This window comes from Puntigrus tetrazona, chromosome 9 (assembly GCF_018831695.1).
Source record: "Puntigrus tetrazona isolate hp1 chromosome 9, ASM1883169v1, whole genome shotgun sequence".
Taxonomy (NCBI): Eukaryota; Metazoa; Chordata; class Actinopteri; order Cypriniformes; family Cyprinidae; genus Puntigrus; species Puntigrus tetrazona.
Genome location: NC_056707.1, coordinates 3391138 through 3462947, shown reverse-complemented (window position 1 = coordinate 3462947; position 71810 = coordinate 3391138). Strand labels below are relative to the sequence as shown.

The window sequence follows — 71810 nt, the reverse complement described above, 5'->3', positions numbered from 1 at the left end:
TGATCGCCTCCGGTGCCAGCACGTTTGACAGCTCCTCACTCAGCCAGGCTCTAATGACAAAGAAACCGTAGCGCCAGATTATTTACACACTATAGTGCACATCGTTTCCAGCTAAAACATACTAGGCTGATGGTTTGCTTTTCGCTTTCCGCTCCTTTCTCGGTGATTCATCCTTGTCCAGGCATGAAGAAAACTGTTCCTAAGCAACATGCGGTCAACAAAAATCTCAGCATTATCTTTTTTAGCATGCGCATTTTGACATTTGACATCTTGTTGTCACGGAATGGTGTGGTAAGGAGCACACAAAGGTGAAGAGTACAAATAATAGTCTTTAATAAACCACAAAGGGGCAAACCTAGCAGGAAGGTCAACAATACGCAACGCACACACACACATACACACACACACACTCGAGACCAGACAAAGAAACACTGAATGGAAAGAAACTTATAAAGGGGAGAAAATGAGGATAATTAACAAATCACCTGAACCTAATGATACAATCACCAGAGACGGAAACTGGGTCACACACAGAGCACATCGGGGATAGAAAACACGAACAAAAGTCCCTGACCACTTTAACTGGTAAGCGATTGCAGGGAACACACAAACTCTTTCAGTGACGGGCCATGCATTTCCCACCTAGGCCTTAAGTGGCGCCCTGCTAAACTAATTCCACTGTTCTTAATACCGTCGTAATGATGCCACGGCTATAGAAACCATAAATATTACACAGAAATAGGATGCAGTATAACAGAGCGCTGCATCACAGACAGGTATCGCATGTAACGTTAGGAAGAATGAATGCATTCAATTAAAATGATTCATGAAAGGCGGTGACGATGAGCGTAATGTTATGTTTTTTAACATACCCTATGACTCATCTGCATCTCGACTTGGGAGGCTGAGATACTCTTACGGAAACTTATACATGGCTTTTTATCTTGCAAATAACATCAGAATACAGCGCTTAAAGTAAAAAAATTACATTTAAGCTACCATAGTGACTTTTTTGAATATTATTCAGAATGCACTGAAAACCTACAATAATACACTGTACACAGCAAAAACTGTACAAAACCCGAGAAACGATAACACCAGCGAAAACAAATGTGATTTACAGTTATCATCCAATCAAAGGACGAGAAAATGCTGACGTTATCGTAACCTGCTAGATGGCCATGGCCTGCCAACTCGAAATCTGATTGGTCAATCCAACGTTTTCACTGCTATTGATTTTGAAGGCCTTAGGCAGATTTCTGTGACCCTGGCAACACGATTGCTGAAATGTGATTGGATGAAGGCTCTAATAATAACATACACTACTGGAAGCAGCGCATCCAGGAGAAAAGCTAGGAAATAAAGAGAATAGACTATTAGGGATCATTTAATACACATTCAAGAAGAATTAAGCAAAACCAAAAACACATCTACAATAAAAGGTTTTGTTTACATGATGTGTATATGCTGTGTATATTTAATATGTACTGTATATATAAAGACACACACGTAGAGTATATGATTTGAAAATATTTCCATGTGTATATATATATATATTCATATTCATATAGGCATTATAGTATATTTTAATATTTAAAATGTATAAATTAAACATATTTTTCTTAAATATACACATGTATATGTTTGTATTTATATATACATAATAAATAGACACAGTACACACACACACATATATTACGTAAGCACATACTTATTTTAGATGCGATTAACCATTTGACAGAACTAAGGAAAAAATAGTAAAATAGTCAATTAATTACAATTAATTTTATTGATATTTTCAGTTAAGAATAGATTCACTCACTTCATCCACCATCCTGGTTCACTTCGATGCATTCTGAAATTATCTTTAGTAGTTGGCCAAAATAAGCTATCTTCCTGCTATTAGAGATTAAAGAAAGCCTCTAATGTTTTTTGTCAGGTTTCTGGAAGGCCACCTGTCCCCCATCATGCGCTAGCCCACTTCTCGTGTTTGTCAACTCAAAAAGCGGAGACAACCAAGGGGTTAAATTCCTGCGTCGCTTCAAACAGCTGCTCAATCCGGCTCAGGTCTTTGACCTGGTCAACGGTGGACCTCATTTAGGGTAAGACCAAGATTTAACAGGTCACAGGAAGTGAACTATAGAATATCGTCTTGGAAGCAAATAAGTGTTTTTTATATTTAACTGTTTACTAGTGTTTATAAAATAGGATGTTGACATATGATAGGACCTTTTTTACATCAACTTACACATTTTATATTAAAGTTAGATGAAAGTATAACCAAAAGTGTATTTTTCAAGTCCGATAATGATTTTTTATTACATTTATCTCCATTATTAATCACCTTTTTGGCTCATTTTAGTGATCGTACACTGGGACAAATAATTTTTTTCCTTGTACTGTAGTATAAGCTCATAAAAAATGCAGGCATAAGGATTATAAAAATGATTCTATTTACAAATTCTGTTTAAAGTAGTTTATCGCGTCACAACACATTAACTCAAACCTAATCTCACTCGATCCCTTTAACTGAAACCTTTAGAGAAACGTTCATGAGTTTGTCTCGGTTAAATAGATACTTTCTCTTTCCAAGCCTTCGCTTGTTCCAGAAGTTCGATAACTTCCGAATCCTGGTGTGCGGCGGAGACGGAAGCGTCGGCTGGGTCCTGTCTGAAATCGATAAACTAAATCTTCACAAACAGGTAATTGAAAAGTAGCGCAGCGTGCCCTGGCGATTGAAAGTAAGCTTGTGGCTGTATGGTTAGGACCTGGCACAGGAGCATCGGAGCAGGTGTTTATGGGGATTTCTTAATGAACTGGCTCTGTGATCTGAACGGTCTCTCTCTGACAGTGCCAGCTGGGCGTTCTGCCGCTGGGCACCGGGAATGACCTGGCGCGGGTGCTCGGCTGGGGGCCGTCCTGTGACGATGACACCCAGCTGCCTCAGATACTGGAGAAGCTGGAGCGAGCCAGCACCAAGATGCTGGACAGGTACAGAGCATTCAGTAGCATGACCAAAATATATAACCCTGGAGCACAAAACCACACTGTAAAAAAACAATTGTTGTTGAAATAACTTGTTATCCCACTGGCTGATTTTTTTTTATTTTAGTAAACTTTTTAAAAATGTTAATTTAAGTGACAACTGGAATATTTTAGTTGAGTACAAGTTTTTTTTTATAGCATTAAAAGTACATTAATACTATATCTACAGCAATAGCCAACAATACATAGTATGGGTCAAAATTATTATTATTATTTATTTTTAATGCAAAAAATTCCTACTTTAAAATTTTTATTAGCAATATGCATTGCTAATGACTTCATTTGGATCACTTTAAAGGTGATTTTTTCAATATTTCGATTTTTTTATTCACCTTTTTATAATCTTTTTAACCGGTTCGAATCGACCCTTATGAGTGCTTTTGTGGTCCAGGGTCACATATGTCAAACTTATGATATCTGTGTGGTTGGCTACATCTGCAGCTGCTGTTTACAGGTGGAGTATAATGACGTATGAGATTAAAATACCTCCCAAACACAGCTGCCCCGCCACACCTGAGGAGGCAGAGGATGGCCAGGTACCAGCAACACTTCAACGCCAATGCATACGTCCACATCGACACCACAAAAAGACTTGTTGACATGTCACGGTGTTGACACGCTACACTTATCTGAAACTAGGCGCCACTGGAACACAACAAAGACAAAAAAACACGCCGTTCAGCTCTGTTTCCCTCACTGTACACGAAAGAAAACATTTGGCACACCCATTGTAGTGCGCTTTATTTTGGTTTTTGGTTTTTGGTTTCCTATTGATTTTCTTTGTTTTCCTATTAATGCACTCACCACAGTCGTCATGCATTATATGTGTGCGTATTTACATTGCTTTGACTGTTTTCCGTAGATCCCGTCCTCTCGCGTGCCGTGATTGGTCGATTATATACAACGCCCGTGTGCTGTCGGTTTAACTACTTTACATTCATTACCTTCAGCAAGTATGAAATCAATAGAAAACCAAAATTACAATTACAAAATCATGCCTGGGCCAGGACAAAAAAAAAGATGGAGTATCTTACCTTACTGCTAGGACTTGACTGCTCATTCATGAAATAATTACAATAATCTGATTATACATTTTAGCCATGTTTTACTATAGCTGTGTCTCAAATGACAAACTATACACAATGCACTTATACACTGTGGTCCGATTTTCTAACAGCTTGAGTCAGCGCGACCATGTTTTGACGAAAAATAGTACTGTCAGGTTTTTAAGACGTGCAGTGACGAATTAGTGCTAAAAAGGCATGGGCACAGTTATTTTTGCACCTGACCTTATTAAATATGCATTTATAGTAGTTTCCCTTTTAGATGCAAAAATATATGGGAGGAGAATATTAAAATTAATCACGCGACAAGGTTTGCATGCATCAATTACTGGTATTTGCACTAATGTTATAAATATTATGCAACACCCAAAAAAGCTATTAAACTATTTTGTGATTGAAATGGCTGCACGTGGTAGAAAAGAGAGGATTTTTCAGCACATAATCATTTATTTTGAATTTACACATTTATCCAAACATACCGCTGCAAAGCCATGTTATTTTTAATTTGCTTCATGATATAACATATGACTTGGACCCTAGGAGTCGTGCAGTATCCAGCTCTATCTAAACTTCAATCTTTTCAATGTACTGTGGCTTATAAGAGCCAGGATCAATTTTTAAAAAACGAGTCCTATACACCTACAATTTGGTCTGGGAGTCACAGCAGAAAATGAGAAAATATTCTGTAGATCGTTCAAATAATGAGTAGGACAGATACACACTTGGGTTTTAATATAATGAACCGTGTTTAAAAAATGTTCGATGAAAACGGCGCTTGATGTGGCTTTAGTTACAGATATCTGCTTATGAGGATTCGGTGGCTGCTCATCTCACGAAGATCCTGAACTCAGATCAGCACTCGGTGGTCATATCTTCATCAAAGTGAGTCTTCTCGCACCAGACAGAACATCGCCGCTAACAAACAGAAACGACGCTAAAGACAATCTCTGGTCTCCTCCAGGGTGTTGTGCGAGACGGTGAAGGAATTCGTGGCCAAGGTTGGGAAGTGCTACGAGAGAAGCAGCGACAGCACGGAGGAAGCTGACGCGCTCGCCCTCAAAGTGAGTCCGTGGAGACGGCTCTTTCGCTCAACGCGTGCAGAAATCAACAGCCTTTCCTTTGCTCTCCGTCCTCAGTGCGCCATGCTGAACGAGAAGCTGGACTCCCTCCTGCAGACGCTCAATTTGGAGGCGCAGGCCATGACGCCCTCGGTCCTCACCACGCCGCCCATCGTGGAGGAGGAGGTGGAGGAGGAGGAGCTGGAGGAAGAGGAGGATCTGAGCGAGGAGTCTTTGACCGAGCTGAAGGAGAACGAGACCGAGAAAGGCTCCGCTCATAAGCTCTTCAGACCCCGCGAGCAGCTCGTGCTGAGAGCCAACAGCCTGAAGAAAGCACTCAGACAGATCATTGAGCAGGCCGAGAGAAGTACGATCTCTTTTGAATGTAAATGTATATAAAATCACTGGTATGTTATCTACATAATTCTGCTCTGGATACAGGCTTCTCTTAAAGGACTAATTACGTGACTTACATTGATTATATTGAAATGGATTAGCCACATGAGACCTGAGGGTCCTTAGGGATTTCTGTCTTTTTAAATGGAGGATCAACACGTGTCAATAAGTCAATTGGTTTTAGTAATGCTCTTTAATACGTTTTTAGGCATGGGCAATATATTTTAGTACAAGATATTGTTTAAATATGATACAATAAAATCTAAATTTAATATAATAAATTTATATAATAATTGTGTGTACATATATTTATGATAACGCTAATATTTTAAAAAATATAAACCAAAAAATTCATTAAATATTTTCTCACATTTTAATGTAAGATATTAAAGTATTAGACCATTTTTATATGATAAAAATAAATACAGTGAATACAGTTTTTGTTTATTTTGATGTATAAATATTAAATCTAATATAAATTTGATGCAATGGATTAATATAATAATTGTGTATGTGCATGTGTATATATATATATATATATATATATATATATATATATATATATATATATATATATATATTATACACATATTTATACTTTCTTAATATATACAAATATTAACTCTCAATACAAATATGGATACTTTTTGGGAGGGGGCTTTAAAAATTTAATATAATGTAACATGTATATATAAATTTTATAAAATAACAAATGTATCTTTAAATACAAAATATTGAAAATATTAATAGTTAAATATTTTCTCTTTGGAAGATTTTAAAATGTTCCAGATATAGTACGTTTTAATGGTAAAATATGGTAAAATATTACCTAAATATGATATAATATATAATGATAATATACATATTAAATATGAAGTATTATCTAAATACGATAAAATACAAATAAATATGAACCAATTTTGTCTATATATATATATATATATATACATTCAACTAAGTGTTATTATAAATATATGCATTTTAAATGAACCTTTAAAATTATTTTAGCATTAATAATAAACTTTTCAAAAACAACACATTTTAATGTTAGGAATATAATAACTGTGTGTTCTGTGTGAAGAAGAGCGTGAACGCTCAGGTTTGTCTGTGTCTGTACTGTAGTGGTGGACGAGCAGAACGCTCACACCGAGGAGCAGGAGCTGCAGTCTCCTACAGACTTCAGGAAGGACAGCGAGGACGAGAACAGAGACAACGAGAAGGACGAGGACACTAAAGAACTGGAAGCCTTGCCCTGTGAGTTCACTCTTCCGTACCTCAGACGTGCTGTCGCTGTTAACCGTTTCCTGAGAGACACAAAGTCTTCTTGCTGCTCGCCCTTAAAAAGATGAATCCTCCTCCAGTGGGCTGCATTCAAGTGCCAGGATGTTTTTTTTTTTGTCTCGCAGGAGCTGTTTGTGCTTTGTGTTCTTTACAAAGGCTGGAATTCACAGCATGCACATTTTCTGCGTGCTTGAAATCCTCGTATGATTTATTACAGTTGCCAACTTCACAGTCGTACAGTAACGGGGATCTCTGAACTAGGTGCTTCTTCGCCGCAATGCACGTGACTCAAAAACTCAAAGCAATGTTAGTCACCATCTTTTTTTAGACTCGCTCTTTAATCGGATTGCCAAAATCTACATTTTAAAAAGTATAATATTCAAAATATAAAATAGCACGATTCATTTACAAAGTGATAACCGGATGCCACTTACAGGTATGTGCAACATCACGAGATCATGTGACTAAACATCCACTAAGATGCAAAAACAGTAGACTGGATGCAGCACATCAATACTGAACATTGTTCAATGTGTCAGTTTTACATTCTGAACATAACTGTGCATTTGCAGCATATTGTGTGTATTATGATTTGAGAAGCAGGAACTCTTTATTGAGGATGAACTGTGAGCTGAAGTAGTGCTGCCCTCTAGTGACAAACTCACTATAGTAAATTATTGCAATACAATGGAACTTGTTTGTAACAAATTAACAGCAGTATAATTTAACGTTGTTGTAGTTGTTGATATTATTGGTTTTTATTGGTATTATTTATTTTGGGATGTATTTTTATAAAAAGAATGTCTGTTATTTGTTTTACATGTTACTTATAGTTAAAAAAGAGACTTTTAATAATAATTATTATTATTTATTATTTATTTGTTAGTTAAAAATTAGTATTTGTTCTTTTACACATTACCTTTAGTTAAATAATAACACGTTATTACAACTGTTATTAATTTGTAGACAAAAAAATCAGTCATTATTATTTAATTTTAATATTATTTAATCAATTAAGAATTGCTCATAGTTGTTATATAGTCACCCATAGTCTTAGTTGAACAACTAGCAAAAAAATGATTAGCTTCACACATACATTTTTTAATTTATAAAACCTAAATTGTTGTTGTCATTTTTGTTGTTGTTATTATTATTATTATTATTATTATTATTATAAATAAAATAATTACTCTAAGTTGTTTTACACATTTCCTTAGTTAAGAAAATCAACAAAATAAATTATATATCATTATTATTATTATGTTTTATAATAAAATGCAGCAACAATAATTATTATAATTATCATTATTGTTATTTTATATTATCATTATTATAAATAAAGAATTATTCTAATATTAATATTATAAATTCAAGAAATCTCTGAAATTGCCTTTAATTTTATAATTATAAATATATATATATATATATATATATATATATATATATATATATATATATATATATATATATATTATTTTTTTTTTTTTTTTTTTTTTTTTTTTTTTAATGAAGCAATACTGTTCCAACTGGAGAGACAAGCTTTTGTTTTGCAAAATTGTGCAATAACACAATCGTTTTCCTTCAGAAGGTCTGGGATTTCCTTTACTTACAGACTGTAAGTGTTTATGGCTGCAAAATATATTTGTAGGTGTCCCAGAGGGACCCTGTGCTATATTTCTGACTATGGAGAACATATCTTTGTTTGCTGGACAGTGGTACTTCCTGTTTACACAGTGTCCCGCTGTCTGCTCATGTTTCCAGCGGGGCATGAAACACTGGCTTCGTTCCCTTCAGTTGGTTGAGTCTCTCAGGGGCTCCTCCGTCTCATAGCTGTTAAGTGCCCTTGATGTGTTTTGGTTTATTTATGCGGGCTGCGTTCCTCTTAATACCTCTTTTACAGCAGATTTTTCGCTTCTTGTCGAGAGCCAGTGACCAAAACGCACGGGTTACTCTTACGTGATGGAAAAACTGAGCATTTAGAAAACAAGATTTAGCCGCACGTGAGCTGATGTTTTGTTCTGTGTTTTCGCAGTGGCTAAGTCTCCGTGTTCGCCGCCAGAGAGGCGCGTGAGTCGCAGCACACAGTCCTGCGGCTCCTTTTCCATCACCCCCTTCACCACGAGCAAGGAGAACCTGCCCGTTCTCAACACGCGCATCATCTGTCCCGGTACAGAAGTGCAATTTATTCACACTCGTGCTGTTTCAAACCTGTGTGACTTTTGTTTTTTTTTCCACCTGACGCAAAAGGAGATGTTAGGAAAAACGTCTGAGCTGCTTTTTCCTTGTAAACAGTGACCTGTGGCTGCGTTTAAAAAATCGTATTGAATGTGCGCTTCAAGTAGTGTACGTCAAATCTTAAAAATTGTACATTATAACATATTAATTACATAAAACCACAATAAAGTGTACTTTAAAAGAGCTTCGTGACACTGAAGTATCTTTTTAAAGTGCGATGATGCAATGCAAGTGCTAATCACAAAAATTGATTTTTTTTAAAAATGAGCTTGCATGCAGTGTGTAACAGCTCTAAGTGAATGGAAATATCTTGCAAAGTTTTAGTGAAATAGTTCACCCAAAAATTTTAATTCTGTCATCATTTACTCACCCTCAGTTAGTTCAGGTCACCACTGACTTCCATAGTGGAAAAAATATACAATGGAAGTCAATGGTGACCCAAAACAGCCTTGTTACAAACTTTCTTCAAAATATGCTTTTAAAAAGTACGTTAAGTTGTGTAAAATTGGAGGTTTTGCATGAGGGAAAGATCAAAACTCACCAAAAGTTATCATAAGAATAAAATTTGTAATGCTGAAAATGCCAGCTTAAAGGTTCTGCCTCTTCTTTTGTGTTTCACTGTTAAAACTCTCTAGAAAAAATCTCAATAGAAAGATCAATTTTAATAATGTTTTTCCTGGTTTGAAATCTCCAGGTCTGCGGGCAGGTCTTGCTGCCTCTATAGCTGGAAGCTCTATAATCAGTAAGATGCTGCTTGCTAACATTGATCCCTTTGGTGCAACACCCTTCATAGATCCTGACCTCGACTCTCTGTAAGAGCTTCGGTTTCCTTTTTCTTGCTTAAGCTTATTTTAAGCGAATTTGTAAAACTTACACTGTAAGTCATTTCTCTCGCAGAGAGGGCTATTTGGAGAAGTGTGTGATGAATAACTACTTCGGGATTGGGTTAGACGCCAAGATCTCGCTGGAGTTCAACAACAAGCGAGAAGAGCATCCAGAGAAATGCAGGTAGTTCAGGATATTAGCATTAGTAGTTGTTTCATATGTACTGCGTTTACCGAAACGGTTGACTAGTGTTTCATTCTCTGTCCAGAAGTCGCACTAAAAACATGATGTGGTACGGAGTGCTGGGCACAAAAGAGCTTCTGCAGAGGACCTACAAAAACTTGGAGCAGAAAGTTCAGCTGGAGGTGAGATGAATGAAAGCTATATATATATATGTATTTTATTAGGTAACCCTAGTTCCACAATTTGGGATTGAATTACCCACAAATTATATATATATATATATACTTGAAGAGGAAATAGCACCTGCATTTTTATTAGGACTAGGTCCATACTGAGCCTGGTCTGGTGCAGATGTTATTTATATGGTCAAAATGTATATTTATAATGTAAATTAAGATATTAAGATATTTACATCATATTTAACCATTACATACATCCAATTTACAAGAAATGTATTTTTGTCAAAGGTGCCGTATGTACGTTTTTGACTCTAATAAATCATAAATAAAACATAATATGTTTGTAGATATTTCAAAAACATGGCAAGTTAACAGAAGATGTGTGCCCCGGGTCGGAAAGTCTGATTTGTTTTGATTTGTAAAACCGACCCAATGGCAGTTTAATCAATCGTGTTTCGGCACCCCGGGTTGCCAGTTGGCGGAAAACACTGCACGCAACCTGCGTGTGCATCTAGTCTGAGGACGAGGGGTCAGGTGCAAAAAACCCTCTCCAATATTTTTAATTTTGTACAGCAATATCTAGTAAACCATCAATCCAACATACAGCACCTTTAAATTGTTAAATGCTTATTTTTATAGTCTGATATTTGTTTGCTCAAGAACTTGGTTGTAAAATATGTAAAGAATTGGATCTGAATGATGGTACATTGTAAACGTCACAGTACAGAATATGAAGTGTTCTTGTTTCTTTTAACAGGAGGAAAATGGTGCAGTAACAGGGTTGACCTTTGATGTTTTAAAGTACTCTTATGTTAAACAAAAGGTCGTCTTACAAATCTAGTACAGCGGTCCTCACCCTGAATCCAAGGCCCTTCATTCAGCAATTTTCGAAGACCCAGATATTTTATTAATATACATGTAATAACTTTTCCAGGTCAAGAATTGGCAGTTAATTAAATTAAGCTCAGTGAAAGTTTGTTCTAGTAGTTTTTATTCTCTGCAACAGCAAACCTGCGACTTGATTTGTGTTTTAAAAAAGTTAGCGGACGCCAGTTGCTACAATATTTGTGGAAAGCGTTGAATGTTGCCAAGCCTGAACAACCAACAGATGATTATTTACTTATTTAGCGGCAACAGCTGCTGGAACTGAACGTATTCTCAAGTAGATTTTGTAGCCGTTGGCCGTCGACCGCTGTCCCTGTTTGATGTTGAGGGTTGCTCATGGTTGTGTGATTGATCTTGCAGTGTGACGGCCAGTACATCCCACTCCCCAGTCTCCAGGGGATCGCTGTGCTGAACATCCCCAGCTACGCCGGGGGAACCAACTTCTGGGGCGGCACCAAAGAGGACGACGTAAGTCATGCTGCTGGAGGTCACGAGGGGCTTTTCTCCTCAAACTAATTTACATCCTAACTCTGACTCTGTTCAGCCCTTCGGAGCTGAAATATGACACCATTTAGAGAGGAAATGATGCAGAGTTGTTTAATTAAGAGGATGAGCAGGCCCTGTGTTGACTCTTGTTGTTTAACGTGCAGCTGGCTCTGAACAAAACCTTTTGAACCCAGAGTGACACGGGCCTTTGTTTCGCAACAAGTGGCCTTTTGGCAGCTGGTTTGTTTTAGCTCACAGGGCCTCGTTCAGAACGAGGTTACCTCCGGACACAAGGTCTGGTTACAGAAGGCCAGAGTGCAGAACGCTTAGATGGCTCTGATTAAAGGGTCCGTTCAAAAAAGCTCTTTTAGAAATGGAAGACAGTTTAACACTGTAAAGTCTGTAAATACGTTTATTTTTTTTCTCATGGAGCTGTTTGGGCATTTAAATTAAGTCTATAAATAAATATGCCAAGTTTGATTACATGGTGCTTTTATGACTAATGTAGGAATGATATGGAGCTCACACCCAAATACACCCAAACTGAGCCAAAATATGAAATTTGTTGTTATTTAAATGAAATGTTAATAGCTTGTAATGTAAATCGATGGCGCTTTATAGCAAAGTACGTAAAATGCTTTTAAAAATGCTGTTACTCTATATCTCTCAATAATATGTCTTAGTAAGGTTGTACTTAAGTGCTCAGTTTTATTATCAAAGTCTGAAGTTTTTATTATAGAGGCAAAACATATAGTGGAGAGCAACACAAATAAATGAGAGATACAAATAAATGTTCTTCAAAAGCTTCAAAATGTTCTTCATAATTCATCAAGTTAAGTATTCATCTAAAATGGTATTCCTATTATAAAAAGGAGTAAATATGTTTTACATGAAAACACATGTACCAAGACCTGAACGGGAACATTTTTGTATACAAGACTTAAATCGAAATTTTGATATGATTGACTCTATGGAGTTAATCGTTTTTTCTCATTGTGGATCCTGGAGGTGAGCCTGTATAGAGCCCCCTTGTGGTGTTGAGCTATTCTCATCATTATTGTCTTTTTGTGCAGATATTTTGCGCCCCTTCATTTGATGATAAAATTCTGGAGGTGGTGGCTGTGTTTGGTAGCATGCAGATGGCTGTCTCGAGGGTGATCAAACTCCAGCATCACCGCATTGCACAGGTAAACACATCTCATACACCAACGACACAGATCTGTGAAGGATGGGAATAATAACTGACCTCATCCATCCCAGTGTCGCACGGTGAAGATCACCATCCTGGGAGATGAAGGAGTGCCGGTCCAGGTGGATGGAGAGGCCTGGATTCAGCCTCCAGGAGTCATCAAGATTCAGCACAAGAACCGGGCCCAGATGCTGACAAGAGACCGCGTGAGTGCTTCTGGGGAATTTATTTCCACAATATTAATATGAAACAGGGGATTAGAACAGTTTCATTTGTCCTAAATCGATTCACTGATACTGATGTTTAAAAGTCTGATATCAATAAGTTATTAACGTTGTTGAAGGAAGTCTCTTCTGAACCCTCGGGGGTTGGTTTTACTAACAGCTTGCGTCAGCGGCATTAAATTAGTCCTTTCAGGTTTTAAGGGCACGCAGTAATGAATCAGTGTTGAAAAGACTTAGATCTTATATGCATAAGTAGGAGTTACCCTTTCAGACGCAGAAGTTACTAAGTTACTAACGTTTGCGCTCGTGAAAATACAGGGATTTGGGCCATTATTTACTGCCTCAAAAAAGCATGTCTAAAACTATTTTACTCTTGAAATAGATGCAATTTGTTATTAGTGTGCAGATGAAAGGACAGGATTTTTCCGAACCTATTAATTTATTTGGTAAAAACGCATTATCTGAGCTTATCATTTGCCAAGCCAGTGTTATTTTTAATTTGCTTCATGATATAAACGACGACTTGAAACCCTCAGCTAGGAGTCACGCAATACCAACTCTAAGCTTTAAGCAAACCTTAATTTTTTGGTGAATGTGGCTTATTTATTTCTTTATTGTTTATTCCCCACTATGCTCATTTGCGCTGTGCTTGATATATTGCATTGGTTGATTGTGTAAATGAGATCTTGCCCTGTTTTGGAAATTGCACTAATTTATCCTGTTTAGTAAAACCGGTCCTAAGACTGCATTAATTTGATCAAATATGCATGTACAGTAAAACAATAATATCTTCTTTTAAAGATTCATAATTATTAAAAACGCTGTTTAATATTTTTGTGGATGTTGTCATTTATTCTTGTGGATTTTATTTAAAATAATTATATATTATATATAATAGAAATTACATATATATATATATATATATATATATATATATATATATATATATATATATATATATTTTTTTTTTTTTTTTTTATGTAATGTGTCCTTGCTGAATTAAATTATTAATTTTTTAGAAAAAAATCTTATGTGTGTGTATCCTTGCTAAATACTGTCTGTCCTGTATTTTTTTTTTAATAAAGGCATTTGAAAACACTCTGAAGTCTTGGGAGGATAAGCTGAAATACGACAAGCCTCCGCTGAGGCCGCACCTGTATCCCCAGCACTCGGTGGATCTGGCAACCGAGGAGGAGGCCACTCTCATCCAGATGTGTGCTCGAGCCGCAGAGGACCTCATCACCAGGATCTGTGAGGCTGCCAAAAACTACCAGCTCCTTGAGCAGGAGCTGGCCCACGCCGTCAACGCCTCCTCACACGCCATCAACAAAACGCACCCCAAGTTCCCCGAGGTGAGCATGAAAATCTTTTTGCGTTATCATAAAAAACCAGTGTCTCTTTTGAGAAAATGAATGGTATTTTTACTTCAGGAACCCAACTAGTATGCTCTGTCATCCTCATAATAACAAAAAATTATTTTGAGTAAATGCTCATGTCTGACTCGTCTGTTCTCCTCAGAGCCTGACAAGAAACACTGCCATTGAGGTGACCAGCACCGTGAAGGCCCTTCACAATGAGACGGAGTCGCTGTTAGTAGGACGAGTGCCATTGGTGAGTTGATTTAATGCTTTCAATGCTTTGCTCATTCACCTTTTGCAAGACATAAATGTTAATGGTTCTGCCAAGCAGGTTCCCATAAGGAAAAATAATCACTTGTGAGATCTTTTTAACATCTTCATTATTTATCTTAAACTGTGCTCAGATGCAGAGCGAATGGAGTCTTGCATCTGTTTTTTACATCTATGCTGAAAGCTTTTTAGGAGAAGCATCTAAGTATTTGGAGTATATTTTTAGATTTTTAGATCTTTAAATGAAACATAACTGATTATAAAGTATAAACATTCAAGCAATACAATTTTCTCTCACCAGAACGACCATGCTAGCTGCGTATGGCTGTAGCAGTCCACCATATACAGTAAAAAAACACAGGAAACGGACTGAGGCTTTGACTCGTTGACTCAGTCTTGTGAGTTTATTTCTTTAGCAACTGGACCCTCCGCATGAAGAGCTGCTGTCAAGTGCCCTGCAGAGCGTCGAGGTTGAGCTGGGAAAGCTGGCTGAGATCCCCTGGCTCTACCACATCTTACAGCCCAATGACGAGGAGGTGAGCACATCCTACAGAACCCAGGAGAAGAAGAAAGAATAGCTGCATTTATAATGTTACAAAAGATTTATTATTTTACATAAACGTTGTTTTGTATGAACAAGAATCCCCTCCAAAATGTATCACAGTTTCACAGGAATAAATCGCATTTTAAAATATATTAAAATAGAACCTAGTTATTGTAAATAGTAAATCTATTTTACATTATTACTGTTTTACTGGAATTTTGGTCAAATAAATTCAGCCCTTGTTTCTTTTAAAACATGAAAACAATCTTGCTGATCCCAAACTTTTCTACAACAGTATACATGTATAATATACTGATAAATGTGAAGTGAGTGTTTTGCAGTTCCTTGACTCTGAGACTGACAGGTCATTTTGTGTGAGACAGGATAACTCCCTCGAGTACGGAAAGAGAAACAGTCGGAGTGGCATGTTTCGCATAGTGCCAAAATTCAAGAAAGAGAAAGCCCAGAAGAAGTCCAGCCCACAGTCAGGTAAGTGTGTGTGTGTGTGTGTGTGTCCACATATACAGTATTTGAGTATCCACACATGTGACAGACACCAAAATCATGGATGCCTCATCTTTTGTTGAATTCATGGTCATGTACAAGTGATTGGAAAACGTGCAGGACACTGAGACTATTTTGTTTTTGTAAATTAAAAAATACTTTTGACATTGTGGGGAACTGAAGAGAAGCGATGGCCCATGGAGGCAGTGACCTGATGATATAGAGCGCCATACAGCATGTACATCCTCTTCTGAGAGGACTCTCTGTTCATGTCCAATGGTCCTCAGTCCAACCCAACCATCCATGAGCACCCCTGCACTCCTCTGGTCATGGTGTTGTCCTGTGAGTCAGAAACAGTCCATGTGTCTACACATGAACAGCAGGCACAAACCAAGGTGTACCGCACTGAAGGGGAACATCACAAACCCAAACATGTCTTATTACACATGTGCTACACGTGTAACGCTTAAAGGTGAAGTGTGTAATCCCTGTCACTGAACAGAGATGTATAAAATAACGATGGATTTCTAAACCAGATTACAGTCCTGCCCCAATGTCCTGCTGACATTGACTATTGAGCCATTCGAACTAACAGAGCAATGTTTTTTTAGGAGTTCGACATTAGAAAGCTTTTTATAATCAGATGTTTGACTTTCTTCATTGAGCCAGGAAGAGACTGTCTGACTGACACATACCCAAAAGCCTTTTGTTTATTGTTTCATTTCAAAATTCTCAAATAATTCAATTTTTTAGCCACCAAAAATCGGTAAATATTATTTTTGTTTGTATTAAAAATAGTAAAATCATAATAAAATATGCTGTATATGTCACACATTATGAGTAGTAGTAGTAGTATTGTTGCTGCTGTTATTATTGATAATTATGATAAGAATAATAATCATAATATAATTTTTAAATGGGCATTGTGTATTTACACATCAATATCATCTTCAATAATGCTAATAATAAAAGTACAAAAAAATACACTTAATATACCCAATATAATTTTGTTTTTATGTTTTTCTTGATTTCATTTTAGAAGGTGAAAAACTATTTCAGTTTTAGCCTCCAAAAATTGACAAAATCTGTGTATTAGTATTATTATTAGTAATAGTAGTAGTAGTATTATTAATATGCGATGCATATTTTACACATTAATATCATCCTCAATAATGCTGATAATAATAGTAATAAAAACTATCTACTCAGTGTACCCAAGGTAACTTTTTTTTTTTTCTTAATGTCAAGAAAGTGTTTTTCTTGTGATCAGTTTCAGTTTTAGCCTCTACGAGTTAGCAAATATATTATTGCGGAGTTGATGGCACTAACTTTGAGAGACAAGTTGGAGTTGTCTGCACTCAAAAAAACCAAACAAAGTTACACACATCACCTTTAATCCTTGTTGAAACGGAGCAGATTTCTGAGGACAGCGCATACTTAGTACATACTACGATCGCAGAAGTAGGCTCTCCGCCTGTTTTACAAAATACAGCCCATCATATTTATTGACACGTTCAAGCGTGTTTATCCAGGGTGAAGTCATAACAGATCTCCACAAACTGAGCGTAGTTTGGCCCTGGCTGTGACTTTAACACGCCATCCACTACAACAGAGTCAGGTTTTGGTCCTTCAGGAGCGTTAGGTCGCACAGGCTTCAGCCTCCCATTCCCTTCCTCGCCCTCCTCCTCCTCCTCCTCCTCCTCCTCCTCTCTCTCCTGTCTCTGTGTCTGCTCTTAATGGGATGATGGTGGATGGTCGTGCCACTGTGATAACCTGCATGCCAGAAACGCCAGTGACCAAACCGAACCTGTTTAACCCTCTCTTTGCCAGCTGCTGCCGCCACTTCTCTCTCTGTGTCTTCTCTTTCCTGTTTGATTTGATTTTGGTCCCCTTTTTTTCTTTTTGTGGTTGTTTTTGACTTGTTCCTCCTCTCGGCCTGACCCTGTTTGCTTGTGTCCCGCGAGTGTACGGGGGTTGGACACTGAAGGGGGCTTCTCGCTCTGTACTTGTGTAGTTCAGAGGTGGGGCACTGAGGAGGTGGCCGTCTGGCTGGAGCAGCTCAGCTTGGGAGAATACAAAGAAACCTTCATCCGCCACGACATCCGCGGCTCCGAGCTCCTGCACCTGGAGAGGAGAGACCTCAAGGTATACACACAACCCCTTTCTGTGCCTCACGATGTCCCTCAGAACAACCGAAACGCTCTTTCTCTGTCCATCTCTCTCTCTCTCTCTCTCTCTCTCTTTCTCTCTCTCTCTCTCTCTGTCCTCTCTGTCACCCTGTTTGCTATTTTGTGCTGCACTGCTCTGCTTGGCTTCCTCTGTGCAAGTGTCGTTCGGGTCTCCGAATACTTACACGACTAACCGCCTGACGCACGTAGGGTTATTTTAAGCGGGCTAGGCTCTGAAGATGCGGTCGAGCGACGGACATGCCTCTGTTTGTGTAGCTCATGAGTACAGTCAACATGTTTATGTGTGTGTGTGTGTGTGTGTGTGATTCGGGGAGCGCTTTTTGTTGCCGTTGAGCAAATCAGGCCCTGTTTACACCTGCTGAGAACATGCATCTCCTCGGAAGTGATCGCGAGGGGAAGAGCACGAATTCAGAAGTTTAGCGTACAAAAGTTTGGGCTCTGTGAGATTTTTAAAAGAAGTCTCTTATGCTCACCAAGGCTGCATTTATTTGGTCAGAAATACAGTGAAAGTAGTGATATTACATTTTTTTTTATATTTGAACATATGTGACGTAAGGGTTCATTTTTTACATTGAGATTTAAGGGTTCATTTTTTACACTGATATTTCTACATCCCCTGAAAGCTGAATAATTAAACTTTCTATTGATGTTAGGATTTTGGTTGAGATCAAAAATTAAGTTTTGATATATTTACGATAGCAAACTGACCAAATATCTTCATGGAACATGATCTTTACTTAGTATCCTAATGATTTTTTGCATAAAAAATGCAATGACCCATACCCATGCTACTTGTGACTAGTTTTGTGTTCCAGAGTCACATATTTAAGAGTCTAATTTAGATTATTGTTCACTCCATTACTCCAATCTTCAGTGTCACGTGATCCTTCGGAAATTATTTTAATATGCTGATTTTAACCTGAAGAAATATTTCTGATTATTGTCAGTGTTGAAAACAGTTGTGCTGCTTAATATTTTTGTGGAAACTGTGATACTTTAAAATAGAACTCCTTATAAACGTCTCTACTTTTTATCAATTTTATGCGTCCTTGCTGAATAAAAGTAGAAACATGAAGAACATGAAGAGAACATTTTGTGAGGTTTCAGTTGCAGTTTTTTTTGGTGGAGAAATCACATGATTCTAACACAATTATTCATTAAATTCATTATTTGTGTCATTGTATATGATAGCCGTTCTCAACTTTTGTCTCGAAACTGGTCTGAAAAAAAAAAAATGTAATCATATAATGCATAGCGAGAATAGGAAATATCAGCTTTGTAAGATAGGAAAAAAACACCAGCACAACCAATTGATAAACATAATATAAAATAATATTTTCTTCACATGAGGTTAGTGATCAAATTCCATCTGTTTAAACTGATGCAATTATGAGAAATAAACAGGACCTCATTTACAACGTTTATGGCTGTATAGTGGAGTTATGCTAAACAATGAAACTGTCTAGGATTATCACTTGAATATGTTAAACAGTTTAGCACAATAACAAATCACTATAAACATCCTCGCCAGAAACTCAGTGACGCTTTCATGTGCACTTGCTGAAGTAATAAATATATCATAATACATTCAATAAAGGTGCTCTAAATGCTCATGAATCCCCCCTCTCGCTGTTGAACTGTGTTCAGCGTTGTGTAGTGAATGCGAGGTGCTCTGGTCACACTTATTATCACAAGCTCTAGTGAACCTTGGACTGTGCCATTTTTACGCCTCTGTTATGTCCCCCCCCCATTTCAATTGTCCCTGCCATTTATCTGGTCTAACCTCATTCTGTCTTTAGGGATGTCCTCAAACATATTTCGAAAACGTAATTGAGACATAAATAGATGTGAGTGTTTCAGCTGTGAACGATTCAAGCTCAAATTCAGCGTCATGTGCTGTCACTGGATCAGCTGCATTGTTTTAACCCAAAGTTAACCTGGGTTGTGTCTTCTTAACTATTGATCAATTGGTATTGGTGTTGCGATGGCCGATGCTGATTGAAATAACCAGAGAGCAGAGTGAACAATGATGAATAAAATGGCAATTTATAACTAAAATAATAGCAAATATAACATACAAACTGCTTAAATGGAAACTTGCTTTAACAAAATGAATGTGTAATGCATCGTTTAGATTAGCCTGACTGCCACTAGATGGCATTTTTTTCTGTTTCTTTATCTCAAATCTGCTACACAGATGATTTCATTACAGTTTGGGGAGATAACAGAGTCAGGAGTTTCTGTAATGATTTTAAATTGACAGTTTGACTGATCGTCACTTTAAAACGATTGCGTAAATGCCTGACTTTGATTGTACTTGAGTGCATGGTCAATACTGCAAAACCTACATTCAAGACTCCTATGCTGACATAGCTTATATTTCATCCACTAATTAAATGAAAAAGGTTAACTTTAGTGTTTGTTACCGGATGATGCAGAATGAGGCATTTTACTTCATCAAATGAATGGAATATCTCCATTCAAGAGAAAGCGTACATTGGTCATTTACGTTTTAATACAAAGCTGGCAGCTTTACCCTTTGAGAAATGTAAGTATTTCTGTGTTTAAATGACTATTGTTAATTCATAAGTATAAAAATGTTAGTCATTTCTATGAAAATATAGCTATGACATTTTCTTCAATTAAATTGTATTGCGTGGAACCTCTCCAGTAGGCCTGGTTTCACAGACAGGGCTTAGACTAAGCCAGTAGTAGACCATAGTTCGATTTGGATAGCCAAGTGATCTTTCTAAACATGCCTTAGACAATGTGTTATTGATGTATATTTTTAGATACAATAAATGCAGCGATGTATTTTAAGATCAGTCACAGCGAGTTTCTTTCAGTTGAAACAGCTCAGACTTAGATTTTGTCTGTGAAACCAGGGGGATATTTATGTACTGTTTTAATGTTTGAAATTACATTTGAACTTTATTTTAAGGTGTCTGTGTTACAGTGTAGTTAGTACTGAGTGATATTAAATAAAACCTACTTACTGTAGCTTTAGGGTTATGTGGTTTAGGTCTGTAGGAAGTAATTGTAACGTGTGCAACAAAGACACTAAAACGCTTTTAAAACACTTGGTTTAAACTTGGGTTAAACTGCAGCTTAGTTGGTTTATGATATCAATATGTCATGATGTGATATTCAAATTGTCCCGCGAAACAAACATCCAAAAGAATCAAATGCACCAACTTCTAGCACGTGAGTTGAACCGAAGGTGTGAGATCTGGAAAGCCTTCGTTCTGAGCCCTCTTCTGTTTGTCTGCTTCCTCCAGGATCTGGGGATCTCGAAGGTGGGTCATATGAAGAGAATTCTCCAGGGAACTAAGGACTTGGCCAAGAGTTCGATGGTGGACCTGTGAGAGACGTCAACACACATTCCGTTGGTGAGCGAAGAGGAGGTGAAGCGACGTGGGAAGCGCTTTGGTGTCGTGGATGTCTGTAGGAACAGCTCGTAGAAAAGCTAGGAACGTTTGTTTTGGTGCCAAAACGACAAGGATTGTGTCTGAGACTTTTAGCCCCATAGAAAAGCCATTCCTCACTTATCGCATCGACGGCACAATCAGGTATGCAAATTGTCATCGTGCACGCGACCTCTGGCCTCTTTAACAGATTCCAAATCAAGTAGCAGAACAGGACTTCCAAACCGAGAGGAGAGGAGCACACACGGCCTCGGAGTAGCTCACTGGCTCTTTGCCTTTGCGGTAGACGGCAACAATAGGAGGGCGATGTGATGTGTCAGCAATATTCTGCACTGTTTACATTTTAAGGAGACGGGGGAAAAGTCTGCTGGTGTATCGCAATCAAACGGCAATCATCGCAGGAAAGGTCAAAAGGGGTTTCCTTCGCCAGTGACGTACTGATGCATGGTATGCTTGCTATATTTGGATAGCTGTTTTACTGCATGATCCGCGTCTTGTTTTTTATTGTACAAACTAACACTTGAACAAGTTTTATATGAATTTAGTATAATGCCATTTGTTACTACTGAAGCATCCCTTTGGTCAAAGTAGACTGCTGATTTATTTCTATATTTATCTGTCTGCATGGAAAACTCGTGTCAAAGCAGTGTCATGTGCCATATTTATTGTCAGATGAGCTTTATTGGTAAGAAAAAACGTTTTAATCTTACAGTAGGACGTTAGGTAAGTAGGTGAAATAAGTACCAAAGCGAATGTCCCCTGGATTTTAAAGCGAAAAGTTCTTTAGGACATCAGTTTTTCCCCCCTAAAACGTTTGAAATATTCTTCGGAAATCGTTGAATCTGAAGCGATTCGGAAAAACATGAACACGGCGACTCTATGTAGCTTAAAGCGTATTATTCTACATTAGTTGAAATAGGATTTCTGTTGTTTTGAATAGGAAATTGCAGTTGACCTGCAACTTTACATAGTTGATATTAACTGAGTTCAGGAACCCAGTGCGAGTTTGATAGGATCATCTACATTTGGTTGGTGGCATTACAGGGTATAAGAGATTGTTTGTTTGTTAATATATGCACTGTATATAAGTCTAAACTGTTAACTCCAGTTATGAGTAAAGCCTTTGTATAATAGAACGCTTACATGATATTATCAGATGACACATTTATTTGTGTATAGAGCACCATAACACCTTTGTGAATTATTCTGTTAAGTAATCGCCTTTACACGTTAAGTGCTGTTGTACTCTATGGAAGGTGCAATATTGTATTTCTTTTGATACGTTTCTTCTCTACGAAGCTTTATTATGTGAGGTTTTTCCATGGAAAACTAAAAAGATAAACTTCACACACTCCTCTTTTTTTCGCTTTTGGATTTCGGTGGACTTTGGGTCAGACAAATCATGTCACGTCCTCTCCAAAATTCATAAATCTTCCATAAGCAAATTGTTGATCCTGTCTAACCGTGCTTCCAGGATAATATGCTAGACGGCTGGATGTTTCCTCACACCGACTATAAAACTGTTGTGCCTCTATTTTTTCCGCAAAATGGAAAATTTCGAGCTCGGAGCTACACATAAGCCAACCCGACCAAGGGCGCACACGGGACTCATAACAGTGCATTTTAGGTTTATGTTATATTATAACGTTCCTCTAGAGGGTGTTTGATAACATCAAAGAAGTACTTCATATATATACAGAGCGAAAGTGAGTAGTGTCGGAAAAGATGTGGTGTTCCCGACCAAGAAATCCAATTCTGCCCACAATTTACCTGAAGTGAGAATTCAAACAAATATGGAGGATGAGAACAGCCCTGGAGGATGGGGTTTGGTGTGTTGGTTGGAACCGAACAGGATGTGTTTAAAAAGAAAAATACACATTCGAAGAGTTCGTTGGGAGTTTATTATGAAACGATGGGATTAAAAATGAGACTGAATCCATGACGGCGCTCATTAATCAGTAATAGATTACATTAGTGGTTCTCAACCGGTTTTGCTCCAGGATCCGGATTTTCGCGTTCAACATCTCATGGCGCCAAACAAGAAAATGTCCTTAAAAAGTTCTTAATATTATCACGAACTGACCGTTTTGTGAATGCGCAAACAGTAAAAGTGTGATTTACACTTTTTATAGCTTGTGTGTTTGGTTTCTAAATGTCAGTGATGGTTTTATGCTCTCGCCAGCCAATAATTCACCACACAAAACACATTGTGGTCTGCACAAACCATGTTTATTCTTGTCGTAAGTGAACCCGTATTTAATGTAGTTTGGCCTTGTCCATATTGGCATCTGTGCAATACATTTAGCTTCCACCAAATGAAAGACGAAGTTAATACCGTCCAGTTTGATTGGGCGCGTAATGCTGGACGCACAAAATCAAAAACAAGGAAATTGTTTTCTCCTCTCTATTAGTTGATAAGGCTATTCATAACTAGACACAGCTATATAGTTAATTGCATCCTAGCAGATGGGAACCAGTGCCGTTCATGATAAAGGCACAACAGTGCAGCCTGCATTTTTCAGAAACTCGTATCATTTGTCGGTTGCGGTTTAATTGGCAACTTAATGTCTTTTCTCAGAAGTGAGCATCTACTGAGGTTTCAGCGTCTGCCTGTAGGCATTTCAGGTTGGGTGTTTAATGGCAGGCCCGTGTGAAATCTGCGCCAACAGAACTCCTCAAGTTTTACACATTTCCTTTCACTTGCGCATTCGTTTAGGAAACATTTTGGCCTTTCAACTACCGCTCAGTCTCTGTGTAACACATTATACCTTTTTAAAAAAAACATACACAGACAATTTCTCCAAAATCGGTGCTGAAAATGTCATTTGGTCTTATTCATGGGTGAGAGAAAAAAAAAAACCTGTAACCCGGTAAACATTTGACCCGACAATCAAATGGTGCATTTATAGCAACTGTTTGTGGTTGTATAATATTGAAACCTATGTGCACATACCTCCACGCATTCTGAAACACGACTGAATGTACTGATATGCTTTTCAGAGTGACCGCATGACAAAAGGTAATTTCCCCAACTAGCTAGACTCATGACCAAAGACTCAAGATCATTTCCAGAATGCTATACGAAGCTCCCCAAAGCCCGGTTCAATTGGCCTTACATGATCTCTGTTTGACAGCTGTAGCAGATCGACTTTGTATACGGTGCCTCTGTATAGTTCATTTGTTCACAACAGACTCAAATCACACAAGTGCAGTCTTCCTCTCATGCCACACTGAATACATGATCACACGAACCTCAGTTCAGTTCTCAAGCCACCACCGAGTGTTTTTCATTGGGGTGTGAGTGACTGGGATTATTATTATTATAGACGATGGCGAACGTAAAGCTGTAAACTGCCTGGTTTTTCAAAAACGAATTCATTTGGGGAATTTGTAGAGCAAGGTAACATATCTTTGACATGATTTATATCCAGTTAAGAGAAGTGCGATGTGAGTTTCATTTGTTTACATTGTGTTTACAATGGCACAGTTTCATTTTTAAGACTACATGTATAGGTATATTTACAATACTTGCATATTTATTAAGGTTAAACAACTGATGTGTATGTGTTTTCACTATTGGGATATAATGTTACGGTAGTCACTTGTATTGATATCTGGATGATTTTGGTAAGTAGTAGCCTAGGTAATTTTTATGACTACTAAGTGACTGTTTTCTGTGCCTTTTTATCGTAGATGCATGGTTAACTATTTATTACAATATGGAGGTCACTGAGATGTGTATTTTTGTATCCTGATTAAATAAGTGTTTCGATTTTGATGTACATTTTGAGGTGGTTCAATGCTGCCAGTTGATATCTTCCTTCTTCAATAAATTTGAATGCATACACAGTACACTCTGTGTCTTGGGTGTTTGACTTATTTTGATTTTGACTTGCACGGTCAATAAATATGCATTAACACACCACAGAATTAACACAATGAACTGACAGACTATTATCTTTCAATAATTCCATATACCATATGATAGATAGATAGATAGATAGATAGATAGATAGATAGATAGATAGATAGATAGATAGATAGATAGATTTTTGTTGTATACTAACTATAAGTAACTACACGACAACTAATTCTTACTATTTTGCAACTACATGTTTACTACCTGTTAGGGTAGGCTTAGGCTTACTAGAATAAGTTAACATATACTGACATATATAAGGGTTTTTTTACATCAGTATATGTTCAAATTAAAATGTTAGAAGATATGAAGCAGACAGTTTACAAATACTCTAATTACTGCTAGTTGAATACCTAAAGTGGACTATCAAATAAAGTGTTAGCTTATATATCATACACACACATATATATATATATATATATATATAGAGAGAGAGAGAGAGAGAGAGAGAGAGAGAGAGAGAGAGAGAGAGAGATGAATTAATAGTTTGACAGCACTAGAGAAAGAACATTTATTTTAAAAAGATGACAATTATTTAGGTCACAAGCAGCCTGCAGTACGCCTGTGGCCCGCCAGGGGACGCTGCCCACACTTTGGGAAGCCCTGATCCACTGGTGAAGGTCTATCACAGAGCCAGAGGGCAGATGACCTTTATGAAGTATAATGTTCATCTGATTATATTGTTTATTAATTTGCCAATTTATACCTATACCTATCTTTAAATAGGTATAGGTAATGCATAACTATTCACACTTCACATAAAGAGCATTTAATTTCTGTGCAAATTAAGTTTCAGATTACACAGATTCATGTATGAGAGAGACATATCTGGTAGAAAATCCCAATAAAATAAAAAAACCTCAAAATCAGATTCAAGTAAGACACCCCTTAATTTTCTCCAAATACAAATCAGTTTTCAGCAATAAAACCTAACTACCCTGATCTCAGAGTTAAGTGAGGACGCTTCCAAGTGAAGAACTACATTACCCATAATTCTGAAAAAAGGTCCACCAATCAGAGAATGTTCATGTTGTTACCGTGAAAACTAAATTGCTGTACTTAACTGACGTTAAAATAATACCAACTTCTAAAAACAGAAAAGTCTTTGTTCTCTTCAGGAAGCAAATGTGCACTTCATCCCAGTTCTCTGGTAAAATTCATTGAAGTGTTACTTTTAGCCAGTTATTTTCAACGTAACCCCGTCCAAGTAAACACTGGGTGTCAAAACTAACGTTAAAACCCGTTCAAATCCTACATTCAGTTGCATTGGTTTATTTTTACAAGTGTATCATACTCCCATCATTGTCTCTGCGCTCAGCTTCTCTCAGCCGCCGCTCCGGGTTTGATTACTTTCGCCTGCTCGTCTTGTTTTGATGAAATGAACGGACGTAAGAGCAGCTAGCTGCCCACCGCACGGCTCTGTCGCTACAAGGTGAGACGCGCTTGTTTTTAATTTGTGTCATTTTCCTGAATTCCTCCCGTGTCGCAGAGCCCTTGCGACCCCATCGAAGGGTGTCCGAGACGCGGACCGCGGCTGATGTTATCCCAGGCCTGATGCTAACGCGCGAGCCAGCTGCATCTGTAACGACATCATCGGGCTTTAGCGTTAACCACACCAAAACATATCTCTGACGAGGCTTTCACACGCACTGCTCGTGAACAGAAAGCCGTAATTCAGCGACAAAGCCTGTCCCGTGGCGCTACATGAGAATAAAACTAAACGAATCGCCAAACCGAAAATGACAGCCGTGACATAAACATGATTGGAGATTAACTGACGTCGAGAAAAGCTTCAAAATGCGTGTCAAATGGCGGGTTGTCGTCGTGCTGCCAGAGCTGAGGGGGGTCGTGTTTGAAGCGTTATTGACAGTTTTGCAATTGCTGAGTGTTAAAATCGGGGTGTCGTGGCGAGGGATGGCGTCGTGTGCGTTAAGTTTTGCACGCAGCCACTCCTCTTCATAAGCTGAGAGCAGCCAGTGATCTCATAAACATCTGTTGATTTGAGGAAATCGTTTGACCCCGCCGATGCTCTCCTCGCAGATCACACGCAGCGGCCATCACGTGCTCACGTCCTCCTGAAGGGGCTCGAGGCTTGCCCTAAATGTGCTCTTTTTGTTCTTATAAAAACTGCTTCCCTTTGCAGACCCCACCCACACGCACATCAAAGCCTGACCTATTTCAGCGTTCAGGTGTGAAGGCTCCTTCAGTCAGAAAGGCTGTGGAAACGCTGTGGTCCTGTACAAGCCGGGCTCCTCCGCTCCATCAAAGGCCCGCAAGCGGTTGCAACACTCACCCCTCTCCACAAAAATCTGTTTCTTCTTCTTCTCCAGAATTTAGTCAGATTTCAAAAATGCAAGACTTTCTTTCCGCTTCTGTAGAATGTTGATAAATCATTTTTGCATTGCCAAAAAAAATCCCCTGATGTTTTCCAAAATATCTTTTTATGAAAAATAAGCCTGTCATCAGTTACTCTCCTTCCTGTTGTTCCAAACCTGTTAAATTTTCTTTTTTCCTTCACGTGGTTGGTTACCGAAGGGCTCCTGGTAGCCATCGACTTCCCCTTTTTTTAAGCCAATGCCGATCAGCTGCTCCAATTTTGGAACGATATGAATGTGGAAAAATGTTTACGGGTTTTTAATTTTGAGGGTGAGCTATCACTTTAAAGACCGTTGAAGAGCGCCAGTAATGTGTGAAGCTGTATTAAACGTTTATTTTTGGTTGGACTGTCCCTTTAAGAACGCGGCCTGTAGTGTAATGTTGTGATTCTCCTTGTGGCTGGTTTGCTTATATCTCTTTAATAAAGCCCTTTTAAAATCCTTATGGGACAAATACTTCCGAAACCAAGGCCACTAAAAAAAAAAAGTAGGCGTCCGCCGTTAGCGCCATCAGATCGAAGTCCTTGAACAAATCTCTCTGTCGTGCCCGTAAACAATCGGTGTATTATAATTAGACTGAGCAAGCGTTCTGGGCAGATTTAGTTCTCAGGCCTTATTAACCCACAACAACAGATGGATGCGCTCCCCTAAACCGCTGCTCAAGAGCTAGCTATCTGCATGTGACACTTGCTTCTTATTTATTCTTTGTCTGCTTTATCAGATTCTGTTTTGAATCCCTCTTCGCTTCTTTCACGCAAGCTTCTGCAGCGCACAGATAAGATCTCACTGCTCCTGCACACCGTTTCGGTTCAGCCTTTGTGAGAAAGTGATAACAGCCTGACATCGGGCCGTCGTGTAGCCTAGACCTATATTTTTCAATCCTTTTGGTGTACCGCGCACACAGACGCCCCAAGATAACCGGCCTGCTGTAGGCGGTGTAACACTGAAGATGCGGATTCTTCAACTTTCACTGCTTGGGTAATTTTTTGTCTACTCATATTCAGCCCGTCTTTCTGGAGCAGCGCTCCCGTATGTTGCCTATAAGTCATGTGATCGCCGCGATCCAACTCACAGGCACCGTTCGCCCAAAAGTGAAAATTATGTCACGGTTTGCTCACCAAACGTTCGTTCTTCTGCAGAGCACAACAAAAGGCATCTTGTTTTATTTGACACGTCTGTGTGTGGTGGCTCTTCCTCAGTCCGTCCCTTGTGAAGTTCACTCAAGTTCTTGAATCGATTTTGCTCGAGAAGCCTCATAATTCTCTCGGTTGTCCACACTTTTCCCTTCCACTCAACTTTTTTTTAGCAGCCTGTGAACAGCCAGTTTCTTTGGCAGTGACTGTTTGTGGCTTACCCTCCCTGTGAAGGGTGTCTTCTGGACAGCTGTCAGATCAGCAGTCTTTCTCGTGATTGTGTAGCCCAGTGAACCAAACTGAAGGCTTAACCGTTTTGAAGGCTCAGGAAACCTTTGCAGGTGTCTTCAGTTAATTAGCATGTCTCCATATTCTAATTTGTTTAGATGTGTGAATTAGTAGGTGTTTGTTAAATGTGAGCCAAAATCATCACAATTAAAAGAACCAAAGACTTAAAACTACTTTAGTCTGTGTGCAGTTATTTTTTAATACATGAGTTTCACAATTTGAGTTGAATTACTGAAATAAATGAACTTTTCCATAACATTTTAACTTATGGAGATGCACCTGTACTCATGCACTATATTTGTTACAAATAAAATGTTTGTAGGCCTGTTCATTTATATATATATATAATATGCATTCAATTGCATGGACACAAATAAACATGCAAAAAATCTATGTAAATGTTTCCATGCACTGTGCATGTGCAAAAGCTATATTTTTTAAGACCGCTTGAGAAAACTTGAGATTGTTTCAGGTTACACCATTCATTCTGATTTGGTATGATGTAAGCATGGCTGCTGTAAGCTGGGCTTTATTTTTGGTAGCTAGATTGAAAATGTTTCCGATGTTTTTAATTCTCTTCAAGGAGAGGAGAGCCTCCTGTCCAGCACTGCAACATCATGGACGCCTGTGCACGGATCAGAGGGGTCCCATTAAAGAGCCGTGCCACCATGAAGAAAGAGGTACAGTGCTGGCTGCAGCGATTCAGTTCTGTTGCGTGCATTTCCAAGCTCATTCACTTTCCAATATGTTTTCTGTTTGTTTGAACAGACCATGCGCGAGGGCTCAAACCCGGGCCTGAAGAGCCTGTTGAAACACAAGAAGGAGCTGTGCAATGTCGTAGTGGAGCTGCATAGTAAAGAACCACAGTCCCTATCAGAAGTAAGGATTGAATATGATTGCAACTGGTTCTAATGTACAGGGGGGGAAAAAACTTCTTGACAGCCATTTTCACCTTTGACCCATTGCAAACTGCATACTAACATCGTCTATGTAAAGTTATATTCAATTTGACAACTTAATTTCATGACAACATAACACCGCAAACCCCAAAACGACTATAAAAAGACAAGAACAACTCTGCAGCTCAAATAATACACACATTTAAGCACCTAAAAACAGTCCTTCTTTATGTTTTACGATTATTTCCATTATCTTTGTTATTTGAAAAAACAAGAGGCTGGCGTAATTTTTAATGCGCTACTCAACATGAGTATGCAACAAATTATGTTGATTGGGCTGAGCCGGAATAATACATACACAGATGTTTCGGTTTAAATGTTTCATGACCTCTTTTTGTGTTGAGTAATTTTGAAAACCTCTATGACAACAGATATTGGTGATAAGAGAGCGGTTAGAGTCAACTGGGACAGTTCAGCAGTGCTACTGTTGCATCTCACCTCAGTATATACATGACCGCACCTCATGAGGCTTGGGTGAATTGTTAAATTCAAAAAAAGAAATTGCAGTTGCAGCATGGCTTGTTTTCATTTTTGTTAGGATGGCATTTTTCTTTGTGGCTTTGTGAGACATAAGAAGGGGGTTGGTGAATTGTGCCTGCGGATATCGCAATTTATTTGCACACACTGTCTGCATTGTTGTCTAAAAGAAATCAAATAATGCAAATATGACAAATAGTACTGTACCGTATTTCCTGGGATTGCACAACTTGTCTAAACACCTGAGTAGTGAAGGTGCAAACTGCTAGTCATGCGTAGATGGAGTAGGATAAGCTTGTTTGTGTACACTTTTCCATTACTTTGCCATCCCAGATTTCATTTGATTATGGCATCACAATATTATTGGCATAATTCTTCTCTTTTATAGGTACATTATGTATGCTTGCCTAGCCATGCTGAGGGGGAAGATTTTACTCTACAGGTACGTGATAGTTTGCACCACTTGAACGATGAAAGCTAAAAATGAACATACTACAAAAAGAGAGATTGGTTGGATCCTACAGTCATGTATCCTTTGATGCTCTCAGGCTCTGACGTCCCTCTCCACTGAGATGATGGAGTTGCTTCGATCACTACATGTACACACCCTTAAAGATGAAGAGATTCTTCTCCTCAAAGACCCCAAAAGGCCTTTTGAGAGAAAAGAGAGTGTTTCACAGGTATGATTTGCTTTTATTATGCTTAAATATTTCAAGTATGTTTATGTTTTTTGGGGGGGGGTTTCGACGAGACGTGTTTGCTGTTGTCGTTATTTTGATATCAGGTGTCCTTCATTGTTTCGTCTGGGCTTCTAAATTTGTGGCATCGTTTTGTGTGAAATTAGGTCTAAACAGAACTAACCTTGTGGTAGGCAGCCATGGTATTAAGTTTTATACTTTGAACATTACATAAAACCACAAGTGTTTCTCAGACATAACAAGAGATTGCATGCTTTCTTTCATGCATGTCCGGAAAAATAAGAGTGCCGTGAGAAGTCTAAAAATCAAACCTTCTCAAGAAATTATGTCAGATCAGGGTTTGACAGTTTTTATATTTATAATTATGCAGCAGAAATATGTTTATCTTCCAGATTAACATTACGTTTATCATAACAATTTATAACAAGTATCAAACGTTAAGCCTTTTATTGTGTCATCTTAGCATTTGATTGATTCTTTTTTTTGTTTTTCAAATGCTGTCCTTTTTTTTTTCCTCAGGCCTGTTCAAGAGCTTTGTGCGTATTGAGACATAGCCCCACTCCTCAGATTAGTGTTTGCGGCATGCTGGGGTTGTTGGCTCGATACACGGCTGGGATAAGGTATGCACTGGAGTTACAGCTTCTTCAGAGGGGCGCTTCAGAAGCATGCCAAGCTGAGGATGATGACACCAATCAGTCTGTCTCTTCTATCGAAGAGGACTTTGTTACTGCTTTTGAGCATCTTGAAGAGGAGGATACAGGTAATTAGTCATGATTCTTAATGATCCTAAGAATGGGCTTGAACCATTTTAAAGTTTGGAGTAAGTAAAATGTTTTTGAAAGAAGTCTTGCAAATGGCCGTTTAATCAGAAATTAAGTCAAAACTGTAGTATTTAAATAAATGCTTTCTATTTCACCTTAATTTCCAGCAATTATCATTAATTTTTCATTGATTCTGTAATGAAATGTCTTTTAACTGAAAGTTAAAGTATTTAAGTGTTTAATCTTGTCATTTTACATTATTGACGCTCTGTTCTTCTATTTGATACTGTTAAGTGCTTTGACACAATCTGTATTGTTAAAAGCACTATATAAATAAAGGTGACTTGACCTGACAATTTTTTTTAGAATGTAATTTATTCCTATGATACAAAACTGAATTTTCAACATCATTACTCCAGTAGGCCAAAAGAACAGCCTTCTGTAACATTATAAATGTTTACATTTTTTATCAGTATAATGTCACCTTGAATGAAAGTAGTCATTTCTTTAAAAAAAACTTACTAAACAGTAAATAATTCAACAATTCATTTGAGCTTTCTTGAATGAGAAGGATAGCTTATACTTATAAAATACTTAGTAGTACTTATTAAAAGATGTTTCAAAGTTTTGGATTTAATTAACTGCTAATATTCTTACAAGCTGTTCTCTGATTTTGCAGGTGGCCATAGTCAGAGAAACCAAAGGGATGTGGCATCCCAGACTGTCCCCTTTCATTTAAAAGACTTATCCGGATCTCGCATTATTATAAGTTCCATCCCAAGGAAGTCGGTGCACAAAGAAAAGGCTGCTGCAAAAGTGTCAGAAACTGTCCTGAAGTCAACAACGTGGCCCACAAGTTCAGAGAACTCGTATGCACTTAGCAGTCTTCCAAAGGGACGTGCTACTTCTACATCCCTCACAGAGTCAGATGAGTCAGACTGCTCAAGTCCCAGCCCTATTATATTCCTGGATGAAGTTGGATATCAGAAGAGTCTTAAAGCAAAACTTGACATTCCCAAGATCCCTGTTTTAAAGGATGGAGTTGAAGATTCTGACTCAGAAGTCAGTGAATTTTTCGACAGCTTTGATCAGTTTGATGAACTAGACCAGTCTTTTGATTCCAACATCAAGGTCCTGAAAGAACAGCCCCTCCTTGGTCAAACAGAGAAGCTTGTTGACAACTCTGGTTGTAAATTTGTGTCAAGGGGGTGCTCGACCACAGCAATGAACCCTCACAAGTTTGATCATAGGACTCTTCCAGCCAATGTCAAGAAACCTACTCCACTTAAACCAGGATCCCCATACAGTATTCACTCTGATTCACCAGATTCCCCACGGCCTGCAAGGACTCCCTGCGAGGAAAGCGGGCCGCTCTTCAGTCCAGTTCGTTCATCTGCATTTAGCCCACTCGGAGAAGGAGGCTCCTTAGAGTATTTTTGGAAGGCAGATGGAGATGGCTCAGAATTGCGTAAACCACAGGACCTTTGCTCGCTGTACAAAACGTACTCCGATTTTGCCAACAACCTGTCAAAAGAAATCCTTGGATCGGTCTGTGGGTACTCCTCCCCTGTTGATTTTAACATTAATAAGAACTTGAGCTGTGTGTGTCATAAGGAGTTCAAAAACACTAATGGGCATCTAATGAAGCTTTCAGACATCCAGGAGACAGTCACCATCACCAAATCCCAATCACAGTCTCTTAAGGATGGGATTCAGAAGTTTGCTACAGACTTGGTTGAAATGAGCCTTGGAAGTGCCTTAAGGGACTTGCAAAAAGGTGTGTCCTCATGTACCACTACACTTTGCCATTTGGCTGCAAGACTGACTTCTTCAGTATTTCAAATGGCCTTTCATGAGATAGGTATGCGCCATGCATATGTGTTAAAAGAGCGTGCCATAAACGGTCTAGCTAGTTTCTTAGTAGGGGAAGCCATTTCTGGAGCCCTCAAAGAGTTCCTCTTTGTGAAAAAGCAGATTTTCAACAACACTGTCACACGATTTGCTGCAGATCTGGCTGAGGAGTTAGTGTTTGAAGGTATTATGGAGGTCTGCCAGTTTTCACATCCCTCAACTCCACTCACACCAAGTGACTGGTCGTTTGAGCAAGAGGAGGAAGTGGTTTCGTCCTATGCCTCTGACCTGTCAGAGTCTGTTCTCCAAGAGGCTTTTATAGAGCTCTCACAAGCTGATGTGACTTTCACTACACAGGCAGCTATCAGTGTGTCAGTAGACAACATTTGCTATGTGAGTGCTGAGGATAGTTCTCTCATCACAAAAACGTGCAGTGCCCAAACAAGCTATCTTGGATCTCAGGCCATTGCAGAGGCTGCAAATCAAGAGCAGGATGGTTGCACAGTGAAAAAAGCCTTGTATTGTGTGTCTGGTATGGCCAGTTGTGTTCCAGTTCCTGTGGCTGGCAAGGTCATATCCCATGTGAACAACTCTGATGAACCTTCTCAGTATAATACCAGTATTGGTCACGTATGTCAGACCAGTCCTAAAAGAACCATTTGTTGCCAAGTGGAAGTGGCATCCTCAAACTCAGAGGCCTCTGAAACTACTCAGACTGAGTCATCTCCAGGTCCTGCAAGAATCCAGGATGCCAGCGTGGAGGTAGTTCTTGGCAATCCATCCACTGAAAATGATTCCACCAAACCCTCCATTGGAAAGACATTTCAAAACTTCTCTGGCAATATGGTGGACACTATAGTAGGGGAGGCATTTGACTTGATGCATTCCTCAACAAAAGTGAAGAAGAAAGTGGAGGATTGTGCAGACTTTTTGAGCAAAACAATAGCATCTCGCATATCCACTCCAAGCCAGGTAATTGTTAAATCACAAGATGCATCGACTCCCTCACAGGTTCCCTTTCACTTGGTATCAAAGGGCTCTTGTGACCCATCCTCCAGAAGTGTACGTCCAGTCTCTAAGCTCACCCCAGATGTCCGTTCTGTCGTGAGAATGGACACACTGGAAGTGCCCACTTTTGAAGTTGCCTCATGTGGAGGTAGAAAAGCCGGTGCCGATGATTTTTCAAGCAGCAACTCTGGTACAAAATCGACTGAAATCCCTAGCACTCCACCTTCAAGTCCTCAGCAGTCGTCGGATGAATACAGCGAGAAACAGATCAGACAGTTCTCGAAGAAGCTTAAAGGAACACTCGCAAAAGAATTTTCTCCTGCGACTCCTCCACCCACCCCTTATTACCCGCCTGCCACCGACATCAAAGAAGAAGGTTCGGTTACAGACAAGGCCGATTTCATGCTCAAACTCATTAGGTCTCTCTCTGAAGAAGCTGGCAGCAATGAAGACGAGGAGGAAAACCAGGAAGATTGTCCTCACTCTAGAAACTGCCAGGCAGAGCTGATTCCCAATGTCAGGAGCAGAATGATCGAGAGGAGTGCGCTCCATTATGCAGAGCGTTTAGCGTGCCACATTGTTTCAATGGCCACTGAGATGGACACGTTAAGCCTTGGAGATGTGAAGATGACTGTGGGTGAAGAAAGCAAAGCCAGTGTCGCCTTGCATAGCGCACAGTTCTCAGAGCAGACTTTAAATTCTTTGTGGACGTATGCTGGAGAAGTAGCTGGAGAAGTCATCAATGATGTCAAGAAGATGATGAGTTCAAGCCACTGTCGTCATAAAACACTGAAAAGAGGATCTGTCAACTCAGACAAACATCAGAGCGGAGACAGCCTTTTGGGAAGTTTGACTTGTCAGTGGCCTGGTGACGCCCAAGTGAGCGGCAGTTCAAGTGGGTTGTCGTCAGAATATCCAAGTTGCGAGAGTGTCACTGACGAATATGCAGGTTACCTTATAAAGGTGCTTAAGAAAGAGGGAGGTAACCGAGAGCTTATATTGGATCAGTATGCCACTCGCTTGGCATATCGATCTATTAAATCTGGCCTGGCTCATGCAGCACGAAAAATAAAGCAGAGATCACCTTTGAGGCTTCACTCTTCTAGGAGTTTGCACAATGATCGTAGTCCTGATGTTTCCCAAATTCCCACATCCAAGTCATCCCACGGTGCACTTATTGATGGAAAAGATGGATCGTCTTGTGAATCCCTGCCATGTGTTTGTCAAGACGGTCAAGACGTGAGCAGTAATGAATATGTAGAACTTGTGAACTTCGCAGAGTCTCTGGCCTACAACATCACATGTGACGTTACGAGAAAGCTGAGAATGAGCTCTGTTAGACTGCCAAAATCGCTCACTGATTCTTGCCTCTACAGGAAATCCATTGTCGAGGACATGCCAGAAAATCTCATCAAAAATACATTTTCATGCTCTCTTCTACCTTATACAGAAACTAACAGGCTCTACCATAGTACCAGCAGCTTGAATGACGGCAAAAGCAACAATGGTGTAATACAAGTCATTGAACATTATGCCAGGAAAATTGTCGATGACACTTTGGAAATGACGCTGGGGCCGGCGTGTGTTCAGGCAGTGGGGGACAGGAGGTTACTTGAACGCCATTCCTTCACAGAAAAGCTGGTTGAGGCATATGAAGCTTGTCGATACTGCCAAGGTCGAGAGTGCCTGTTTTGCAGTAGAGACGGCCGCCGTGGTTTCCAGGGAGTGAAAATAAGAAGGCAACAAGAATCAGATGCAGTGACTGGACTAGAAATTCCTAGAATACACATTGATTTGGAAAAGAGAGCTGCTTTTGCTGAAGAAATGGTGTCCAGTGCCATTGAGAAAGCCAAAAAGGAACTGAGCTGCACCAGTTTGAATGCAGACAGTGGGATTGGTCATGATGGCGCAAGCTTTGCAGAAAGTCTCACCACAGAGATTATGACATCCGCATTGTCCAACGTCTGCCAAACCGTCAATCTTGGGTACAGTGACACAGAATCATACATGCAAACTATCACTTAAAATTGCTCATAAGTTACTCATGAGAAGTGGATTTCCTAGATTTTGAAACTTTTTTTTTTTGTTGTTGGGCTCCTGTGATTGATGACTTTGTCAATTTCAGTACCTCCAGAAGAGAAGGCGTCAATGTGACGGAGTCAACGGTGAGTCAGCAGCTCAGTTTGAGCGTTGGAGATGACAGTCTTGGTAGTTGGTCCAATCTAAGTTTTGAAGAAGACCACCCAGATGAGAGCAGCAGCTTTCACCATCTTAGTGACAGGTGAACAAGACCCACCACACTTAGAAGCGATACACAGCTCATTTAAACTTGAAATGAAGCATTGCTGGTCGATTACCACACTCAAGTTCACTTTGCTTTCTTTTCCTGTGCACCTTTCACAAGCATGCGGCTGAAAAGTACAATTTGGTGAATTAGCAGTGGATTGAATGGATTTACAATTACCTTACCAGTGCAATACAGAGAAGACAGATTTGTGCTAGAAAAGAGCTCAGGCTGAATTTCTAAATTATAATGTCAGTGTCAGATCTGTAAGTTGTATAGTAGCCCTCCAGCGCATTTTTCATATCATTTGCAAGCGTGTTTAGGTTTTTTTTCAGTGGAGGTATTTTGACTATATTCACATGTTTAGTCTGAGTTTTATCAGTTTAGGTTTTGGAGTAGGAGAACATACTGTATGACTCATTATAGCTGAAGAGCGTTTATTGTTCTTTTTCTTTCTTTTATATACAAACCATTTTACACTTTCTTTGAAGCCAGAGATGCTGGTTTTCTCTCAATTTACCAAAATTGCTGAGGAACACCTAGGGCCTTGTCCAGATGAGCATTTAGGGATATTGTTTTCATTCTCAGAAAAATGTAACTGTCTTTGGCTTCAAAACATGACGGCTGAGTCACACAGTCTTGTCTTTCAAAGGCAGGCTTTGTTTTGTAGTGTTTTTGGCTGTAGCTTCTCAATGGAAGCATTTTCTATCAACAATTTAATATCTCCCAAGAAACTAAAAGTTAGAATGTATGAGCAATTTTTGTTTTGAACAACCCATGATACCATGAATATCTATCAAAATATTTACAAAAGGTGTGGTTGTCAGCTTGAGGCAGTGTTTCTGAGTAACCAATTGTTAACGTATCACTCTGTACTCCATAAATCATCAGTGTATCCAAATATAGAATTTTTTTATGTCCGTTAACATTAATCAGTGTTAGAAATATGTGCAATTAGACTCTTTTTTTTCTTTCTTTACAACTGTTGTTTAGTGGAAAATATGATTTCTTCTAAATAAAAAAAAAATTGTAACCAATATATTAATATCACGATCAAAAAACTTCTAGCAGGTGATCTAGATTTACTTGAAATGATTTTGTAGTGTTTCTTCTTTTTCTCTCCCCAGCAGTAATGGAAACAGCAGTAGCTGGAGCAGTCTGGGTTTAGAAGGCGAGGTTTATGAAGAGCATTTGTCCTTCTCTCCATCAGACAGGTTGGTCTATGGAAAGAGGCACAGAATAGCCAGCGTGGGCTGCTCTAATTACTGCATGATGTCATGCAGCTTTTTATCAGCAAGTGCTGAAAACGTATCTGATATCACCTTTTAGAAACAAACCATCGCTTTGTTTCTCCATTCAGAGGATGGAATTAGTCAATTGGGTCTTTATGTATGTGTTGGTAGAGTTGTGGGAGTCGGAAATGTTAGGGGGGGGGGGTCATTGACTTCATAAGTGTGTTGTGATATTTTCTAGAGACTGAACAATCTGTCCTTTTTGCATGCTTCCTGTTTGAGTGAAAAAGGATGTCCCAGCCTCCAAATCCCATACGGGTTCAGGTCCACAACATGAATCATGTGCATTAGAGTACACCATGACTCACTCCATAAAAAAGCAACAGAGATCTCTTTATAGTTTCATACGTCAGGTACAGAAAAATAATATTTGAAGAAGCATTATAATTGCATCTTTTGCAATTGCAGTGTCGCTGGTCTCGCGCGTTTCACACAGCGCTCGAGTTACGGCGAATGAATGGAGAGTTACACAATGATGTTGAATTGTCCGTTTTGTCAACCATTCATGTAAACAGTCTATTTCGTCACAAGTGAACGGTAGGGAGAACATGTATCAGTACATTGCTTCCGTGAATTTGGTTTTAAAGGGATAGCAGCCTAATTAAAACCACTCACTGCTCTTGACTGAATCATGTAGTACTTAGTCCTAAAGATTAATCAAAATGTATTTATATAATCTGATATATGTCTGCTTAAAAAGAAACAATATGGTAAACAAGTTGTTATAAAAAAGGCATAGTTAGCCTTTATAACCATTGGTATTTCATTGGTTATATGTAACAATGGCATTTTGTGTGTCACCACAGTTAAATCAGTGTCTGTCATGATAGAACCTTAATGTCAAAAATAATGAGATTGGACATTTTAGAAAAATGCTTAATGAATGCATTACACTGCAACTAAACCCATTTGATTTTAGCTGACTAAATTTACTGTAGATTTAGTCAATTAAAATCATAATTAGCCAACTAAAACCAAAAAAATTCAGACGACTAAAATATGACTAAAACTACATGCTATTTTAGTCAGAAGACTAAAACTACATAAAAGTTTTCTGTAAAAATTAACCCTGTATTTTACTACTATTCCTACTAATTTTACTACTCCCGTACTAATTCCCATGCAAATCAGCGCTGGACAACAAACTTTCTGCTAAACTGCTGATTCATCTGCTAACAATTCATTTAGATTTTTTTTTTGTAGAAAATTGTTCCTCTGATTGCATAGATATTTAGATCATTTAGCCACAATGCCATACCCTATTTGGTTAAAGGCATTAAGAAAAATATATTTTTTAAGAAAGCATTAACACTAACCAATATGGGCAAATCATAAACCAGCTCCGCCACAATTCATGCCATATTTATGTAAGAAATGGGAAGCTGGGAGCTCCTGTCACTGTCTTCTGCATGTGGTTTGTGGTGCCTTTCCCTTCCATCAGTCATTGAAACTGTCTTACACCTGTAATATTTTCAACCCTATAGTGACGGCACTGAAGAGAAAGAAGCTGAGGCCAAAGAGGATTCAGGCGGTAAATGAAAACTATATCTGTTCTTTGTATTTTTCTCCGGCGCTAGTGTTTATTCTGTGGTCTGTTGTAGACCTCAACTGTTAGACTAATTTCAGCCCTTATTTTTGCGCTGCCACTCATTTAAAGTGGTCTTACTTGGCCGAGCACCTTTAGCTCGCCCCTGTCAAAGCCACAAGGCTATTTATCCACGTTCCTAGTTGTCTTAACTGTCAGACCGGCTCCATGTGGGTCAACAGATGAGCTCAAGCAGAGTTCTGGGTCTGGCCTAGTTAACAGAGAGAGCGTGGGAACTGGTTTGCTGAAGTAGACTGTGTGCTGTGATGGTTTTTGTGTGTATGTACGCGCTCAACGTGTGTGTTTTGTCCCTTGCAGGAGCGGTGCGAGTGGAGAGGGAACATGGGCCGGCAGAAAGAGCTCTGCTGGTGGTCAGTACAGACGTCCAGGGTCGAGCTGTGGACCCCCAGTTGACGGCTGTGCTCCAGTGGATCGCCGCCTCTATCGCTGATCTGTCTTTAATGCAGCTGAGTCAGCTCTCAGCCCAGGAGCTGCAGCAGGTGAGAACACCAAGTATAATGTATTTCACAGTAAAATCATGTGTATATGTATGTATGTGTATTTATGAACCTGGACCACAAAACCACACATAAGGGTCGATTTTTCAGAAATGAGATTTCAACATGAATAACAACATGAATAGATAAGATTTCCCCATACAATGTATTGTTGGCTCTTGCTATAAATATAGCCCAGCTACTTGGTCCAGGGTCACACATATATATATAGTTTGTGGTGTAAAATGAAACGTTTTAATTGCTGATACAAATTAAAAATGTGATTATTTTAACTTGTCGTCTTTTCCAGCTTAAAATTTGCTAATACTTTTGTGCGTTTGTCTCCGGCTCTAGCTGCCGGCCGTGGCACAGAGGCTGAGGGAGAAAGAGTTCAGGGTCGGCGACCTCCTGCAGGCTCTTCTGAGATACTTTGAAGAACGGCGCACTGAAGAAGAGGTCGGGGACGCAAGGAACGGCCACAAGAGCCTCTTCCAGTGGCTTCTGGAGCAAGCGTAAATCACCTTCACACTGACACCCGTCAGCCATTAAACGATGAAGTTTCCTGTCACTTTACAGTGATCTGCAATGTATCTGCCAAACCTAGAGGCATAGCCAGTGGAATGTGTTTATGTGTTGTGTATTGCTTGTGCACCCGTGGACACCCAGGGGGCGCCATAGAAGCAACTGAAGTAATCTAAGAGCCGTTCGTTCAAGTGTGTGTATTGCATGCCGTGACCGAGAGTACCTTTTGCTTGCTTTCACCTCTCTTTTTATCGACACTTTGTTTTCTTTGAGATTAGACTGCATATCACGCTTTTGGCACGCCATCACCGATGCCTACCCTACACCATGCCACAACACAAAAGACAGAAGGGTTTTATGAGTTGTTAGGGAATCCCCATGGCTGCAAGAAAGCTTATGTCATCTCCATACCTCTCCTTTGTGGGGATGTTCGCACTTGTCGAAGGGACCAGCCGTGCAATCCAGCATTGCTCCAGGTCAACGTAAGGTATTCCATGATTCACAACCCATAAGAGAAACACTTGGTAATTATAACCTTGTTTCAGCACATTTTTGGCAACAATACTTTGATACCAAGCGTGACGGTTTAAAAATACCATTTCACTGGTAATTAGACAAGAGACAGTTAGCGTTGAAAGAATACATCAACAAGTATTACCTTTAACATTCCCCTCATGTGACTCATACAGTTATTTCAGTGTGATAAGCTATTCATACTGGTATAAAATCAATCCGGTATACCTGTAATGTGCTTTTCTAGTTGTTTACAACATATGCTGCAGTCAGACTCCGTGATCCAACGCCCATAAAGAATCAAACGTGTTTTAGTGCACTACAAAGTTGGTTGCTACTTTACGGGGAAAACACAAACATACTCTTCAACTTAGCTTAAATGGCTGCTAAACATGCACACCCCTTTGCCAAATTAGAAAAACTCGCAGTAAGCTATTGAACGTTACTTATAGGGGACATTTTTTTTTTTTGTTTCTGTCTTGTTCGCTCGTTGGAGGTTACTGTGACGCACTGGTAGTGCATTGCTTAACGAGGACACATCTGCAGTGAGTATATCTGAACTAGTCACCATCTCTACACCTAAACCTCTCACTCACTGCCCGACCTATAGTGTGCACTACACTGAATATTGCACTTTACCGAGGAATGGTCAGACAGGCCGCTTCCTATATCTTTGTTTAGATTTCAAAAAACACTCTTAATATAGCTAAGCCGTAACAGATCGCAGACAGCTAGTAGCTGTTTGGCACATCTAGCTGATCAAGCCCTAAGGGACAAGTGTCCTCTATCGAAAGTATTTTCTCACTGCATTTTTGTACTTAAAGGAAAGTAGTTTTTTTGCTCACTCTCATGACGGTCGGAATCTGTATGTTTGCTTTATATTTCGGAAAACACTTCTGTTAAAGTCTATTAAAGTTTGCAACATTTGAATGACCTGGCCTTCCAAAATGTAAACAGTTGCTTGGATATTTTATATAATTTCTGAATGAATGAAATGTGCTTTGGCTAAGTGGATAAGAAAATCTAAATATATTATAGGTCTTTAGAAATATGGAAACCTGTTTCTGCCACAGGATTAAAAAAAAACAACAGGGTTTTATCTCAGAATTTTTACTTTTTTTCTCAGAATTGCGTAATATGTCGCGTAATAATAATTCAAATTCAACATTTTTTTTAATAAGAATTGTAAAGTATAAACTCGCAGTTCTGAGAAAAAAAGTGGCAGAAAAAATATTTAAATTTGCAATTTCTTTTTTTTTTTTTATTCAGATTTTTAGTGTAGCAAAACATTAGGATTCTTCCAAAATTGAAGAATCACTGGACAAAAGCTGCATATGTGTTTTGAACAGCAATGGGAGTGAGTAAATAATGTAAAGTTTAGATGACCTGTTCCTTTAAGTCTTATATTTATGAAGCTTCTGAGATTTGTCTTACTTAGATACTGTTACGGTGTGATTCAATGGTGAAATATTATGGAGGCAATCATAGTTTGTAAAGATTGTTATATCTTGTGCTTACTTTCCTGTAAACACGCATGACACGCTTTCAGCCCATGCTTCACGTACTTCTCTTAAGTGTGCATGGATGTGCTCTTCAGTGCTGATTCATGATCTTGTGCATGGTTTTTAAGCCGGCCAATGCCATATATGCTCAAACTATCTGCTACTATGGGTAAAAAAAAAAAAACACATTTCTGTATTCTTGTTGTTGCGTAACATCGGCGCTGCCAAATATGTTTGGATCTGCACTCAAACAGTATTTGTTTACATTCTTTTGAAATATTTTAAAACCTGCCATACACTGTGTCGGACATTTTCATATGATAGCAGTACCACCTAAACCGTAATGTGGGAGAGGCGAAGAAAGGTAAATCCTGTATACGAACATTGACTCTTGAGTAGATTTGAGGAGGTGTTGGCACAAGCACGCCGTGACCATCAGCGCTGCCTCATTTTCAGTGGGATTGTATATGCATCTGTGCTCTTGCAGTTATTGTAAACATTAATGCTGTAGATGTTCTGCCCTTGTGTTCTTATTTCCCCTTATTTTTGTGTACATTCCTATATTTCACAAATGATCTATTGCTATTTTGTGTTTAAAGTAAGGCTACATGTATAATGCAGAATACACGCCATACTAAACAGATGAATATTTTGTTACTTGTGCAGTGTTCCTCCATCCCGTCTCCTCTATTTTCTTCCTGCCCATTTGTATAATATTGCCAAATAAGATATTTAATAATTTATGTAAGTATAAGTTGCAATGGTGAAAACACTACTTGTCCCCCCCCCCCAGTGAAGTTGCTGAGTAGTTTACACATTAAAGCTTAATGCACTACACCTGTACACTGTAAAAAGCTGTGGGTAATAAAGCTTTTTCATTTGATTCGTCTGCTTATTTACTCTACGCTCTCCGACATCTTTCATCTCAAACGTTTCAGATAAAGATGAGTTTGTTCTGTGGAACATAGCTTTAACCTCTGACCTCCTCTGTAAAAAAAAGAGCAATTATTTGAACTAAATTACAAAGACATCCTTATTTATGGTCTATGTACTTTATACGTAATGGCATCCACTTCCTACGCATTTCTGCGGAAATGTGAGTGTTACACATGCTCCCAGAATAGCTTTCTTGAGACTGATTGATACTAAACATTCAAAATATCCCCTTTTTGTCTTGGTTATGTATTACTGTTGAGGAAACATTCTATTTTAGAATTTTGCAAACATAAAAATCTTTTTAGAGAATGCCGAAAAGTTGTTCCATTTATAAAAAAAAAAAACAAATATGAATGTACAGCTAAAACGGTTTAGAAAAAACAATGTTTGGACAGATGTGTAAATTGTGTTTTGAGAATATTATTAAAGAAAAGATAATTGAAGAACATTTTGTTCATAATGTTTGTACATCATTTTGAGAAAACCTTGCCAGAATGTTGACGTGAAGTGCCTAATCACTCACGCATGACATGTAGAAATGAAAAAATCTTCTTTGCATGCAGAAGAATTTTTGAAATGTACAGTAAGTGCGAAGGTCAAACGAGTCCATCTAGCACACTGACAAGCAGTGCAGTGGAATGCAAAAACGTGTTTAAAAAAATCTGCAAGACCTAGATCTTATCGGTTTAAGCAGCTCATTATAGTACAGATCGTTTTTTAAAACCTGCGGGCCACAGCTTGCAAGTAAGGTGGAGTTTCGCTATGCATGTGAATGGCGATTGTATAGTGGCAGCAAAAAAATTGACCATTAATTTTTAGGGTCAGTGAGAAGGAGGGAAACGGTCAGTAACGACTAAAAATAAACACTAACATTATTAGCTGACCTCTAGAGGAATGAAAAAAATATCTCTTTAAGTTGTCCAGTATTGTTTTTCACCCCATACAGCCACTCCTTACTGTAACTAAAGCTGAAAAATGTGCTATCCTCCAGAGCTGGAACAACAGATTTGGTGTTTGTTAAATGGCGATGAGGCTCACTGTAATTTCAGGCTGTGTAATGACATGCTGGAGAAAGAATTTCAAATGGCAGCAAGTCTGACAATAGGGGAGATTGAATGAATCGCCCATTAACGCACTGATGAAAGCCCTCTGTGCCGTCATCCACACCCAACCCTCACACTATTACACAAGGTGGCTCTCAGCAACCCCCAGCCAACACAAGCAGAGACCCATTGACTTTATTAGGTTGGCCTCACATCCCAACTGGTGTGGTCTGACATCAGACAGGCTTAGTCTTAGACTGGAATCCCCCCTTTGGGTCGGCCATGATTCAGGGAATGATATCACTTCCTTCCCAACCCTAACACAAGGACTGCGTTGCTTGGTGAATCCATTGTGGAGGAAAAGTGGCTCTGAAATTCATGACATATGGTAAATAATCTCCACCTACCTCATCCCCACTGCTTTCTATTTTGCCTCCTCAATAAAAGAGACTTAATGAATGTTTTGTTGAAAATAAAACTGTTTAACCACATAGGGTTGGAACCCATTCAGTTTGCATCACTACAACACCAGATGTATGTTTTCTTAATGGATTATGACAAATCGCGTTTGGCTAGGCAGTGACTCGCAATAATTAGCACGCAGTCCAATGCGACGGTCAAGCTGCCGTGATTTATCGCCGAAGTTCTGATGACAGCTGGGTGTAGAAAGTCTTTCAGATTCATTTCCTCTATTCATAAAGGGTATAAACACTCATAAAAGCTATTTCTCACGGCACACTACATTTCATTTCGACATAAATACAATAGTTGCCACAGTTCAATAAGGTCACGCCAATGCAATGGCGTCCTTCATGCTAGTTAAAGGTTGACGGGAAAGATAGATAGCAACGTCTTGAAGAGATTCCAGCAACCACCCCATTTTTTTTGTTTCAGAACATGAACCAGATGACAATAGGGTCTTCTCCCAGCACCTTTCATGAAAGGAACGGGCGGGAGTGGGTGACTTAGCAGGATGGCTGTAAGATAACGCCCCGTGCCAATTTCTCTGAATCTATTAGCAGTTCATTTCCATTCGTGACCACAGGCCATTGTTTTACCTCACAGCAAGGAGTATCGAGTGGCCGTAACCAGGACATCTCAGACAACACGACGACGCACATGGCAGTGGTTTCTGTTGTGTTTGTGGGCTGAAACTGAACTCTCGGGTGGGTGGTACAGGGTTCTCCCACAGCCCTGAGCAAGTGAGGTTGGCCCTGTTTACCATGGAATCATCCCACGGTGGGAGAGCATCAGCTTCAAGAGGTCTTTAAGACCCCTCGTTCACTTGAGGAGCAGCTGAGTCATTTCAAAATATCAGTGTTTACAGGGGCTTTGCCTGAGAAAGTGACCCTTTGCTGCTGTAGAGAGGACTCAGTGTTTCCCATGCTTGAACATGTTTTTATTCAAGTGGCTGAAAACACATTAATCACACAGTTGCTGTACACACCGAACTTACATCAGCCTGACATATCATAATACCGGTGCTTTGATCTGGCTGCTTCCTGTCTCCTAATGAAGTCATTCCTGACTCAGACATGTCATAATATGAAAAACAATTGTCTATACCCTTCCATGACCTCAGCTTTCCTGTAGCCGTCCCAAGCATGTACCTCCACATTGACATGGTAACGGTCCGGATTAGTTTAGGGGGATTTTCTAATGAACGGGGTGTTATTAATCACCACGTATGAATCACATCTCCAACCATTCGAGTAAATAACCAGTGGCAGCCACAAGTTGTACCATCTTCACAGTGGTCATACCTTGGTCAGTAGGGCAGGAGCTGTTCGCCAACTGGAATGTTCTCGAGAGGTAGGCTGGGAAAAACTGTCAGCAGGTTAAAATGGGCAGCGCTGTGGCTACTCGAATTAGGCCTTAACTAACGGAAAAACAAGCAGGATGCTGTTTGTGGGGAGTGCAGGAAGAGGCAGGGAGGCAGTGCTAATCTGGTGACATGCTGCATGTTTCAGTCGTGGATGCGGCTGTGCGCTCACTAAGGAGCCAGTTGCAATTTATCTTGGGATAATGAGAGACTGGGCAGCCTCTAACTGACGGTTTAGCTGTAATGGTCTACCGCTGCCCTATTCCACACTGTTCATCTTAAAATCATCACCCCATAGTGATACAGCAAACACCACCTGAATTATATTAGAGCTGTACCAAAACCTATTGTGCTGCCTCGCTGTCTACTGCCTACATAGGCAGCTACCTTTCGAATCAGCATCTTAAAACCTCACAAGTGACCATTTGGAAGTGTGTGTGCACCACACAAATATTGTTTATAGTAGAATCTAGTGAACAGTTCTGTTGTCTTTATGGATACACCTACATCACATGGATTTGTCTTTCTTTGGGCTTCAGAATCGAAGCATGCCAATCAAAGCTTTACAATGCTGCTTCTGTTGCCAGTTCACTAGGTTTTGGAACAAAGCAAGTGATATCGGATACGATCAAGATGTATTATGGCACAGGTTATCAAAACAACATTCTCTTTCCAGCTGTTTGTTATGGTCCATTTATTTTCCAAAATGATAAAACACTGGGTTTTGTCCCAATGTTCACTGAAAAGTTAATGTAGAATGTGACCCCATTCGGATCTTTAAAACCTCTACTGTATTAAAGCCAAGTATTTTTATAAGCTGCCTTCTAACCATAACAATAGATCACATATCAAAATAAGAGGTTATGCTGGCCCCTTCAGAATGGTTAACCTGATCACAGCGCATACTGGCACACGTTTCATAACAGTTCCTAGAAATACTAGAAGCAATTAGACATTTTAATCCCTCGACTGATTCCTCTGGCACAACACCAGTCTTCGTTTGTCAAACCATTGACACATGCTCTAATAATCTGCATTGTATTCCAACTATTAACACTACTCATAAAGCGAAACTGAATATAAGTATTATGCCTGAATATTTTTGGCACATTTATTTCGCAAGTGATGTTTTCAAATCAATGCTTGGTCAAAACCACATTCCCCCTTGTCTTCGCGTAGCCACATTTTTTTTATTACCAACATAAAGTCTAGTCCACTTTGCACTTTAGCGTGGCCAAGAACCGCCTACTTAGACAGGAAGTGGCTGTCTGACCGACATGTGATTGGACCAATCTCCAAGAGTACTTTTTTAAGACTTGATGTTCCTTATTATAGTCGCATAGGGACTTGTAAACATGATTTTGATTTCCCTAACAGACTGAACCAGTGAATCCTGCACAACGGCAACCAATTAGAATGCAGCATGCCGCGTGTTTTAGATCTCTTGCCAAGTTTTTGTGCAGTGTGCATCGAAGACCCATGTGGGCGTGCCAGCTTCTCTGTCATCAAGGTGGTTGGTTTGCAATAACCTTCGTTAGGTGGCGTATGAAGTGCGAAGACTGAAACAGACATACAGCAGACCTAAAGTGCCCTTTTTAAGACCTCTTCTGTTGTGATATATAAAAGAGAGAGCGAGGAAGGAGAAAAGAGGAAGAGGCGAGTGTTCTTTGTGTGCTCTGGGATGACTTACCACACAGGATGTGGCGGAGAAGGGAAAGGACAACACTGCACTCTTTCATGTCCCATTTCTGAAGTCTGGAACGTGGCGACTTCTTAATTCTGTGCTTATGCAGCTCTGACACTGATCACAGATTAATATGAGCAATGACCGCAGCACTGTTTCTGTTATTAAGCACCGTAAGAGCTATGAATATGAAATCCCGCAGGCTAAAAGGACAACAAAAAGTTTCGTGGGATACAAAATCCCATGAGCGAGGCTCTGCGGTGATGCTAATATTTCAGATCGAACTTCCTGCCTCTCGTTGAGTGCTGAAATATTGTGAAGTTTATGCAAAGAAAGCGGTCTGCCTGAGACACTTTAGCGTAGCCACATGGAGTCTGCAGCCAGAAAAAAACATCCTCACGGTGACTCCACAGTCTGCGAAACATGGGAAGGATTCTGGCGTGGTGCTCTTGCTTATCCTGTGCGTACAGTACCACGCTTACAGGAGAGCTAATAATACGCTCCAGAGGCCTGCTCAGCACTGAGAAAAGTGCCTGCCAGTGGTTTTGACTGCTTTGCTCTCAACACTGCCTGGTTTTGGCCGTCTGTCATATTCTGATGGAGTGCTGGCTTCGGCGTATTCAACTACCTTCTGGCTTGGGCAAGAACAGCTCACATGGCAAAACAAAAGGGTATAAATACCACCCAAACCTTCCTGCCGCAGCGCCTTCATTCTGTGGAAAATAGCTGAAGGCACGAGAAACCCACGGCAAAACTAGGGTTCTCACGGTATATTAATGACTCTCGAGCGAACGTGGCGTGCTGCGGGATAGCGGTCCCTGCGAGGGTAGCCAAGTTCATAAGGTTACAGAGTGTGCTCGAGCTTGTCTGGCCTTGCCCTAATTTCAGAAGGGGAATCCAGGTGACCCGATCTTCGTCCGCAGCAATGCATCGTTGCCAAAACACTGCGAGCAGACACGAGTTACGCAGAAGTCACAAACTCCAGCATGGTGCTGTTTGCAAGCAGAGTAATAATTGTGGTTCTGAGAAAAAAAGCTGATATAATGGTGGAGCATTACAAGCTTTCAGCGCTGGAGGCTGGATGAATGGGGGATAGCCAAGCACATGAACTCTGTTGACATTCATCAAATCTCTTTTGAAAACTCTTTTCTCCGCAGCTGCCTAAAATAACTGTTTTAAAACAGGTTTTTTCTGCTGGGATTTGTAATTGCTTGATGATCAAAAGGCACATTTGTTTACGAAACTCTTCTTTTTAACATCGTTTCAGCTTGGCAATAACAAGAGGAATTTCAGCATGTTTATAAGTCCATGACTCATTGATTCTCTTCAGGAATATCATGGATGCTGATCTAAAAAGTGGGTGCTATTTCGAAAATCTGTTTTTGAGTTGCAGGTGTTTAATTCTGTGCGAGTTGTTCAATACAGTATAGATTGTGTAGGAACAAAAACATGCGACAAAAACAAGTATTGATTAAAGTTTTTGCTGGCATCTCAACAGCTAGTGAGCTTCCTTTTTAGACGGGATGTTTGAAATGCTCTTGTGATACCTCAGGCAGGCAGCTAATTTGTTTTGTTTTTGTCTTTTTTCTCTCTAGCTGGGTGGCTCAATAGACACGACACCTAGAAATGCCCATTAGGCATGATTGCATGAAATTGCAGCAGCTCACGAGACATAGTGTCTAAACCTGCAGTCTAGATAAACACCTCACTTGGCATGACGTCCAAAACAAGCTGTCTTGGTAGGCAGCTCAATGTCCAAAACTGATTTTTACATATTGAACTCACTACATATATTGTCCAAAATATTGTCCATGATTCCCAAAACTGGTGTCTACATCAACACACATACTGTCAAGGTTGGCAGCTCACTAGGTATGATGCACAATCATGTCGCGTATGTAGATTCTGGCATGACAGGCAGCTCACTAGGTATTTCAGTAAAATGATTGGCAGATGAGCAGATCGCTAGGTATAACACATATAGATGTAGGTAGCACATGAGCACATGCAGGCATCTAGGTAAGCCTGTCACACCAAAAATGCTGTCTAGGTAGGCAACTCAGTATGATATCAAAAACTGGTGCATGCAGCTCTCTAGATTTGATGCCTACAATGATTGACTAGGCAGGCAGATCACTAGAAATAACACCAATAAATGCTGTCTAGTTAGGTAGCACATTAGCACTGCCACAGTCTTGTGTGGTCTCAGTATTACAACAGACAGGAGCTAAATACACCACTCCAGGAAGTAACAGTCATTATAAACACAGCCCCATTACAGTGGGTTTAAAGTACAAGTGGTTTATTTTTATGTACTTGTCAAGTTAATCTCACTGGTTTTAGGAAGCTGTCAGTTTAATCTCATTGTGGTTTGTGTGGTACTTAGTGGCGAGGAAAGATATTTAGCCTAATAACAAATACCTTGATTTATTTACTTTAAGTGAAAAAGTAAGAGCCACGTGCATGTCCGGGTTAGCGCGGTCCTTATCTCTTCAGATAGCAATGTGACTCCAGCAACCTGCTCTTTACCGAACTCACACAAAAAGAAGTGAAGAGAAGAAAAAAAAGGAAACATGAAAAAGCGAGATCATCTGTGCCTATTATCTGATTGGCTGTCTCCGAAGCCAACAGCATTGCCCACCCACATGTTTATATGAATCGTTGATCATTTGTCGAGTCCTCCCACTGAGAGAGGATCTGTGCCGCGATCGAGCGCTCATGGCAGCTAATGATTATCGCGCTTACCTGCGGAATCATATCGACATGGAAGAGGCTCCGGGGCGCGCCGCGCACACGGGACCCACGCACAGAGCGCTCATATTCGGCACGCTCGCTGTCATGGGACTGCTGCAGGTCGCGTCGAGTGTGGCGATCTTGTTGCACTTAACCGGTTATCTGCGAGAGGTAAGAAACTCTCGAGGAAGCAAAGGCAGAAAGCGCAGTTTCGTGGGCAGGCTTTGTCACAGTTTGGCTGCATGCATCTTTAAAAGTTTTACTTGCGTTTCAGCACTTTTGAGGCCTGGTTTCGTTTAACCTGCTGTGAACTCTGAATGTCAAACGCTGCAGGACGGTTCAGAGAGTGTGAGACGCGCCGCGTTTGAACTTCAGAAGGAGAGCGCGCTCGGAGAAGCGCCTTGTGCCCACTCAGTGCTTTTTGTGCCAAGTGATGTTTTAACGTAACTTGCAAAACGATTGATTCTGTGCTTTACAAGCTGGAGATAGAGAGCTTTGACGTAAATTTGGTCTGTGCGATTAAGTGGCACCTTCAACATCAACATATGAACTTAAACGTAACTGCAGAGTTGTCAAATGTTAAAGCTCTTGACATCTTCTCCTCGCAGACAGCAAAACACGATCGTTCTTTATTCTTTTAAGACATTACTTCTACTATCACCTCACAAACATATCCATGCTAGATGTAAGAGCTGTGTTTTATGTGTAGAGCACGTCAGTATTTATGGATCTCTCTTGATTCATATTTCATAACTCGCGTTGCCGTCGTTCAGTTTGCCGGTTATTAAACGTTTAAATAGTTTTGTTTCGTGCACTAGTTTTGTTCTAGGACGAACTAATCCAATTGCTGACGCAGGAAATGTTGGTTTTTGGCAATGCTGATCCTTGTGAATGTGTTGTTGGTCTAGCACTGGTTTCCTTGTTTGTTTGTTTTTCTCGTGTTTTCCAAAATTGAGGAGAAAACATAAAGACATATAAAGTTTGCTATTGAGGCTCCCCCACAAGTGATACGGAGACGTGTAGTGTCTGTCACCAGGCTGGATGTGCATGGTCGTTCCTGCCTGAGAATATTAGAATAAAATGAAAGTCAGAGCTATAAAATAACACAAGCTGGTCAAACCCGAGGTTCTTCTTTAGCTTCCAGCTCTGTTTGCTTCCAAACTAACTTCATGAGCTGCATTCAGAGATGCTTGGCAAATAATTCAGCTCGTAGGTTTGTAGTTGCTAGAAAGTAAAAACGTTTTCCCCCCTCTGGAATGGTGTTTTGCTGGTCATGTCGAGTTTGCCCTTTCACCCTGATTCTCCAAAACACTTCCTCTGGCTTCATTGCTCATCTGGTGGTGGTGGTGGTGGTGGTGGTCTGATTCTTGTATGTTTGGCAGAGCTGCAGTGAATGGGATGCTGAGAAACAGCTCTCATATGTTGTCATGCCCAGACCTCTCTCCTGTAGTTTCAATGCTGTGGAGAATATTATGACATCTTGTTTTGTGAGGCTTTGGCCCAAACGCAGCGGTGTATGTCGGAGGCTTCTTGCGTGCTGGTGGAGGGCCAAAGAAACGGATGCAAGAAAGGAAAAAGATGAATGTCAGTTGTGTTTGGCTCACGATTCATGTTATCCTCAGAAAAGGATGCAGTGACCATATATGATAATGAAATTTCTTCTCATTCCTTTCAATGCAGTTCAGTGATTTAGAGAAAACGAGAATTATATCAGACACTGTGTATCTCTCTCAGTCTGTCTGTCTTCATTCAATCTGGTGTTACTTACTGTTACAGACAGTTTCGGACTTTTGGATTTTACCTTGTAACTTTATCATATTACCTTGTAACTGAGCACCTGCACTATTCATAGTCTGAGATAGGTGTTGACGCCCTAGTTTTACTCTGTTAAATAGTGTTTACGATCAGTGAGAACAGTTTATTTCATTTACAAAAATTTGGCTGATAGCAGTGATAGCAGAAAAACGTGTTTGTGCTTGAACATACTTGACAAATATCAAAAAGCGTTCATCTTTTTTCATTCGATCCCAATAGAAATAAGCATTTTCTTCGCTTATATTTAGGGAAGATCGACATGGAGTTTTTTCCATGGAAAAATATGAGAGTGACCTTTTATTGATCTTTTTTTTTTTTTTTTAAATGAATGAAAGCAATAGTGTTGAGGAATTTGAAGAATCTTATGAACGGCAAGCATTCCGATTTTGGGAAGGTCTGAAGACTTTTTTTAGTCTTCTGCAATTGCAGGTTCAGGTCTTGCTTAAAGCATTTAATATGAACATAATAAGCCCCTCGTTTGTGATGGAAGTGTTTTGTTTTATCACCAAGGCTGAGGAAGTGCGTTGGTCAAGACGTATAGTAGCTTAACATATTATTTGTCGTTGAATAGGATTTACAGAAAATGTACAGCTTATGCCCTTTCGTTCTCCGAGCATGTCAAGCGCGGTTTCATTTCTTAATAAAAGTAAGCCTGCTTTCCTGCTAGTTCATTAAAAGCGTGCAGTGTGCAGCGGTACCTGCTGGATGCAGTTGTGTGACTGAACTGTGTTTGTTGTGTTTTACAGGTCGACCTTGCCTCAGCCCAGCAGAGTCCTAATGAGGTGAGCTTATAAACTTCAAAAGATGAGTCTATGTTCCCCATGCTTGTGAATTTTGGCCCAGCATCGGTTTGCAGTTTCTTGCAGTGTGCACTTCTTTACCTCATTTTACACGATTTGCATTGAGTCTTTTGAAGGAAACGAAATGCAATTGAAGTATACCGTGAATCTCGTTAGATTCTAAACAGTGAAGCTTTAGATCTTTTCTGTGTTTTTGCGGTTGTTTTCAACTCACTCGTATTTTTTTGAGAAGTGCAAAGATGCTTTACGCAGGTTGGGGTGTGATGGCTTAATCATCATTCTTGGCATTATAAAACATATCATATAGCGAGGCATTTCCTCTTATTACCACAAACAAGAAAATTCCAAACATGTGTCTCTCCAGTGGCCTGCAAGTATTTTTACTGAATGGACACAATGTGCTTCTTGCATTAATGGTACCAATGTCCCGTTGTGGACTTTTTATTGGTATTTTCACGTATTTTGTTTAAAGACAAGGATAAACACTTTAAACCCTATAAAAACATTTTCTTAACCATGATAGCGTAGTCGCTTTTTTTTTTAAAAGGTCAACGTCCCTGGAACTGTTCTTTGTCAGTAACTCAGTTTGGATATTTTGCCATGTCTCAGGGATACTGGCTCTATAATTACAACTGATTTGCTTAGACATCTATATACGGTCCGTACGGATGCCGTTCTCATTGTTCTGTCTTCGTGCAGTAGAGTGTAATTGCAGGGTTTGGAAAAGGCTTTTGGCTGCGGTTAAGAAATAGATTTGTCTCAATTAATATCAGAATCTGTGAAGAGAGATCAGAGGAGAGGTAAAGCATGTTGACTTTAGTTCATGCGTGCATTCAAAGGATTATGTCCTGTATGCGCTTTTTGTAGGTATAATGCCATATGCAGTTTCTAATCGTGGTCTTCTAGGCTTTGTGAAGTGTTTTTTTTCCTCCCTGACAACTTTCCTTGCCAGGCCATGAGAAGCTTACTGTTTTTATCATTATCCTGGGACAACTTATTTCCGAGTAAAACTAAACCTGAAAAAAGTGTTTAAATATATGTTATGTCATGGCTTTTTAATGTTGCTCGAATGCAATCTAGTTTGAGAGCTTGTATGTGCTGGCCTACTTTGTTTTGCGGTCTACCAGAATTCTTAAGAAGGTCAATGCACCGAACGACATCCAGAACTCTGCACTCAAAAGCCGTAATTATTATGTTTGTTTGCTATTCGATGCTAGTATAAGGACACAAAAACCCTAATATTATCATGTTTAGATATTTAGTTCATATTTCATAAATACAGCTTTTACTCGGGCCTTAATCTACTACCACTTATATAAATCTCTTTGTGGTATAATATGTATAAAATAATGACATATTCGCCCACAAATCATACTAGATTTCACACAGTCGAAGGGAGTGCATGTGTAAGTATTTAACGTGATTCAGATTTGCCAGACATCCTGGGCTTTTTTTAAAGACACCTTGCTCAGTATAAGAAATGTAATTCTCTTCTAAAGACCCTTGAGGCATAGGGAACATTTCAGTCGCACCTGAGCAGGTGAAAGTGCAGTAAGGAAACAGTATGACACCTTTATAGCCTGGTAGTGTTATTAAATCCTTCATCTTTTGCCTTATTTATCTGGTTTTACCTGTCATGCATCCTTTAAAGGCAATTGAGTCTTAGCCTGAAATTTATCGATGACCGTCTTTAGCCCAACCGGCCGGATGCTACATGCTGACTTTGAGAACATAACTATTTTTTCAGTCAGTGCAAGTTCTTAAACCCTCTTTGTGACTTTTTGCAGTGTCTAGTGACACAAAAAACACATTTAAGCTTTAAAGCATTAAACAATGTTGCATTTAACCAATATCCTAAATCCTTTTGCTTGCTTGAAATGAAAACAGTGGCAAACATTGGGGAATCAATGTATAACTTTACACCATTTCCTAACTAGCTTGTCTGATTTCTATTCATGCTGCATCATTTTAGCTAGACCTTGCCACTGCTAAATGGCATTGGTCTAAAACAAAATATCTACAATGAACATTCAATATCCTTTGTTTAATCTATTCGTTTTTTTATTGGAGATGATCATGATCATAAAAATCTGCACCATGAAGATCGTTCAGTAATGTGTTTGGTTGTTTTTGTTTTGTTTTTTTCAGGAAATGCACAGTGAAACCTTAATAGCTGATCCTGCCTGTAAAAGTTTTAAGGAGAAGAATCAGAAATGTCGACTAAAAAAGGACACGCGTATGCCATTAGCTCACCTCCCTATCAAGACGCCCACTAATTTTTCAGCCAGTAAGCGTATTTTATTTATTTAAGAATCAAGTGGCATGATTGTCAGCAATGTTTCCGTAAATGTACATTCATATCAAACATGTTTATTCTGATTGTGTTGCTTTTGCCTTCGCAGAAAATCGAAATGACTTAACCATGATCACCTGGGATGAATCTCAAGGGCTGAAATATAAGACGAGACACAACGCCGGACGAATTCTAGTGGAAGAAGCTGGCTATTATTATGTATACGCCAAGACCTGCTTTCGGTACGCTGAGGATCACGACTCTAGCAAAGAGGACGTCAGCAATTTACAGTTGTTTCAATACATTTATCACGAGAAGCACACGCAGTCTGTAATTACACCTATTCTGCTTACAAAAAGCGGCGGCACTCTGCAGTGGAACATCGCCAAGTTTAACATGTACTGCGTGGAGCAGGGCAGAAGCATCCAACTGAGTAATGCCGACGGTATTTATGTCAACGTATCCAATGCATGGCTACTGGACCCAGCAGCTGACGGGACGTATTTCGGAGCTTTTAAGATAAGCAATTGATTTGCATCGTTTTTGCTACTGAACATGTTAATGCACATTTTGCAACCTTGCAGACCTTTTTTAAAGTGACCATGAACCACTGAGCACTTGTTTTTGATCACTGACTTCTGATTTTTGTTCAATATAGATGACTTTTAAGAGCACATTATAACTTTGAACACTTCCTAATTGTGCCATTGAAGCTCTTAAGTACCAGCACTAGAAAACCAAGAACGGACTCAGGCCTCTGTCTGTGTTTTGTAGTTAAGTACCAATACTGGTGCCATAATGGGGTGAAGGTTAGGATGATTCCAACGATCAGAGAGTTGGCCCGACGCAATCCCAGGGTCGCAATTTCAACGGAGGCCGAGGGACAAAGTTACCCATGCTGGCGGCTATCAGTTCAAAAATGGTACCCATACTTTTAAAATGCTCCAAAAGTCAACAAGCCACGAATCGCAGTGGTGGAAAGATGCTGGACAGACCTAGTAAAGTACGCCAAACGGTAGTCTGCTGTGACCTTCACAACAGAGGAACTAAGTGCTCGAATTTACTCCGTATGAAATTCTGGTTCACTAAAATGTTTTATAAATGCAATAGCACATTTGCAGCCTTAGTGATGTAATGTTAGCAGTTAGCACACCAAAAAGTAACTGCCTTGAGATAGTAATAAAAGATGACATATCAGTGCATCCCTAGTTAATGAATCATTACATTTACCAAGACATAAAATAGTTAAAATACCATGAAATGTTTCATTCTAGCAAGCATGTTTGAGTCGGACTTTGTAAAAATGAGAAGATGCAGAATCCGTCAAAGACAACTGAATTGTGCCAAACCGGTGGATAGTCGCTTACAATTTCACCCGTTTTACTGATTGGTGAATTTCACTGTTGGACATTTTAGAGCTGCCCTTTTGTTTTTTTCAAATTTCTTGAACAAAACGCATACAAGCATTCAACAAAAATCGAGGCAGCTGGACTGTCTTTGACTCGGTGTGACAAGCCATGTGCGGAACCAAACTGAGTTTGGTTTGCTCTAATTTAATTTTTGTTCTTTTTTTAATGCACTAAGTGTATTTATTTATTTTCTATGATGACAGAACGTTTGCCAAATGTTCTGTCTGTTGTACAGTTTTGTAGTGTATATAATTTTATAATTGCCTTTATTACATTCTTAAAGAGGTTTTTGGATGAAGGGCATTGACTTTAGGTCAGTTATACATGCGCTTTTGTCCCAGGCACAGGGCTCCTGTTTAAAGCATAAATGGATTAGTTTCTCACTAAGAAACTTTATATTTAAGTACAATTCATTTGACAATTCTGTGTGCAAATGTTTGTGGACAGCAGAATATAATGGTGCCATTGCCAACCCAAAGCGGGCCAAAAAAGGCTTGCGGCCTTAAAGTCTAATATTTGTTCTTCATATGTTAGCAAAAGTTTTGTTTAATTATGTTTATTTATACTATTCTGCCTAATAAAGATACTTTTTTTAAAATAAACTACCAGTTTCTTAATGAAAAGCACTTTCGATAATGTGATAAATGCTGTTCGCATTTGTGTTAGCATTCATAGTTTACCTAAGCGTTGGGTCTATTATTAATATTGCCTCGACAAAGAAAAAGTCCAGCCGGTTCCCAGCGTTAACTGGCTCCTCTCTGGAAGTGACAGCTAAAGTAAATGTTTGCTCTTTCCTTTCTTTGCGGTATTGTCAAGAAAACGGGTGAGTTACGCTAGCTGTGAGGTGGGAACATGGTCATCCTTAAAATAATATCCACCCTTTAGTGGCGGTTGTTTTATCCTCTGATTCACTGCAGATATTCGGACCAAGAATTTAGCTTGGACCTCTTCTACGCTGAGAGAATAGAAGTAGGAGAACCAAAACAAAACAGAGTCCCATTGTGTGTTTCTCGAGCTAACGGATTGATTTGAGAGGAACTCGCAGTGCTAGTGCTCATCACTCAACAAAGTCAACAACTGAAAGCGCTGTGGTCTGTGAAATCTAAGGGTGATGTGGCCACATATGAAGCTTGACCACAATATTGCAATTGTTAGGGGGAGGGGACCCAAGCAGTATAATTATACGTTTGTCTTTGAAACATCATAATGAATGATTTAATGTCGTAAAAGGTTAAATCGGATTGTTTTCTTCATCTAATTTTTAATTAAATAATAATAGTAATACATTTAATGAAGTATTAAAAAACAACTTGCGCAGACAGTCAACAAATTAAAATGTCTGAGGTGGAAAAAGGAGAAAAAACAACAACAACAAAATGTCAAACTGAGCATGTTAATGAAGGAATGCTGGTTCTGTTTTTTAAACTTTTAAACTTTTCTAAAAAATATAATAATAATAATAATAATAATATTAATGACTTAGAAAATGTCAAGTAACTATATAAAATAAAATAAAAACACATGCGAGTAACACAAATGCTAAATGTTAAAATATATACATTTTAAATGTGTAATAAAAACACATTGTGTAAGTCTATTATTATTACAATTTAAATGTAATATGTAAAATGTAATATTATTGCCATTTAAAAATGGTGTAACTATAAAATACAAATTTACACAATTTATTAAAAAAATTATGTAAATATTTTTTATTTTTAGTCATAACATATTTTATTTTATTTATGGTAACAGAAAAAAATTGTACCGACATTTTTTCAGGTATTTTTCACGTATAAAATACAAATTTATACAATTTATTTTAAAAAAATTATGTATTTATTTTTTTGTTTTTAGTCATTACATATTTTATTTTATTTATGGTAACAGAAAAAAAAATTGTACCGACATTTTTTCACGTATTTGCTTCTTTAGTAAGTTAAACTCCTGGCTCCTACTTTTACTACAGCTGCTGCTTCGTCTTAAACGCTAGCACAGCAAACCTTTTCTCAAAGTTTCATTTTTTGAAGCAATTACATTTCTCAATACTTGGCAACGCACGAGGTCCCATAAAAATGTCAGGATGTTTGCCAACTGTACCGTGTGTACACAATGGCTTTATGCCCCCTACATGTAGGCTGAGTTTTTTGTTTTGTTTTTGTCTTTTTTTCCTTTCTTTTTAGACTTTATTGTTTTCATGTGTAAAAATAAAGGTTTCGGATTACCGGTTCCCAAAGCCAGAAACGTTTCCAAAGCTGAACCGATTGTTTCAAGTTTTCGAGACAGTGGAACAGTCCCACGATCGGCCATATGTGTGAACGTCGGTCCATTTACAGCTCGGTCTATACGGCACATACTTCACCAAAACACATTTCTGCGGTCATCAGACGTTAGCAACCCAGTGTGAAATGTTAATGGGCTTGATGTGGAATGAAATCTTTTGTGACTGAATTGTGCTTTTGTAAGCATATATCACAGGCATTGATACATTATTAGATTAGCTAACTCAGAGAGCCTCTTTTAATGGGATTCTGTGGTGAGCGGGAAATGGCTTCAAGGTTAGATTTATGGAGCAGCTGGGAGCTTTGTTATGCACATTAAAGTTGCTTAGCAATTTGCACGCTCACGCATTCTTCCTTTGCTGACTAAGCTTCGCCAGTTGTTTTTACTGGGCAGAACGGCTCTCTGACAACACAGACTGAATGTCTTTAACATCTTACCGAGACACCGTATGATATCTGATAGCTGATATCGACGGCGTATCGCCAAAACAAAAATACTAGACTTACAGCCTACCTTAAAAATAAGCAATATATAAGCCAAGACGGGATGTTAGTCAAACACGCAGTGATACGAACGAAGCCCCCGTTGATGTCCGCTCGTGTTTCCACAGGCTTCAGGACCTTGGACAGCACAGTTCCAATCAATGTCCAGATTTATCAGACGAGACTGATAGTGGCCGCTGCGGATCACGTGACCACGGCCGTGCTCTCAGGGCCAACCGCCAAGTACGGGCCAAGGAACAATTCTGATAAACGCAGAACGTGCGAGAGAGCTTTTCTTCTGGCTGTTGATCGTATTCTGAGACAAGTGAGCTTGTAGGTTTAAGCTGACTGTATGAAATCCTGCAGACGCACTAGAGAGTGTTTCTTTCGTTTCACTGGAGAATCATTTTGATTAAACGTTATTTTACAGCATGTGCACTTACTTGTGCTTAAAGTGTACTTACCCAGGAAAGTTCTGGTGATAAAAGGTAACGACATAGGGTAGGGTTAGTACCTAGTTATTGTAATTATTACAATATGTATGTAGTATGTACACGAGGAAGAGGATTGTAAAATAACGTGCAACCCATATTACTAAAACACATTTGAAAATGTAAATGCATTACAATAAGATCAGTAAAGTGAGATTAGAAAATAGGTGATAGCGTATGGAATAGAAATTGGGGAAAATTAACAAATCTAAAATGAAAATGTTTTATTATAGTACACTTGTACTTTCAGAAGCACTGTTCTAAGGCATTCCAGGATATTCATTTTAAATAAGACATCATCTCGAGATTACATGAAAAAAGACTGACCTCTGTTATCAGATGAAAAAAATTGAATGTGAGTACCATACAGGAAGGGTTGTGGTTGAGAAAAGGGAATACCCTGCTGACTCATATAATGATCGTAACCCTTTGTGATGAGATTACGTATCTAAAAAAAAGATTGTGGATTTTTAACACACTGAAGTCTGTTTCTGTGTCATAGATGCCATCAGTTTTTATGCAGTCATTTCTGTAAACCTTCATCTGATAGTTTTGGGAGGATGAAGTCAGCACTTTTGATTTAGTGCGAACACTTGTTGAATCACAGAGAGAGCCATCAGTATGAGCCGGTTGGCTGCAACGTGCATTATGAGTGATCTTAGACTTTTTATTTTTGTATATTATTATTATCACGAATATACTTCCAGAAAAGCACCTTTGCTCTTTTTCTTTACTTAAAATACACTCAGCTATAATAGAAGTTAATTTAGATAATTCATAGACATTAAAGTCTCATACTGTTTCAATAGTGTAGCTACTGAACGTAACAAAATGAGAGTTTGATAACCTTTTTTTGCAGAAATTTATATGCAATTTTACAAATTGTACATTTTTGGTGTGACACCCTAACTCCACCAACCCCTAAAAGAAACATAAAAATGTTAGTTTAAACAAATTAATAGCTTGAATAATGCACATTAAAAAACTTATGTGCTGAAAAAATCTTTCACATTTTTGCTTTTAATTCCTCCAAGACCTAAAACAAAATATATAAAAATAAACAACACTGCAAAGAAATGGTTTATGATTTAAATGTTTCTGGCAAATTAAATTGATTAAAAGTTGTTTTTGTTCTGTTCTTTTTTAAGTTTTATTTAGTTTACCGTTTATCATCATAAACTGTATGTAAGTACTTCAGTGTAACCTTAAGGAATGAGTCAAAATTTGTTGTATCAATAGTGTTATTATATTAAAAATGTTCTCTAAGGAGCTTTAAACTAGTGAACGAATGAGTAAATAAAGCATACTGTGCGTAAATACTTAACTAGGCATTCACATTAAATATTTGTGATTTATATGTTGCTTGAAATGGCCAGAAATGGCCAAAAATAAATAAAAGAAGCTGAATAACCATTTCAGTTCTCTTACGACTGAAAAGATTGGATCCGCTCTGAATGTCAAAACACACCTGCGAGCATGGTTTCTTCCCTGTGTATTACGGAGATTCAGAGATGACAGTTAGTTTAGTTTATGTCTTTATTTGTGCTTGAGTGTTGAGTGCATCTGTGTAATTTATTTTCCAATTCATCAACTCTTGTCTCTTTTACAAAAATGACTCAGGCAGGAAAGAACCAGGATATGTGAAATATAGACTGAAATCGGTAAAGCCTCCAGACTTCCTAAACCACCGGCAACACACCCAGACTGAAGACGAGGTGGAATGTCATTCATATGGTCCTGATTTCTCTCCCCGTACCATCAGAAGAGGACAGGAGGGAATGATGGGACGCTCAGCTGCAGAAACATGCCAGTGGCAGCAATCCGTTTGGTTACTTGCTTACGTAGGAGCTCACCACAAACTTGGGCTATGCACTGGTTAAAGATTTTCTGAATCTTCCCCTGACCATGTTTGAAATGAGTAGAGATGCAACACTGTAGATGCAGGAAGGGGACCTACGCTGACCGCACACACACACACACACACACACACACACACACACACACACACACACACACACACACACACACACACACACACACACACACACACACACACACACTCATGCAATAACTCACCGGACTGGTGACTGTAAACAATGATTTGTCAGCCATTCAATAATTTGGTGGCAATTTAAAACATTTTACATATTAAGATATAATTCGTGTTTTTGCGAAATTATGTTTTAATTCTGTATTTTAATTAGTGCTGTTAAATGATTAATCGCGATTAATCACATCCAGAATAAAAGTTTTTGTTTACATGTATGTATGCATGTTTACTGTGTATATATAAATACACACACATACCTATATTTTGAAAATATTTACATGTATACGCATTCATATATATAATTTAAATTTAAATTACACACTACCAGTCAAAGGTTTTTGAACAGTAAGATTCTTCATGTTTTAAAGAATGATTTTCTGCCCACCATGCCTGCATTTATTTGATCCAAAATACAATTAATGTATTTTAAAATTGTGTTTATTGCTGTGATCTAAGCTAAATGTTCAGCATCGTTGCTCTAGTATTTAGCGTCACATGATTTTCTGTTCAAGACACATTTATTATTGTTATTATCATCAGTATTTAAAACAGTTGAGCATATTTTTTTCAGGATTCTTTCATTAAAAGAAATCATTCAGTGTTGAAATCACAGGAATAATATATTCCAATAGAAAACATATTTTAAATAATGCAAATATACCCAAAAAATCAGTTTTTGCTGTACTTTGGATCAAATAAATGCAGGCTTGGTGAGCAGAAGAGACTTCTTAAAAACATAAAAAAAATGCATACACATATTCTTACATACATACATATACATATATATATATATATATATATATATTATATATATATATACATATATATATATATACAGATAGATAGATATGATATATAATATAAATATTTACATTTTATATTATATATATAGACTATTTAATAGATAAACATAACATATTTCGCTGTTGTAATATTTTTCTTAAATATAACCTACATGCATAAATACATGCAAAAACCATAAAAAATCCTATTGTTCAAAAATCTGGTAGTGTAAATATGTAATTATTTACGTATTTCAACCATTGATCTATAATGATATAGGCTATATAATGAAATTCGATTAACTACATATGTCTCTCCTGGGCATGCACTCAGTGCAGCCTAATTTATGCCACACTGTACAACAGTTATTAATTAATTAAGGATTGGGTCTAGGGTTGGGGTAAATGTAGACTCCGGGCTGGATTTACGGACAGGCATTCTAGGCACGTGCCTATGCTCGCTCGTCCAGAGGGGTCCAAAAATAATAAAGAGGGGGCATTCTGTAATGCCTAACCAGCAGAGGGAGCCCTCACCTGAGTACACGCTGTGCTCAGGCTCCTCTGCTTCTTCTCTGCCAACTTCCTGTTTGTAGGGCTTTATAACCAGAAGCGCTCCACAGGTTCTATGTGAAGTATTGTCGGTCCGAATGCCTTACCGAGCGTTTCTCCTGATTACCCCTGAACCTGCCTGCTGTTTGGACTGTCTGCCTGGTACCGACCCTTTTACTTGCCCTCTAATAAATTAAAAATAAATAATTCGGCCAATGGATTCTACTCCGTCTTCATTACAAGCAGAAAGGATTTAGAATCAAAATACAGAAGGATGAAAAACAAGACGTGTAAACAAGTTGTGACAAAACAAAAAGACCATGGAGAAAATCGTGAGTAGTGATGCCCATGTTGCTTTTTTTCAGGTGAGTGAATACATTATCGTCTCGATAGATAATAGTAATAGTAACCTAATTTCAGTGTATATTTAATATACATACATAGTTTCCCTCCAGTCTTTAGTCACAGTATAAAAGAACGATGTAGGCCTAAATGAAATTTACTCTAATGTATTTCGTACATCAGGGGTCATCAGACTTGTTCCTGGAGAGCTGGTGTCCTTCAGAGTTTAGCTCCAACTCGCCTCAACACACCTGACTGTTACAAGCATACCTAGTAAGCCCTTGATTATCTTCAGGTGTGTTTGATTGGAGCTAAGCTCTGCAGAGACACCCGGCCTCCACTTGGTGACCCCATCATAAAAGTAACATCATGGTTAGCATGAAGCATCGCGGAGAGGTTGCCGCAGTCTGTGTCAGTTGGCTCTGTTTCTTTCTGGATGATTGTGACTGGATGATGATGATGATGATGATGATGAGGTCAGATTTTTGTGTAGAGCACTGTCTGTTGTCAGACTCCTTGTGCAAACAGAAATCTCAGTGGATTATTACAATTAATGGAAAAAGGAAGTGTTTGGAACTATATAAACCAATATTTCTGACACACTATCGCAAAAGATGGCAATAACTGGCTTAAAACCATTTTAGTGATTATCAATAATTTTATCCACCACTGTATCAATAGCCTTGACCAAGATTAATAAATGGCATGAAAGGTATTGATCGTTTCATATTTAATTTATGCAAAAAAATTACTCTAACTTAATAAACGCAGTTAAAACGTTGATTTGTAATATTCAGTTAATTTGAGCTAATGCTGACATGCATCACCGTGTGTGTGACCATATCCTCATTTGTGACCTTTTACTTTTTTTTTTTTTTTTTTTTTTTTTTTTTTTTTTAAGTAGGGCAGAATAAACTTTGACTCATTGCACGTTGCTCAGTGCATCTTTGATGTTATCTCCTTAAATGTCAGACCAACATTTGGAGACCTGTGTAAGATAAGATGCAGCATGTATACAAGTTTCACTCTTATTACCTTACTGTTGTGTAAGATCTAACCTCCTCTTGAGCAACAGTAAGGCAGTGACAATAAGCCCTATGCGACACAATGCATCGCACAAATATGACACAGGAAAAGCATGTGCATAATGTGCTCCATGTGTTGATTTGCAGTGGTTTTCTGTTTGCGAATGTTTTAAAAAAAGCGATTTTTAACCCACTACAGGTCTACCAAATATATCAATAAGTCAGAAACCTTCCACTATCCATCAGGGAATCGCTGAAAAGTGAAAGCTTTCCAACAAATAACAAGAAACGAGGGAGGAGAACCTAATGATGCCGCATGATTAATTGTGGTGATTTATTCAACGTGGAGTTTTGTTCAGAGAGCCGCTGCTCCCAGTTTTCATATGTTCATAGAACAAGCAGAGTGACGACTGTAAAGCTGTCATCCATCTCAAAAAACCACGTTTTTCAGTCTAAGTGGCAGATTATTTCAATATGCCTAAAACAATGGAATAATTCTTTGCTCCAGTGAAGTAAAACGATACTTATCCTCTTTCCCCAAATGCCTCAAGGGTTTACAGTAGTTGTGACCCATAACCATATGTTGGAGTCGACCTTTACATGAGAATTTGGATGTTTAAGTTTTCACCGCGCTTTCAAAGAATGGGATGATTTGAGGAAAATGAACCAAAAACTGCACTAGCGTACGCAAATGCGAAATCGCAGCAAGTCGAAACTGGCTTGTTTGTAGATACTTGGCTGTAAAAGAAAATATTCGTTTTGGTAAACTGTCCTTGAACAGGGGAAAAACTGGAAAAACAACTTCCCCTAACATTTTCGCTCATCATAGTGGTTTAACTCACAAATGATGAGCATTCAGCTGTACCACATATAAATATTTCCCTTTTAAAAAACACGGGCGCAGTTGTGTATATGTAGAGGGAAGCATATATTCTGGAAAAATTTGTCAGGAAGATCCTTGGTAAAAAAATCTTTTAATGAACTCCATCAAAACAATTTGCACCAGACCCGTTTGCTTGAGGACGCTGCGAAAGGAGAGCCTAAGACTCTACAAGGAAGTTGAGAATATGTCTCTGTGGTTAGCTAGAGTAATATCGATTTGGTATCATTATGATGCATGTTACACAGCGGCGAACAGAAGCATCTGTTTGTCATTACGCAGGCTGGGTAATGAACTCCATGACAGAAGCCGCGCTCATGCGAGGTCCAAACATGCAAACAATCGCTCTGTCCAACTCGCTCAGTTTGCACAACATGCAGCGTTGTAACATTTCATGCCAGCGTGAATCTAAATTTACTTGTCTGCGAAAGTGGAACTTATGAGTTAAACAAGCAGGAAGAATTGGAAATTAGGTTTGGGTTTGATTGCAATGAAGCCGTGATGTCACGGGATGGTTATTGTTTTGGAGAACTTATGACTTGTTTTTAGTCTTCTGGTCAGGCTACGCCGCAAGACGCAATACTTCATTCGTTTTGGATGAGGGTCATCCTGATAGCTAATCGGTTTCCCCTCACTGAGACATGTTTTGTCTTTATTTCGCTGGTCTGACGTATTAATATTGGTGTTGACTTGAAAATCTAATGGAGAAAAAATCCCATGTGTCTGGTAGCTTTAAATCACATTTAGCGCGGTGCTTTGAGAAGATCATGGTGTTCAGACAGTCACCCGGTCATTACTAAATAAAAAAAAAAAATAATAAAAAAAAAAAAAACTGACAGGGAGATCAGGAGTTCTTGGAACGAGGCTCCTTGCAAAACAAATAGACATGAATTATTTTTATTATTTGTTTCACTATAAGAATAAAGGAGTTTGAGACACGTACAACTATAGAAAATCGATTCCCTTGTAATTGGTCAACAATACAGTTTAGTGGATATTATATGTACATTTGACAGCAAAATATTGTGACTGGCCAATCAGAATCCAATTCCAATGAGTCTTGTGTATGATTTGATATTCTATAAGTTATTTTCACAGCAGGCTTGCCAGGGCGTATTAATGAAATATTATACTAGTTTAAAAGGGCGAGCAGTATGAATGAAATTCACTTAACAGTTCCAATATTAATAAAACAGCCTTACATAGATATCAGTTAACTATTTGAATTCACGCAAAACTCCCATTTGTGCGGATATTTATTAACCCCCCCCCACCTTTATGCTGCCTTAAGCAATATTATAATTTCAGCCCTAATTGTCCACTTGTCAGTAGTCAATAGAGGTCAATAGAAAGATCCTGAAATGACACACAAATATCATTTACGAGAAGTGTGTTCAAGGCAGAGTGGTCAAATTTTAGCAAATTTTTTCTGGAAAAATGTACATTGTGAGTGGTTTAGGAAAACCGGAAGTACATCTCAGAACTTAAACCCATTACAAAATTTGCATGAGGGTTGCATCTTGCAAATCATGTAGATTTGTATTAAAACGATTCAATTTCTCCTGCAAAAATTAGCTAAACAACATGAGGCTATAACTAAGGAATAAATCGAAATTAATATTAAACAGTATTTTTTTGTGTGTGTGTGTGTGTGTGTGTAATTGCACAGTAAAATCTCATTATGCCACCTAGTGTCCCACAAGCAGTAATAATACAAGTTTAAACACAGAATATCATACCAGTGTGCAAAATATACTTTGGAGCTACTGTATTTCATGATGGATTATACTGACTGCATCAAATCAAAATATCTTGGGTTTAAAAAAGAATTCTGCTATTCGCAGAACTGTTTGAAGAATTGCAGAAATAAGGATAATGACATTTTTCACTCTTTTATTAAAAAATACAAACCGATGGTAGAAACTTATAGGTATTTCAATTCCTATTCAGTAAGCAGCATAACACATCTGTAGGTGTCGAAAATACAACTTTATAAACGGCTAATTAGGATTTTCGAGCTTGACATGAAATAAAGTAAGTATAGCCAAAACACTTCAAAGCCTGCCAGGTTTCCTCAGGGATTGAAATCCTAGAGCAAACGCTACAGGATGCTTGGAACGGTAAGGTCATGGGAATGTTCTTAATTCCACCCACATGCACTACTGCTCACACACACCCCCGCTCAACACGGCTGTGCTGAACGAGGTATTCATTTAGCCATGTGTCTTTCAGCCCAGCCATCATTCTTTCCACCGTGGGAGTGATTGGCTCTCATAACTCTCAGGTTAACTGGATGCTCTTCTGCCTATAATTCAAAATGAGTGATAGACAGCTGTAATTCAGATGTTATGGAACTGTTTACAGACATGTTACACTGTCATTAAGCAGACGTCTAAATACCAGACAGCGCTTCATCACGACAGATGAATAATGTGAATGAATAATGAATGTTTTATGAATTAAAGTAAAACATCTGTGCATGTCGTGAATGTCCTTCTCCCAGCAGCTTGTTTATTATGGAACGTCAGGGCAGGAGTTAGTCTTTTTGACCACTGAGTGTGGACATAATTATATAATTTCCCATGGGAATGACTTGATGATGTATGCATATTAAAACAGGATTTCCATTGCCTAATAAACATTGTTCAAAATATTGATTACACAAATTGTCTCTTTATTGATAAACAACATTTACGATTCAAATTTTCAGGCTTCCATGGAGATTGGTCAACATGTTTAAAGCACTAGTTATTGCTTGGATTCTGGCGGGATGTCTGGGAGAAGGACGACTAACCTCCGGGGTGGACCAGACACAGTGAGGAGCAGAAGCAGGAGGAGATGAGAGATGCTCCAGGGAAGACAGCCCATGGTGGAGCTGATAGAGGAAGCATAGGGGAGGAAGGACTAATGAATCCAGAGGCAGAACAGGTGGGAGAGGAAGTCAGAGCTGGGTCCGGAGGACCAATGAGGAGCAGATGACTCGGATGGTTACAGTAACAGAGATGGTTGATAACGGAGCTGATGGATCAACAGGCTGAGGTGGATTCTGCATCTCAAGGTTAAAGGTGGAAATTGGGGATCTTCTAACCATGGTGGGGCTGGAGACTGACAGATCCAAAGCGAATCCGTTCCATAGATGTGAAGCTGAGGATGAGCTGAGGCACTGGCAGGATGCAGCAGCAACAGGGCTGAAGATGGTAGACTGTTTATGCGAGGCTGGGTGTGAGATCATGACAGTTGGGGATTTCAGGGTTGGTGTATGCTGGCCACACAAACCGAATAGGGACTCCCAGCACAGGGAGCACATTAAACAGGGGAACAACCTTGTGACAGACGGTTCATTGCAGACCTCCATGGTCGTGACGGGACAGACAGGTAATCCAAGACAGGCTGACAGTTCAGAACAGACAGGGAGTTCATGAATGTATAGCCCTGCACAGGCCTTAAATTTAGGCCTTCGGCTGGCCCTGGCCCGGGACACTCAGGCCCTCACCAAAATGTGCCAAAATGGCTTATACCACAGTTTCGGATATTAAGATTTATGTGTAATGGCAAATATATATATATATATATATATATATATATATATATATATATATATATATATATATATGCTATAATAATAAATGTGCAATGGTATATCCAAGTTTGTGGGGGGAGTGGAATCTGTGATTATGATTGGAACACACATTTTCAAAGGAGAATAACAGACTGTAGCATTGTTTCTTAAATATCCGCAAACATATTAAAGTATTTTTTGCTTTAGTAGAGTAAAAATCCTACATACAGCACCTTTAAGTGAAAACGAGGAGTTAATAAAACTGCACTGCTGAAAAACTAGCTTTTGCTGGTTAGGTAGGTTTTGATGCTGGTATACTGGTTTGAGCTTTTTTTTTTTTTTTTTTTTTAAATCCAAGTTGTAGGTTAATATTGGTCCATCAGTGGTATCTGACATAAAGGATTCGCGAATTAACTATGATCATAAGCTTAAGTGAATTATATGGCAATAATCAACAATATGTTTTCTAGTAGAAAAGAAATGAGTAAAGGCCTTATCGCTCGATGACATCGGGAACCGATGAATCGGCTTTTTGGACCAGTAAAATGAGCCAATCTGAGCCTTCTCTATACTTTTTTCTTCCTGTCATTCTTGTACAGGTTGATCTTAATTTCAACCATCCAAAGAATACTTGTCTAACAAGTTTAGTACTTTGTGGTGAACCCTCTGTCTTCTCTGGTGAAGTCTTCTTTTGACTGTAGACTTTGACAGAGACCTCTTGTAGAGTTTCTCTCTTGGCTGAATGTTGTTAAAAGGGTTTTTCTTCACCATGGAGAGGATTCTCAGATCATCCACCACTGTTGTTCTTCTTGGACGTCCAGGTCTTTTTGTTACTGTGCTCAACAGTGTGTTATTGATTTGGCCACTCATAATGTTTCTGCTATCTCTCTGATGGATTTGTTTAGATTTTTTGATTTTTGTTACGTGTTTATAGAAATCCTTTGACCACCATCCATTGATGTGGTTCAGAGCAGCAGTTTCCAAATGCAAATGGAAAACTTAGAATCAACATCAGACCTTTACCTGATTAATTGATGTAGAAATAATGAAATAATAATCCATGTTTGTCTGGGAAACGGCTTTTAATTCAATTGTCTGATAACTTATGGTCCCTTAAAAAGGGGGAGGTACATATTAAAAAGCTGTAATTATTTGACAATTTCCTCCAAATTTTATGTCAATACCCTCAAATTAAAGCTCATAGTGTGCACTTTAAGTCTATATTCCTCATAATACTGTAACTTGAATTATTTTTTGTCAGCAGCTAAAATAATAAAAATTTTGCCTGTTGCCAAATGTATAATGGACCTTACTTTATCCTATTTATCCTAGTCGAAGCCAGGTCTTCATATCAATGGAAAGTATACAATGCTAGTCTCTATATAGTGCACTATGTGCCACTCACCACTATATTTTACATAAAGTTAATTTTTGTGTAATGCTTTAGTTGGAGATTATATTTGTATGGAGGGGACATTAGAATTATGTAATTAGATAAATTACGTGACCTAAAGCTGATAAATGTAGTCTACTAACAATAAAAGCTTTAATTTTGACATCCACCAAGACACAGATTTTTGTGTTTTACCAAAGAAAGAAGATGAGGTTGAGTCTGATGACAAAATGTGCTTGAGAGAACTATTCCAGACGACTTCAGAGAGGTAACCGCAGAAGCTATCTCACTGGAATCAACATCACTTGATCTTGGTTTGTTATGTCCTGGTCTGGTTTGCTTTGTCCTCATATCACATTAAAAACATCTGAAAGGAGCCTCTCAGAGACCCCAGGACCACGATGAAACTCTATTCTTAACCAATTTTCCAGTGGG

At 38.8% G+C, this 71810-nt stretch overlaps 3 protein-coding genes across 11 annotated transcripts in view; all 3 read left to right on the top strand.

The window, feature by feature from the left end:
- dgkh (diacylglycerol kinase, eta) overlaps positions 1–25192 on the top strand; it is a 69537-nt gene extending 44345 nt beyond the window's left edge. For 5 of the 7 annotated variants that reach the window (XM_043248608.1, XM_043248607.1, XM_043248605.1 and 2 more), the window contains 21 exons: positions 1940–2102; positions 2594–2702; positions 2852–2991; positions 3500–3581; positions 4900–4991; positions 5071–5170; positions 5246–5534; positions 6686–6817; positions 8877–9011; positions 9774–9891; positions 9977–10087; positions 10173–10269; positions 11512–11619; positions 12711–12824; positions 12898–13032; positions 14136–14402; positions 14569–14661; positions 15095–15214; positions 15606–15711; positions 17741–17871; positions 21194–25192. In XM_043248608.1, the coding sequence (XP_043104543.1) occupies positions 1940–2102; positions 2594–2702; positions 2852–2991; positions 3500–3581; positions 4900–4991; positions 5071–5170; positions 5246–5534; positions 6686–6817; positions 8877–9011; positions 9774–9891; positions 9977–10087; positions 10173–10269; positions 11512–11619; positions 12711–12824; positions 12898–13032; positions 14136–14402; positions 14569–14661; positions 15095–15214; positions 15606–15711; positions 17741–17871; positions 21194–21280 (2729 nt within the window). In that variant the 3' untranslated portion in view covers positions 21281–25192. The remainder of the gene's footprint in view (positions 1–1939; positions 2103–2593; positions 2703–2851; positions 2992–3499; positions 3582–4899; positions 4992–5070; positions 5171–5245; positions 5535–6685; positions 6818–8876; positions 9012–9773; positions 9892–9976; positions 10088–10172; positions 10270–11511; positions 11620–12710; positions 12825–12897; positions 13033–14135; positions 14403–14568; positions 14662–15094; positions 15215–15605; positions 15712–17740; positions 17872–21193) is intronic. The other 2 variants (XM_043248610.1, XM_043248606.1) reach the window with 1 other exon arrangement.
- An 811-nt stretch (positions 25193–26003) lies between these two features.
- Positions 26004–43887, top strand: akap11 (A kinase (PRKA) anchor protein 11). Of its 3 annotated transcripts, none has more exons than XM_043248186.1 (12): positions 26004–26691; positions 29639–29735; positions 29824–29934; positions 30880–30933; positions 31040–31171; positions 31709–31949; positions 32630–36794; positions 36935–37090; positions 38221–38307; positions 39870–39916; positions 40289–40470; positions 40822–43887. In XM_043248186.1, exons 2-12 carry the CDS (start codon positions 29673–29675, stop codon positions 40981–40983), a joined length of 5400 nt encoding a protein of 1799 aa, XP_043104121.1. In that variant the 5' UTR covers positions 26004–26691; positions 29639–29672; the 3' UTR covers positions 40984–43887. The 3 variants fall into 3 exon arrangements, with proteins under 3 accessions (XP_043104121.1, XP_043104123.1, XP_043104122.1); XM_043248187.1 differs by having other exon boundaries at positions 26005–26691; positions 38224–38307; XM_043248188.1 differs by lacking the exon at positions 38221–38307.
- Positions 43888–51054: 7167 nt separating this feature from the next.
- Positions 51055–58136, top strand: tnfsf11 (TNF superfamily member 11). The gene is made up of 4 exons (XM_043249723.1): positions 51055–51393; positions 53784–53819; positions 55986–56124; positions 56240–58136. The coding sequence occupies exons 1-4, from the start codon at positions 51208–51210 to the stop codon at positions 56659–56661; spliced, it is 783 nt and encodes a 260-aa protein (XP_043105658.1). The 5' UTR covers positions 51055–51207; the 3' UTR covers positions 56662–58136.
- Positions 58137–71810: the final 13674 nt, after the last annotated feature.

What these genes read in the sequence shown, in the direction of transcription:
- akap11 (XM_043248186.1), top strand. Translation starts at nt 29,673, where the DNA reads ATGGACGCCTGTGCACGGATCAGAGGGGTCCCATTAAAGAGCCGTGCC. An exon ending in GAAAAGAGAGTGTTTCACAG is followed by an intron (nt 31,172 to 31,708) that starts GTATGATTTGCT and finishes TTTTTTCCTCAG; the next exon opens with GCCTGTTCAAGAGCTTTGTG. An exon ending in TCTTGAAGAGGAGGATACAG is followed by an intron (nt 31,950 to 32,629) that starts GTAATTAGTCAT and finishes CTGATTTTGCAG; the next exon opens with GTGGCCATAGTCAGAGAAAC.
- tnfsf11 (XM_043249723.1), top strand. Translation starts at nt 51,208, where the DNA reads ATGGCAGCTAATGATTATCGCGCTTACCTGCGGAATCATATCGACATG. An exon ending in TAACCGGTTATCTGCGAGAG is followed by an intron (nt 51,394 to 53,783) that starts GTAAGAAACTCT and finishes TGTGTTTTACAG; the next exon opens with GTCGACCTTGCCTCAGCCCA. An exon ending in GCCCACTAATTTTTCAGCCA is followed by an intron (nt 56,125 to 56,239) that starts GTAAGCGTATTT and finishes TTGCCTTCGCAG; the next exon opens with AAAATCGAAATGACTTAACC.